This window comes from Thalia democratica, chromosome 3 (genome assembly GCF_965202585.1).
Source record: "Thalia democratica chromosome 3, ktThaDemo2.hap1.1, whole genome shotgun sequence".
NCBI classification, from domain to species: Eukaryota; Metazoa; Chordata; class Thaliacea; order Salpida; family Salpidae; genus Thalia; species Thalia democratica.
In genome coordinates, this window is record NC_139167.1 from 99,513,102 (window position 1) to 99,585,190 (window position 72,089).

Below are 72,089 nucleotides of genomic sequence, written 5' to 3' on the forward strand. Positions count from 1 at the left end.
GTGTGATCAGTCCTGGACCTCCATGGCTTCTCTTTGGTGCTTCTCCTCTGTGGTGCTTCTCCTCTGTGGTGCTTCTCCTCTTTGGTGCTTCTCCTCTGTGGTGCTTCTCCTCTGTGGTGCTTCTCCTCTGTGGTGCTTCTCCTCTTTGGTGCTTCTCCATTGTGGTGCTTCTTCCTCTTTGATACTTCTCCTCTGTGTGCTGCTTTTGTTGTTACAGCACGGCCACTTTGGCAGAATATGCATTAATAATGTCAGAAACAAACATGTACTTCTTCTTCAACGTTCGCGGGCAAATGAAACATAAAGATTTGAAAATATTGAGAATTCTTCGCGGGCGCTGACGTCACAATCAAATGTAAGAAAAACCTAAGCATTAAAATATTTTAGCAAAAACTTTATCACGAATTATTTTTACCAGGGACCAACTTTTAAAATAGTATTTAAATTAATGTTTAATTGGTTTTAAAGGTTTTACCAATGTTTTAACTTTAATTAATTTATAACAAATTACTTTAAAAATAGTTATTAAATTAATCGCTTACTTTTGAAACGTTTTTTCTTTAATTTTTTTGCGGTACAAATAACGATAAAAATAACGGCAAATAGCTGGGTATGTAAATATTAAACTTTTATTTAATCTACTTGTATTTTTTCTTTATTAGTTTTAAACACTATGTAAAACTTTAAACGACGGTTTAAATAAAAACAAGATAGTTTGACAATTACTAAAATAACCATAACAGCTAGAAATACGATGAAAAGAAATATTCTATCTTTGCTTGCTACATATAGTTAAGCATGTTTTAAACCTGTGCAGAACACTATAAAAGTTTTATATTTAAATGCACTATGTATATATCGACTTCTCTTCCATTCTTTTGTATGAAATAAGCTATATTAGTAAAACTATTATATAAACAAAATAGAAAAATTAATTACTCTGTGTAAATAGTGAGATAAATACTGTATTAATTAGATTTAAACAACAAGTTTTAACACAATTCGTTAAAAAAGTAAGCATTTATCAATAAATTTAGTGTATAAGTAAAATTTAAACACAATTAAACAAGTTTTAAGCTTATTAATGAAACATAAAGAACATTATAGCAGCTTTTAAAATGCTATAAAATAAAGTAACGTTTGAAACTATTTGTTTTAATCAAAAACAAAGAGAGAATATAAACTTTTTATGAATATTGAGTGTAGACACACTAAACTTAGTTACTATGCTTGTGTTTTTACTTTAAAGTAAAACTGTAGCTGGTTCTGTTTTGAAAATAAACATAACTTTTAAATTTAAAACGATTTTCGCAAAAAGTATGAACATCAATACTTTTAAGTTTTATTAAATAATAAGTAAATAAATAAAAAAGTAGCCAAAAAGAGTTTGTAGTTTATACATTGATATTTGAAATGTTATAACAAATCATAGAATAAAAATATTTTGTCTATTGTATTATATGCAACAGAGAAGTAATAAGCATATAGTAAAAACTTTAAGCAACTAATCAATGGAAAGTAATATAACTTTTACATCTTTAATTTAAATTGGGTACTAAGTTACAGACTAAGTTAGTAAAAAAGTTGTAAACTTTTATACTTCATAGATTCAATTATGTTTTTAAATTAATAAGAAATTACATCAAATCTAAATAACCTTGAGGGAGTTAAGTAAGAGAGACAGTAGTGAGTTAGGTAGAGTACATGGCTTAAAGTTATTACAAAAGTAATAGTAGTGTTTATTTATCTTTGCAGTTTAATGTGAAAAAATAATTGATTAGAATGAAAATAAAGTTTGCAATAAGACGTTTTCATCTGCTAAGATGGCTAAGTGCGCTAAGTCGCTAAGTCGCTATTGTCTATTGATATTCTCTTTTATGTAGAAGTACCTTTAGACACATAAGAAATCAATGCGTTTCGACACTGGTTTGAGGCTGTGATTTTATCGATTATGCTGAACGCCTCTTGTTTTCTTATCAAAGTGTCTAAGCCGAAGCTCGTATATATACGCGTCGGTTCGGTGGCAAGTGTGAATTTGTGTGCAAAATTTAAAGAAGAGAGAGGAATTTTATTCGAAAAGGAGAGATTTATGCAAATTTCAGCAGAGTTTTTTTAATGATTATCAGTTTGCATCTGAAAGAGTTACTGACGCAACAAAAATTTAAAACCGAATGCTCACTTACACAACTTTATATAGTCTAACAAGTTCGCCGTTAATTAACATGACATTTCTTACTGCTTGTAATGTTACAAGACTGAAGAAATGTTACATGATTTGCAACTACTAAGATGTAAATCATGCAATCTGTCATAATTTATTTTGCTAATTACAGTATCAAGTTTACATGATATGTGCTTTCTTTTACATCCTTATAAAGTTTACAACTTATTTTAAACATATATCCTTCTCATAAAGATTAACATAATTAATTAATATAGTGATTTTATGCTGTAAATGTTTTAAAATTGCCAGTGATATTTTTTGTAAATTATACATCCATAAAAATGGACTATAATTACAACTAGCTTTAAAACGTTATTTACTAGCTTTAACAATAGTCCTCAAAAAAACAACAGAGTGCTTTTATTTATATCCTTATAATATGCCTTAATAATGTAAATACAACATATTCTAAACATATATCCTTTTCATAAATTTGTCATGTTAAATAAAACTTTATGTAGTTATTTTAAGCAGTAAATGTTTTAAAATTGCCAGTGATATTTTTTGTAAATTATACATCCATAAAAATGGATTATAATTACAACTAGCTTTAAAACGTTATTTACTAGCTTTAACAAAAGTCCTCAAAAAAAAAAAGTGTCCTTTTAATTGTAACCTTATAAAACTAATAAATTGATTATGTGAAGTTTGTATACAGATCCTAATACTAAAAACCAAGTAGAACAAAAAGTTACATTGACAACCAGCTTTAAACAGATAATAAATTTTAACAAAATGAACAATATAATAATACAGAGAATTATTAAAATTAACTTATAAGACAATGAGAATGTATTATTAAACAAAAATTATTTACAAAAACAACAAACAGCTGAAAGTTTGCTTTTTATAGAAGTTTGTTAATTAATATTAAAACAAAACAAGAAAATTTCATTAAACAACTATATCAACCTTATTAAACAAAATACTGATCTCTTAACAACAAAATTAATTTAGTTTAGCACAAACTTTTTATTTAATATGATTCAATAAATATAAAGTTAACAACTTTTTATTGGTAAGTTAAATTTATAGAATTTCTCATGTTTTATAAATATTCAAAATCAAATGAGTGTTTGTTGTCTCCTGTTTCCACGTCATTAGGTGAGAGTTTAAAAAAAAGAGAAAAGAAAAAAGACACGGAAAAGGATCAAAATGATAAGAGCTATAAAGTTCTGAGCGTATAACTGTTTTTAAATAAAGCATTAGTTCTCATTGTTAGTTTGTTAAACAATTATAAACTTTTGATGATTAATGTATATGCTCAGAATAAAGTCAGAAAACTATTAAAACTAGTTTTTTATAGACTTTTATACTTAAGTTTTAATTTTTTAAAACAAATTTTTAAAGTTGTAAACAAAATAATTGGCTGTATCTCAACTTATATGTCAAAATCGTGATTTCAAACTATCTGTTATTATTTTTTGGCAAGATTAAAAGTTATATAAGATAAGGCTACCAGTATCAGTTTTTAATTTTCTTTTTAATTGTGCTAACGTACTAATATAAAAACGTACAAATTTAAAACAGTTTTAAAAACCAATTATCTTTTTCAATCTTAACTCTTAAGTTTAATTGCTGAAATTTGAGTACGGTTTAATTATAGTGTTTGTAGAATTACTATATCTTTTTAGACTTAGAACGTCAAGCGTCTAGTCAAACTATAAAGTTGTATTCTCTTCATTAACAAACATCCGTTTTTAATCTACAAGGTTTAACCGTCGTGTTTTGTAGATACTAAACAAAAAGTTTTATTTATGAACAAAACTAAAATAATTTAAACAGTCATACTCTCTACTGTCAGTTTTCGTCGAATTTTCAAAAATCGAATGTTTAATGTTGTCAATACAAGCTATGGAAAATTATGCAAATTAGTTTACTATAAAATTGTATGATTCTATGCACATGCCTGTGGACTAAATTTTTTCCAAATAAAAGAGGTTAACTGTAAAAATACATAAAAATATCATTTATAAGTCACTTTAACAAATGAATAGCCTGTTTTCTTACATATTTTAGTGAAAGAATTGTGAAAAAGAAGCAAAAACTAAGAAAATTAATGAAAATTCAGTTTTTTGGAATTTTAAGTTGAAAATGTACATTAAGATGCTTCTAAAACAGTTGGTGAACATTTAAGTGGTTTAAAAATACTCAAGTATTGCTTTTATAGGCCATGGCCCGCTTTCTAATATGTTTTTGGGTTGGTTTTAAAAATTGGAAATATCACGACAAAGTACTATTTTGGCCCTTTTCCAAACTTGCCTATTAAACCAGGGTAATTTTTTATATAACTCATTTTGAAACTGTTATTGTATAAATTTTTTACTTAATCTTAGTGTTTATAAGTATACTAACTGATCTTACTTATTTTTTTCAAAGTTTTAAAACATATCTTACGCAATTGATGCGGTTGCTGCTTTCCGTAATGCATAGTGTAATTTTAAAAAATACCCTTAAGTACACCTAAGACTTTTATTTCAGGGAAACCCTGCTTTCAATAAGGCAAAACAATAATATTTAACGTAATAAAAGTAAAGCGAAATCTTATTTTTATAATTCATATCAAAAGAAAAACATGCACATTTCACAGCCTACAATATAAGATATAAAAGAAAATTACAACCAAAATTTAGTTTTCTTTAATTTTTAATCGCTTGAACCAAAATATTTTGTATACATTCAAAAAGTTCAAGTATTAGTTGTAGCAACTCTAACACAAGCTCCTTGCTCATGGCTGGTAATAGTAATGTGTATGTTAGTGTACTTTCGTACACTTTCAAAATTTTAACACTTTAAAAAACTTATTGGTAAGTTAAATTTATAGAATTTCTCATGTTTTATAAATATTCAAAATCAAATGAGTGTTTGTTGTCTCCTGTTTCTACGTAATTAGGTGAGAGTTTAAATAAAAAGAGAAAAGAAAAAAGACACGGAAAAGGATCAAAATGATAAGAGCTATAAAGTTCTGAGCGTATAACTGTTTTTAAATAAAGCATTAGTTCTCATTGTTAGTTTGTTAAACAATTATAAACTTTTGATGATTAATGTATATGCTCAGAATAAAGTCAGAAAACTATTAAAACTAGTTTTTTATAGACTTTTATTCTTAAGTTTTAAATTTTTTAAAACAAATTTTTAAAGTTGTAAACAAAATAATTGGCTGTATTTCAACTTATATGTCAAAATCGTGATTTCAAACTATCTGTTATTATTTTTTGGCAAGATTAAAAGTTATATAAGATAAGGCTACCAGTATCAGTTTTTAATTTTCTTTTAAATTGTGATAACTTACTAATATAAAAACGTACAAATTTAAAACAGTTTTAAAAATCAATTATCTTTTTCAATCTTAACTCTTAAGTTTAATTGCTGAAATTTGAGCACGGTTTAATTATAGTGTTTGTAGAATTACTATATCTTTTTAGACTTAGAACGTCAAGCGTCTAGTCAAACTATAAAGTTGTATTCTCTTCATTAACAAACATTCGTTTTTAATCTACAAGGTTTAACCGTCTTGTTTTGTAGATACTAAACAAAAAGTTTTATTTATGAACAAAACTAAAATAATTTAAACAGTCATACTCTCTACTGTCAGTTTTCGTAGAATTTTCAAAAATCGAATGTTTAATGTTGTCAATACAAGCTATGGAAAATTATGCAAATTAGTTTACTATAAAATTGTATGATTCTATGCACATGCCTGTGGACTAAATTTTTTCCAAATAAAAGAGGTTTAACTGTAAAATACATAAAAATATCATTTATAAGTCACTTTAACAAATGAATAGCCTGTTTTCTTACATATTTTAGTGAAAGAATTGTGAAAAAGAAGCAAAAACTAAGAAAATTAATGAAAACTCAGTTTTTTGGAATTTTAAGTTGAAAATGTACATTAAGATGCTTCGAAAACAATTGGTGAACATTTAAGTGGTTTAAAAATACTCAAGTATTGCTTTTATAGGCCATGGCCCGCTTTCTAATATGTTTTTGGGTTGGTTTTAAAAATTGGAAATATCACGACAAAGTACTATTTTGGCCCTTTTCCAAACTTGCCTATTAAACCAGGGTAATTTTTTATATAACTCATTTTGAAACTGTTATTGTATAAATTTTTTACTTGATCTTAGTGTTTATAAGTATACTAACTGATCTTACTTATTTTTTTTCAAAGTTTTAAAACATATTTTACGCAATTGATCCGGTTGCTGCTTTCCGTAATGCATAGTGTAATTTTAAAAAATACCCTTAAGTACACCTAAGACTTTTATTTCAGGGAAACCCTGCTTTCAATAAGGCAAAACAATAATATTTAACGTAATAAAAGTAAAGCGAAATCTTATTTTTATAATTCATATCAAAAGAAAAACATGCACATTTCACATCCTACAATATAAGATATAAAAGAATATTACAACCAAAATTTAGTTTTCTTTAAATTTTAATCGCTTGAAACAAAATATTTTGTATACATTCAAAAAGTTCAAGTATTAGTTGTAGCAACTCTAACACAAGCTCCTTGCTCATGGCTGGTAATAGTAATGTGTATGTTAGTGTACTTTCGTACACTTTCAAAATTTTAACACTTTAAAAGACTTATTGGTAAGTTAAATTTATAGAATTTCTCATGTTTTATAAATACTCAAAATCAAATGAGTGTTTGTTGTCTCCTGTTTCTACGTCATTAGGTGAGAGTTTAAAAAAAAAGAGAAAAGAAAAAAAACACGGAAAAGGATCAAAATGATAAGAGCTATAAAGTTCTGAGCGTATAACTGTTTTTAAATAAAGCATTAGTTCTCATTGTTAGTTTGTTAAACAATTATAAACTTTTGATGATTAATGTATATGCTCAGAATAAAGTCAGAAAACTATTAAAACTAGTTTTTTATAGACTTTTATTCTTAAGTTTTAAATTTTTTAAAACAAATTTTTAAAGTTGTAAACAAAATAATTGGCTGTATCTCAACTTATATGTCAAAATCGTGATTTCAAACTATCTGTTATTATTTTTTGGCAAGATTAAAAGTTATATAAGATAAGGCTACCAGTATCAGTTTTTAATTTTCTTTTTAATTGTGCTAACGTACTAATATAAAAACGTACAAATTTAAAACAGTTTTAATAATCAATTATCTTTTTCAATCTTAACTCTTAAGTTTAATTGCTGAAATTTGAGTACGGTTTAATTATAGTGTTTGTAGAATTACTATATCTTTTTAGACTTAGAACGTCAAGCGTCTAGTCAAACTATAAAGTTGTATTCTCTTCATTAACAAACATTCGTTTTTAATCTACAAGGTTTAACCGTCTTCTTTTGTAGATACTAAACAAAAAGTTTTATTTATGAACAAAACTAAAATAATTTAAACAGTCATACTCTCTACTGTCAGTTTTCGTCGAATTTTCAAAAATCGAATGTTTAATGTTGTCAATACAAGCTATGGAAAATTATGCAAATTAGTTTACTATAAAATTGTATGATTCTATGCACATGCCTGTGGACTAAATTTTTTCCAAATAAAAGAGGTTTAACTGTAAAATACATAAAAATATCATTTATAAGTCACTTTAACAAATGAATAGCCTGTTTTCTTACATATTTTAGTGAAAGAATTGTGAAAAAGAAGCAAAAACTAAGAAAATTAATGAAAATTCATTTTTTTGGGATTTTAAGTTGAAAATGTACATTAATTGCAAACTTTTACTATTACTTAGCAAACTTCTATTAATTTTAATCTATAATAAAACAAAACAAGAAAATTTCATTAAACAACTATTTTGCATCAACCTTATCAAACAAGTTACTGATCTCTTAACAACAAAATTAATTATTCTTTTATTTTTTGCTTATTTTATTAATTAAATATAAATTATTAATTGAATAATAAAACAAAACAAGGAAATTTCATTAAACAACTATTCTGCATATTTTTTGCTTATTTTATTTAACAAATATAAATTATTAATTGAATAATAAAACAAAACAAGGAAATTTTATTAAACAACTATTTTGCATCAACCTCATCAAACAAGTTACTGATCTCTTAACAACAAAATTAATTATTCTTTTATTTTTTGCTTATTTTATTAATTAAATATAAATTATTAATTGAATAATAAAACAAAACAAGGAAATTTCATTAAACAACTATTTTGCATCAACCTCATCAAACAAGTTACTGATCTCTTAACAACAAAATTAATTATTCTTTTATTTTTTGCTTATTTTATTAATTAAATATAAATTATTAATTGAATAATAAAACAAAACAAGGAAATTTCATTAAACAACTATTTTGCATCAACCTCATCAAACAAGTTACTGATCTCTTAACAACAAAATTAATTATTCTTTTATTTTTTGCTTATTTTATTCATTAAATATAAATTATTGGTTGAATAATAAAACAAAACAAGAAAATTTCATTAAACAACTATTCTGCATATTTTTTGCTTATTTTATTTAACAAATATAAATTATTAATTGAATAATAAAACAAAACAAGGAAATTTCATTAAACAACTATTTTGCATCAACCTCATCAAACAAGTTACTGATCTCTTAACAACAAAATTAATTAATCTTTTATTTTTTGCTTATTTTATTCATTAAATATAAATTATTGGTTGAATAATAAAACAAAACAAGGAAATTTCATTAAACAACTATTTTGCATCAACCTCATCAAACAAGTTACTGATCTCTTAACAACAAAATTAATTAATCTTTTATTTTTTGCTTATTTTATTCATTAAATATAAATTATTGGTTGAATAATAAAACAAAACAAGAAAATTTCATTAAACAACTATTCTGCATATTTTTTGCTTATTTTATTTAACAAATATAAATTATTAATTGAATAATAAAACAAAACAAGGAAATTTCATTAAACAACTATTTTGCATCAACCTCATCAAACAAGTTACTGATCTCTTAACAACAAAATTAATTAATCTTTTATTTTTTGCTTATTTTATTCATTAAATATAAATTATTAATTGAATAATAAAACAAAACAAGAAAATTTCATTAAACAACTATTCTGCATATTTTATTTAACAAATATAAATTATTAATTGAATAATAAAACAAAACAAGGAAATTTCATTAAACAACTATTTTGCATCAACCTCATCAAACAAGTTACTGATCTCTTAACAACAAAATTAATTAATCTTTTATTTTTTGCTTATTTTATTCATTAAATATAAATTATTGGTTGAATAATAAAACAAAACAAGAAAATTTCATTAAACAACTATTCTGCATATTTTTTGCTTATTTTATTTAACAAATATAAATTATTAATTGAATAATAAAACAAAACAAGGAAATTTCATTAAACAACTATTTTGCATCAACCTCATCAAACAAGTTACTGATCTCTTAACAACAAAATTAATTAATCTTTTATTTTTTGCTTATTTTATTTAATAAATATAAATAATAATCACCTCTATTAAACCTGGCTTGCATCTCCTGGGCCTTCATGGCTCTGCAGTGTGATCAGTCCTGGGCCTCCATGGCTTCTCTTTGGTGCTTCTCCTCTGTGGTACTTCTCCTCTGTGGTGCTTCTCCTCTGTGGTGCTTCTCCTCTGTGGTGCTTCTCCTCTGTTGTGCTTCTCCTCTTTGGTGCTTCTTCCTCTTTGGTGCATCTCCTCTGTGGTGCTTCTTCTCTGTGGTGCTTCTCCTCTTTGGTGCTTCTCCATTGTGGTGCTTCTTCCTCTTTGATACTTCTCCTCTGTGTGCTGCTTTTGTTGTTACAGCACGGCCACTTTGGCAGAATATGCATTAATAATGTCAGAAACAAACATGTACTTCTTCTTCAACGTTCGCGGGCAAATGAAACATAAAGATTTGAAAATATTGAGAATTCTTCGCGGGCGCTGACGTCACAATCAAATGTAAGAAAAACCTAAGCATTAAAATATTTTAGCAAAAACTTTATCACGAATTATTTTTACCAGGGACCAACTTTTAAAATAGTATTTAAATTAATGTTTAATTGGTTTTAAAGGTTTTACCAATGTTTTAACTTTAATTAATTTATAACAAATTACTTTAAAAATAGTTATTAAATTAATCGCTTACTTTTGAAACGTTTTTTCTTTAATTTTTTTGCGGTACAAATAACGATAAAAATAACGGCAAATAGCTGGGTATGTAAATATTAAACTTTTATTTAATCTACTTGTATTTTTTCTTTATTAGTTTTAAACACTATGTAAAACTTTAAACGACGGTTTAAATAAAAACAAGATAGTTTGACAATTACTAAAATAACCATAACAGCTAGAAATACGATGAAAAGAAATATTCTATCTTTGCTTGCTACATATAGTTAAGCATGTTTTAAACCTGTGCAGAACACTATAAAAGTTTTATATTTAAATGCACTATGTATATATCGACTTCTCTTCCATTCTTTTGTATGAAATAAGCTATATTAGTAAAACTATTATATAAACAAAATAGAAAAATTAATTACTCTGTGTAAATAGTGAGATAAATACTGTATTAATTAGATTTAAACAACAAGTTTTAACACAATTCGTTAAAAAAGTAAGCATTTATCAATAAATTTAGTGTATAAGTAAAATTTAAACACAATTAAACAAGTTTTAAGCTTATTAATGAAACATAAAGAACATTATAGCAGCTTTTAAAATGCTATAAAATAAAGTAACGTTTGAAACTATTTGTTTTAATCAAAAACAAAGAGAGAATATAAACTTTTTATGAATATTGAGTGTAGACACACTAAACTTAGTTACTATGCTTGTGTTTTTACTTTAAAGTAAAACTGTAGCTGGTTCTGTTTTGAAAATAAACATAACTTTTAAATTTAAAACGATTTTCGCAAAAAGTATGAACATCAATACTTTTAAGTTTTATTAAATAATAAGTAAATAAATAAAAAAGTAGCCAAAAAGAGTTTGTAGTTTATACATTGATATTTGAAATGTTATAACAAATCATAGAATAAAAAATATTTTGTCTATTGTATTATATGCAACAGAGAAGTAATAAGCATATAGTAAAAACTTTAAGCAACTAATCAATGGAAAGTAATATAACTTTTACATCTTTAATTTAAATTGGGTACTAAGTTACAGACTAAGTTAGTAAAAAAGTTGTAAACTTTTATACTTCATAGATTCAATTATGTTTTTAAATTAATAAGAAATTACATCAAATCTAAATAACCTTGAGGGAGTTAAGTAAGAGAGACAGTAGTGAGTTAGGTAGAGTACATGGCTTAAAGTTATTACAAAAGTAATAGTAGTGTTTATTTATCTTTGCAGTTTAATGTGAAAAAATAATTGATTAGAATGAAAATAAAGTTTGCAATAAGACGTTTTCATCTGCTAAGATGGCTAAGTGCGCTAAGTCGCTAAGTCGCTATTGTCTATTGATATTCTCTTTTATGTAGAAGTACCTTTAGACACATAAGAAATCAATGCGTTTCGACACTGGTTTGAGGCTGTGATTTTATCGATTATGCTGAACGCCTCTTGTTTTCTTATCAAAGTGTCTAAGCCGAAGCTCGTATATATACGCGTCGGTTCGGTGGCAAGTGTGAATTTGTGTGCAAAATTTAAAGAAGAGAGAGGAATTTTATTCGAAAAGGAGAGATTTATGCAAATTTCAGCAGAGTTTTTTTAATGATTATCAGTTTGCATCTGAAAGAGTTACTGACGCAACAAAAATTTAAAACCGAATGCTCACTTACACAACTTTATATAGTCTAACAAGTTCGCCGTTAATTAACATGACATTTCTTACTGCTTGTAATGTTACAAGACTGAAGAAATGTTACATGATTTGCAACTACTAAGATGTAAATCATGCAATCTGTCATAATTTATTTTGCTAATTACAGTATCAAGTTTACATGATATGTGCTTTCTTTTACATCCTTATAAAGTTTACAACTTATTTTAAACATATATCCTTCTCATAAAGATTAACATAATTAATTAATATAGTGATTTTATGCTGTAAATGTTTTAAAATTGCCAGTAATATTTTTTGTAAATTATACGTCCATAAAAATGGATTATAATTACAACTAGCTTTAAAACGTTATTTACTAGCTTTAACAATAGTCCTCAAAAAAACAACAGAGTGCTTTTATTTATATCCTTATAATATGCCTTAATAATGTAAATACAACATATTCTAAACATATATCCTTTTCATAAATTTGTCATGTTAAATAAAACTTTATGTAGTTATTTTAAGCAGTAAATGTTTTAAAATTGCCAGTGATATTTTTTGTAAATTATACATCCATAAAAATGGACTATAATTACAACTAGCTTTAAAACGTTATTTACTAGCTTTAACAAAAGTCCTCAAAAAAAAAAGTGTCCTTTTAATTGTAACCTTATAAAACTAATAAATTGATTATGTGAAGTTTGTATACAGATCCTAATACTAAAAACCAAGTAAAACAAAAAGTTACATTGACAACCAGCTTTAAACAGATAATAAATTTTAACAAAATGAACAATATAATAATACAGAGAATTATTAAAATTAACTTATAAGACAATGAGAATGTATTATTAAACAAAAATTATTTACAAAAACAACAAACAGCTGAAAGTTTGCTTTTTATAGAAGTTTGTTAATTAATAATAAAACAAAACAAGAAAATTTCATTAAACAACTATATCAACCTTATTAAACAAAATACTGATCTCTTAACAACAAAATTAATTTAGTTTAGCACAAACTTTTTATTTAATATGATTCAATAAATATAAAGTTAACAACTTTTTATTGGTAAGTTAAATTTATAGAATTTCTCATGTTTTATAAATATTCAAAATCAAATGAGTGTTTTTTGTTTTCCTGTTTCTACGTCATTAGGTGAGAGTTTAAAAAAAAAGAGAAAAGAAAAAAGACACGGAAAAGGATCAAAATGATAAGAGCTATAAAGTTCTGAGCGTATAACTGTTTTTAAATAAAGCATTAGTTCTCATTGTTAGTTTGTTAAACAATTATAAACTTTTGATGATTAATGTATATGCTCAGAATAAAGTCAGAAAACTATTAAAACTAGTTTTTTATAGACTTTTATTCTTAAGTTTTAAATTTTTTAAAACAAATTTTTAAAGTTGTAAACAAAATAATTGGCTGTATCTCAACTTATATGTCAAAATCGTGATTTCAAACTATCTGTTATTATTTTTTGGCAAGATTAAAAGTTATATAAGATAAGGCTACCAGTATCAGTTTTTAATTTTCTTTTTAATTGTGCTAACGTACTAATATAAAAACGTACAAATTTAAAACAGTTTTAATAATCAATTATCTTTTTCAATCTTAACTCTTAAGTTTAATTGCTGAAATTTGAGTACGGTTTAATTATAGTGTTTGTAGAATTACTATATCTTTTTAGACTTAGAACGTCAAGCGTCTAGTCAAACTATAAAGTTGTATTCTCTTCATTAACAAACATTCGTTTTTAATCTACAAGGTTTAACCGTCTTCTTTTGTAGATACTAAACAAAAAGTTTTATTTATGAACAAAACTAAAATAATTTAAACAGTCATACTCTCTACTGTCAGTTTTCGTCGAATTTTCAAAAATCGAATGTTTAATGTTGTCAATACAAGCTATGGAAAATTATGCAAATTAGTTTACTATAAAATTGTATGATTCTATGCACATGCCTGTGGACTAAATTTTTTCCAAATAAAAGAGGTTTAACTGTAAAATACATAAAAATATCATTTATAAGTCACTTTAACAAATGAATAGCCTGTTTTCTTACATATTTTAGTGAAAGAATTGTGAAAAAGAAGCAAAAACTAAGAAAATTAATGAAAATTCATTTTTTTGGGATTTTAAGTTGAAAATGTACATTAATTGCAAACTTTTACTATTACTTAGCAAACTTCTATTAATTTTAATCTATAATAAAACAAAACAAGAAAATTTCATTAAACAACTATTTTGCATCAACCTTATCAAACAAGTTACTGATCTCTTAACAACAAAATTAATTATTCTTTTATTTTTTGCTTATTTTATTAATTAAATATAAATTATTAATTGAATAATAAAACAAAACAAGGAAATTTCATTAAACAACTATTCTGCATATTTTTTGCTTATTTTATTTAACAAATATAAATTATTAATTGAATAATAAAACAAAACAAGGAAATTTTATTAAACAACTATTTTGCATCAACCTCATCAAACAAGTTACTGATCTCTTAACAACAAAATTAATTATTCTTTTATTTTTTGCTTATTTTATTAATTAAATATAAATTATTAATTGAATAATAAAACAAAACAAGGAAATTTCATTAAACAACTATTTTGCATCAACCTCATCAAACAAGTTACTGATCTCTTAACAACAAAATTAATTATTCTTTTATTTTTTGCTTATTTTATTAATTAAATATAAATTATTAATTGAATAATAAAACAAAACAAGGAAATTTCATTAAACAACTATTTTGCATCAACCTCATCAAACAAGTTACTGATCTCTTAACAACAAAATTAATTATTCTTTTATTTTTTGCTTATTTTATTCATTAAATATAAATTATTGGTTGAATAATAAAACAAAACAAGAAAATTTCATTAAACAACTATTCTGCATATTTTTTGCTTATTTTATTTAACAAATATAAATTATTAATTGAATAATAAAACAAAACAAGGAAATTTCATTAAACAACTATTTTGCATCAACCTCATCAAACAAGTTACTGATCTCTTAACAACAAAATTAATTAATCTTTTATTTTTTGCTTATTTTATTCATTAAATATAAATTATTGGTTGAATAATAAAACAAAACAAGGAAATTTCATTAAACAACTATTTTGCATCAACCTCATCAAACAAGTTACTGATCTCTTAACAACAAAATTAATTAATCTTTTATTTTTTGCTTATTTTATTCATTAAATATAAATTATTGGTTGAATAATAAAACAAAACAAGAAAATTTCATTAAACAACTATTCTGCATATTTTTTGCTTATTTTATTTAACAAATATAAATTATTAATTGAATAATAAAACAAAACAAGGAAATTTCATTAAACAACTATTTTGCATCAACCTCATCAAACAAGTTACTGATCTCTTAACAACAAAATTAATTAATCTTTTATTTTTTGCTTATTTTATTCATTAAATATAAATTATTAATTGAATAATAAAACAAAACAAGAAAATTTCATTAAACAACTATTCTGCATATTTTATTTAACAAATATAAATTATTAATTGAATAATAAAACAAAACAAGGAAATTTCATTAAACAACTATTTTGCATCAACCTCATCAAACAAGTTACTGATCTCTTAACAACAAAATTAATTAATCTTTTATTTTTTGCTTATTTTATTCATTAAATATAAATTATTGGTTGAATAATAAAACAAAACAAGAAAATTTCATTAAACAACTATTCTGCATATTTTTTGCTTATTTTATTTAACAAATATAAATTATTAATTGAATAATAAAACAAAACAAGGAAATTTCATTAAACAACTATTTTGCATCAACCTCATCAAACAAGTTACTGATCTCTTAACAACAAAATTAATTAATCTTTTATTTTTTGCTTATTTTATTTAATAAATATAAATAATAATCACCTCTATTAAACCTGGCTTGCATCTCCTGGGCCTTCATGGCTCTGCAGTGTGATCAGTCCTGGGCCTCCATGGCTTCTCTTTGGTGCTTCTCCTCTGTGGTACTTCTCCTCTGTGGTGCTTCTCCTCTGTGGTGCTTCTCCTCTGTGGTGCTTCTCCTCTGTTGTGCTTCTCCTCTTTGGTGCTTCTTCCTCTTTGGTGCATCTCCTCTGTGGTGCTTCTTCTCTGTGGTGCTTCTCCTCTTTGGTGCTTCTCCATTGTGGTGCTTCTTCCTCTTTGATACTTCTCCTCTGTGTGCTGCTTTTGTTGTTACAGCACGGCCACTTTGGCAGAATATGCATTAATAATGTCAGAAACAAACATGTACTTCTTCTTCAACGTTCGCGGGCAAATGAAACATAAAGATTTGAAAATATTGAGAATTCTTCGCGGGCGCTGACGTCACAATCAAATGTAAGAAAAACCTAAGCATTAAAATATTTTAGCAAAAACTTTATCACGAATTATTTTTACCAGGGACCAACTTTTAAAATAGTATTTAAATTAATGTTTAATTGGTTTTAAAGGTTTTACCAATGTTTTAACTTTAATTAATTTATAACAAATTACTTTAAAAATAGTTATTAAATTAATCGCTTACTTTTGAAACGTTTTTTCTTTAATTTTTTTGCGGTACAAATAACGATAAAAATAACGGCAAATAGCTGGGTATGTAAATATTAAACTTTTATTTAATCTACTTGTATTTTTTCTTTATTAGTTTTAAACACTATGTAAAACTTTAAACGACGGTTTAAATAAAAACAAGATAGTTTGACAATTACTAAAATAACCATAACAGCTAGAAATACGATGAAAAGAAATATTCTATCTTTGCTTGCTACATATAGTTAAGCATGTTTTAAACCTGTGCAGAACACTATAAAAGTTTTATATTTAAATGCACTATGTATATATCGACTTCTCTTCCATTCTTTTGTATGAAATAAGCTATATTAGTAAAACTATTATATAAACAAAATAGAAAAATTAATTACTCTGTGTAAATAGTGAGATAAATACTGTATTAATTAGATTTAAACAACAAGTTTTAACACAATTCGTTAAAAAAGTAAGCATTTATCAATAAATTTAGTGTATAAGTAAAATTTAAACACAATTAAACAAGTTTTAAGCTTATTAATGAAACATAAAGAACATTATAGCAGCTTTTAAAATGCTATAAAATAAAGTAACGTTTGAAACTATTTGTTTTAATCAAAAACAAAGAGAGAATATAAACTTTTTATGAATATTGAGTGTAGACACACTAAACTTAGTTACTATGCTTGTGTTTTTACTTTAAAGTAAAACTGTAGCTGGTTCTGTTTTGAAAATAAACATAACTTTTAAATTTAAAACGATTTTCGCAAAAAGTATGAACATCAATACTTTTAAGTTTTATTAAATAATAAGTAAATAAATAAAAAAGTAGCCAAAAAGAGTTTGTAGTTTATACATTGATATTTGAAATGTTATAACAAATCATAGAATAAAAAATATTTTGTCTATTGTATTATATGCAACAGAGAAGTAATAAGCATATAGTAAAAACTTTAAGCAACTAATCAATGGAAAGTAATATAACTTTTACATCTTTAATTTAAATTGGGTACTAAGTTACAGACTAAGTTAGTAAAAAAGTTGTAAACTTTTATACTTCATAGATTCAATTATGTTTTTAAATTAATAAGAAATTACATCAAATCTAAATAACCTTGAGGGAGTTAAGTAAGAGAGACAGTAGTGAGTTAGGTAGAGTACATGGCTTAAAGTTATTACAAAAGTAATAGTAGTGTTTATTTATCTTTGCAGTTTAATGTGAAAAAATAATTGATTAGAATGAAAATAAAGTTTGCAATAAGACGTTTTCATCTGCTAAGATGGCTAAGTGCGCTAAGTCGCTAAGTCGCTATTGTCTATTGATATTCTCTTTTATGTAGAAGTACCTTTAGACACATAAGAAATCAATGCGTTTCGACACTGGTTTGAGGCTGTGATTTTATCGATTATGCTGAACGCCTCTTGTTTTCTTATCAAAGTGTCTAAGCCGAAGCTCGTATATATACGCGTCGGTTCGGTGGCAAGTGTGAATTTGTGTGCAAAATTTAAAGAAGAGAGAGGAATTTTATTCGAAAAGGAGAGATTTATGCAAATTTCAGCAGAGTTTTTTTAATGATTATCAGTTTGCATCTGAAAGAGTTACTGACGCAACAAAAATTTAAAACCGAATGCTCACTTACACAACTTTATATAGTCTAACAAGTTCGCCGTTAATTAACATGACATTTCTTACTGCTTGTAATGTTACAAGACTGAAGAAATGTTACATGATTTGCAACTACTAAGATGTAAATCATGCAATCTGTCATAATTTATTTTGCTAATTACAGTATCAAGTTTACATGATATGTGCTTTCTTTTACATCCTTATAAAGTTTACAACTTATTTTAAACATATATCCTTCTCATAAAGATTAACATAATTAATTAATATAGTGATTTTATGCTGTAAATGTTTTAAAATTGCCAGTAATATTTTTTGTAAATTATACGTCCATAAAAATGGATTATAATTACAACTAGCTTTAAAACGTTATTTACTAGCTTTAACAATAGTCCTCAAAAAAACAACAGAGTGCTTTTATTTATATCCTTATAATATGCCTTAATAATGTAAATACAACATATTCTAAACATATATCCTTTTCATAAATTTGTCATGTTAAATAAAACTTTATGTAGTTATTTTAAGCAGTAAATGTTTTAAAATTGCCAGTGATATTTTTTGTAAATTATACATCCATAAAAATGGACTATAATTACAACTAGCTTTAAAACGTTATTTACTAGCTTTAACAAAAGTCCTCAAAAAAAAAAAGTGTCCTTTTAATTGTAACCTTATAAAACTAATAAATTGATTATGTGAAGTTTGTATACAGATCCTAATACTAAAAACCAAGTAGAACAAAAAGTTACATTGACAACCAGCTTTAAACAGATAATAAATTTTAACAAAATGAACAATATAATAATACAGAGAATTATTAAAATTAACTTATAAGACAATGAGAATGTATTATTAAACAAAAATTATTTACAAAAACAACAAACAGCTGAAAGTTTGCTTTTTATAGAAGTTTGTTAATTAATAATAAAACAAAACAAGAAAATTTCATTAAACAACTATATCAACCTTATTAAACAAAATACTGATCTCTTAACAACAAAATTAATTTAGTTTAGCACAAACTTTTTATTTAATATGATTCAATAAATATAAAGTTAACAACTTTTTATTGGTAAGTTAAATTTATAGAATTTCTCATGTTTTATAAATATTCAAAATCAAATGAGTGTTTGTTGTCTCCTGTTTCTACGTCATTAGGTGAGAGTTTAAAAAAAAAGAGAAAAGAAAAAAGACACGGAAAAGGATCAAAATGATAAGAGCTATAAAGTTCTGAGCGTATAACTGTTTTTAAATAAAGCATTAGTTCTCATTGTTAGTTTGTTAAACAATTATAAACTTTTGATGATTAATGTATATGCTCAGAATAAAGTCAGAAAACTATTAAAACTAGTTTTTTATAGACTTTTATTCTTAAGTTTTAAATTTTTAAAAAAAAATTTTTTAAGTTGTAAACAAAATAATTGGCTGTATCTCAACTTATATGTCAAAATCGTGATTTCAAACTATCTGTTATTATTTTTTGGCAAGATTAAAAGTTATATAAGATAAGGCTACCAGTATCAGTTTTTAATTTTCTTTTTAATTGTGCTAACGTACTAATATAAAAACGTACAAATTTAAAACAGTTTTAAAAATCAATTATCTTTTTCAATCTTAACTCTTAAGTTTAATTGCTGAAGTTTGAGTACGGTTTAATTATAGTGTTTGTAGAATTACTATATCTTTTTAGACTTAGAACGTCAAGCGTCTAGTCAAACTATAAAGTTGTATTCTCTTCATTAACAAACATTCGTTTTTAATCTACAAGGTTTAACCGTCTTGTTTTGTAGATACTAAACAAAAAGTTTTATTTATGAACAAAACTAAAATAATTTAAACAGTCATACTCTCTACTGTCAGTTTTCGTCGAATTTTCAAAAATCGAATGTTTAATGTTGTCAATACAAGCTATGGAAAATTATGCAAATTAGTTTACTATAAAATTGTATGATTCTATGCACATGCCTGTGGACTAAATTTTTTCCAAATAAAAGAGGTTTAACTGTAAAAATACATAAAAGTATCATTTATAAGTCACTTTAACAAATGAATAGCCTGTTTTCTTACATATTTTATTGAAAGAATTGTGAAAAAGAAGCAAATACTAAGAAAATTAATGAAAATTCATTTTTTTGGAATTTTAAGTTGAAAATGTACATTAATTGCAAACTTTTACTATTACTTAGCAAACTTCTATTAATTTTAATAGAAGTTTGCTAAGTAATAATAAAACAAAACAAGAAAATTTCATTAAACAACTATTTTGCATCAACCTTATCAAACAAGTTACTGATCTCTTAACAACAAAATTAATTAATCTTTTATTTTTTGCTTATTTTATTCATTAAATATAAATTATTGGTTGAATAATAAAACAAAACAAGAAAATTTCATTAAACAACTATTCTGCATATTTTTTGCTTATTTTATTTAACAAATATAAATTATTAATTGAATAATAAAACAAAACAAGGAAATTTCATTAAACAACTATTTTGCATCAACCTCATCAAACAAGTTACTGATCTCTTAACAACAAAATTAATTATTCTTTTATTTTTTGCTTATTTTATTAATTAAATATAAATTATTAATTGAATAATAAAACAAAACAAGGAAATTTCATTAAACAACTATTTTGCATCAACCTCATCAAACAAGTTACTGATCTCTTAACAACAAAATTAATTATTCTTTTATTTTTTGCTTATTTTATTTAACAAATATAAATTATTAATTGAATAATAAAACAAAACAAGAAAATTTCATTAAACAACTATTTTGCATCAACCTCATCAAACAAGTTACTGATTTCTTAACAACAAAATTAATTAATCTTTTATTTTTTGCTTATTTTATTTAATAAATATAAATAATAATCACCTCTATTAAACCTGGCTTGCATCTCCTGGGCCTTCATGGCTCTGCAGTGTGATCAGTCCTGGGCCTCCATGGCTTCTCTTTGGTGCTTCTCCTCTGTGGTACTTCTCCTCTGTGGTGCTTCTCCTCTGTGGTGCTTCTCCTCTGTTGTGCATCTCCTCTTTGGTGCTTCTTCCTCTTTGGTGCATCTCCTCTGTGGTGCTTCTCCTCTTTGGTGCTTCTCCATTGTGGTGCTTCTTCCTCTTTGATACTTCTCCTCTGTGTGCTGCTTTTGTTGTTACAGCACGGCCACTTTGGCAGAATATGCATTAATAATGTCAGAAACAAACATGTACTTCTTCTTCAACGTTCGCGGGCAAATGAAACATAAAGATTTGAAAATATTGAGAATTCTTCGCGGGCGCTGACGTCACAATCAAATGTAAGAAAAACCTAAGCATTAAAATATTTTAGCAAAAACTTTATCACGAATTATTTTTACCAGGGACCAACTTTTAAAATAGTATTTAAATTAATGTTTAATTGGTTTTAAAGGTTTTACCAATGTTTTAACTTTAATTAATTTATAACAAATTACTTTAAAAATAGTTATTGAATTAATCGCTTACTTTTGAAACGTTTTTTCTTTAATTTTTTTGCGGTACAAATAACGATAAAAATAACGGCAAATAGCTGGGTATGTAAATATTAAACTTTTATTTAATCTACTTGTATTTTTTCTTTATTAGTTTTAAACACTATGTAAAACTTTAAACGACGGTTTAAATAAAAACAAGATAGTTTGACAATTACTAAAATAACCATAACAGCTAGAAATACGATGAAAAGAAATATTCTATCTTTGCTTGCTACATATAGTTAAGCATGTTTTAAACCTGTGCAGAACACTATAAAAGTTTTATATTTAAATGCACTATGTATATATCGACTTCTCTTCCATTCTTTTGTATGAAATAAGCTATATTAGTAAAACTATTATATAAACAAAATAGAAAAATTAATTACTCTGTGTAAATAGTGAGATAAATACTGTATTAATTAGATTTAAACAACAAGTTTTAACACAATTCGTTAAAAAAGTAAGCATTTATCAATAAATTTAGTGTATAAGTAAAATTTAAACACAATTAAACAAGTTTTAAGCTTATTAATGAAACATAAAGAACATTATAGCAGCTTTTAAAATGCTATAAAATAAAGTAACGTTTGAAACTATTTGTTTTAATCAAAAACAAAGAGAGAATATAAACTTTTTATGAATATTGAGTGTAGACACACTAAACTTAGTTACTATGCTTGTGTTTTTACTTTAAAGTAAAACTGTAGCTGGTTCTGTTTTGAAAATAAACATAACTTTTAAATTTAAAACGATTTTCGCAAAAAGTATGAACATCAATACTTTTAAGTTTTATTAAATAATAAGTAAATAAATAAAAAAGTAGCCAAAAAGAGTTTGTAGTTTATACATTGATATTTGAAATGTTATAACAAATCATAGAATAAAAAATATTTTGTCTATTGTATTATATGCAACAGAGAAGTAATAAGCATATAGTAAAAACTTTAAGCAACTAATCAATGGAAAGTAATATAACTTTTACATCTTTAATTTAAATTGGGTACTAAGTTACAGACTAAGTTAGTAAAAAAGTTGTAAACTTTTATACTTCATAGATTCAATTATGTTTTTAAATTAATAAGAAATTACATCAAATCTAAATAACCTTGAGGGAGTTAAGTAAGAGAGACAGTAGTGAGTTAGGTAGAGTACATGGCTTAAAGTTATTACAAAAGTAATAGTAGTGTTTATTTATCTTTGCAGTTTAATGTGAAAAAATAATTGATTAGAATGAAAATAAAGTTTGCAATAAGACGTTTTCATCTGCTAAGATGGCTAAGTGCGCTAAGTCGCTAAGTCGCTATTGTCTATTGATGTTCTCTTTTATGTAGAAGTACCTTTAGACACATAAGAAATCAATGCGTTTCGACACTGGTTTGAGGCTGTGATTTTATCGATTATGCTGAACGCCTCTTGTTTTCTTATCAAAGTGTCTAAGCCGAAGCTCGTATATATACGCGTCGGTTCGGTGGCAAGTGTGAATTTGTGTGCAAAATTTAAAGAAGAGAGAGGAATTTTATTCGAAAAGGAGAGATTTATGCAAATTTCAGCAGAGTTTTTTTAATGATTATCAGTTTGCATCTGAAAGAGTTACTGACGCAACAAAAATTTAAAACCGAATGCTCACTTACACAACTTTATATAGTCTAACAAGTTCGCCGTTAATTAACATGACATTTCTTACTGCTTGTAATGTTACAAGACTGAAGAAATGTTACATGATTTGCAACTACTAAGATGTAAATCATGCAATCTGTCATAATTTATTTTGCTAATTACAGTATCAAGTTTACATGATATGTGCTTTCTTTTACATCCTTATAAAGTTTACAACTTATTTTAAACATATATCCTTCTCATAAAGATTAACATAATTAATTAATATAGTGATTTTATGCTGTAAATGTTTTAAAATTGCCAGTAATATTTTTTGTAAATTATACGTCCATAAAAATGGATTATAATTACAACTAGCTTTAAAACGTTATTTACTAGCTTTAACAATAGTCCTCAAAAAAACAACAGAGTGCTTTTATTTATATCCTTATAATATGCCTTAATAATGTAAATACAACATATTCTAAACATATATCCTTTTCATAAATTTGTCATGTTAAATAAAACTTTATGTAGTTATTTTAAGCAGTAAATGTTTTAAAATTGCCAGTGATAATTTTTGTAAATTATACGTCCATAAAAATGGATTATAATTACAACTAGCTTTAAAACGTTATTTACTAGCTTTAACAAAAGTCCTCAAAAAAAAAAAGTGTCCTTTTAATTGTAACCTTATAAAACTAATAAATTGATTATGTGAAGTTTGTATACAGATCCTAATACTAAAAACCAAGTAGAACAAAAAGTTACATTGACAACCAGCTTTAAACAGATAATAAATTTTAACAAAATGAACAATATAATAATACAGAGAATTATTAAAATTAACTTATAAGACAATGAGAATGTATTATTAAACAAAAATTATTTACAAAAACAACAAACAGCTGAAAGTTTGCTTTTTATAGAAGTTTGTTAATTAATAATAAAACAAAACAAGAAAATTTCATTAAACAACTATATCAACCTTATTAAACAAAATACTGATCTCTTAACAACAAAATTAATTTAGTTTAGCACAAACTTTTTATTTAATATGATTCAATAAATATAAAGTTAACAACTTTTTATTGGTAAGTTAAATTTATAGAATTTCTCATGTTTTACAAATATTCAAAATCAAATGAGTGTTTGTTGTCTCCTGTTTCTACGTCATTAGGTGAGAGTTTAAAAAAAAGAGAAAAGAAAAAAGACACGGAAAAGGATCAAAATGATAAGAGCTATAAAGTTCTGAGCGTATAACTGTTTTTAAATAAAGCATTAGTTCTCATTGTTAGTTTGTTAAACAATTATAAACTTTTGATGATTAATGTATATGCTCAGAATAAAGTCAGAAAACTATTAAAACTAGTTTTTTATAGACTTTTATTCTTAAGTTTTAAATTTTTAAAAAAAAATTTTTTAAGTTGTAAACAAAATAATTGGCTGTATCTCAACTTATATGTCAAAATCGTGATTTCAAACTATCTGTTATTATTTTTTGGCAAGATTAAAAGTTATATAAGATAAGGCTACCAGTATCAGTTTTTAATTTTCTTTTTAATTGTGCTAACGTACTAATATAAAAACGCACAAATTTAAAACAGTTTTAAAAATCAATTATCTTTTTCAATCTTAACTCTTAAGTTTAATTGCTGAAATTTGAGTACGGTTTAATTATAGTGTTTGTAGAATTACTATATCTTTTTAGACTTAGAACGTCAAGCGTCTAGTCAAACTATAAAGTTGTATTCTCTTCATTAACAAACATTCGTTTTTAATCTACAAGGTTTAACCGTCTTGTTTTGTAGATACTAAACAAAAAGTTTTATTTATGAACAAAACTAAAATAATTCAAACAGTCATACTCTCTACTGTCAGTTTTCGTCGAATTTTCAAAAGTCGAATGTTTAATGTTGTCAATACAAGCTATGGAAAATTATGCAAATTAGTTTGCTATAAAATTGTATGATTCTATGCACATGCCTGTGGACTAAATTTTTTCCAAAAAAAAGAGGTTTAACTGTAAAATACATAAAAATATCATTTATAAGTCACTTTAACAAATGAATAGCCTGTTTTCTTACATATTTTATTGAAAGAATTGTGAAAAAGAAGCAAATACTAAGAAAATTAATGAAAATTCATTTTTTTGGAATTTTAAGTTGAAAATGTACATTAATTGCAAACTTTTACTATTACTTAGCAAACTTCTATTAATTTTAATAGAAGTTTGCTAAGTAATAATAAAACAAAACAAGAAAATTTCATTAAACAACTATTTTGCATCAACCTTATCAAACAAGTTACTGATCTCTTAACAACAAAATTAATTTATCTTTTATTTTTTGCTTATTTTATTCATTAAATATAAATTATTGGTTGAATAATAAAACAAAACAAGAAAATTTCATTAAACAACTATTTTGCATCAACCTCATCAAACAAGTTACTGATCTCTTAACAACAAAATTAATTATTCTTTTATTTTTTGCTTATTTTATTTAACAAATATAAATTATTAATTGAATAATAAAACAAAACAAGAAAATTTCATTAAACAACTATTTTGCATCAACCTCATCAAACAAGTTACTGATCTCTTAACAACAAAATTAATTATTCTTTTATTTTTTGCTTATTTTATTAATTAAATATAAATTATTAATTGAATAATAAAACAAAACAAGGAAATTTCATTAAACAACTATTTTGCATCAACCTCATCAAACAAGTTACTGATCTCTTAACAACAAAATTAATTATTCTTTTATTTTTTGCTTATTTTATTTAACAAATATAAATTATTAATTGAATAATAAAACAAAACAAGAAAATTTCATTAAACAACTATTTTGCATCAACCTCATCAAACAAGTTACTGATTTCTTAACAACAAAATTAATTAATCTTTTATTTTTTGCTTATTTTATTTAATAAATATAAATAATAATCACCTCTATTAAACCTGGCTTGCATCTCCTGGGCCTTCATGGCTCTGCAGTGTGATCAGTCCTGGGCCTCCATGGCTTCTCTTTGGTGCTTCTCCTCTGTGGTACTTCTCCTCTGTGGTGCTTCTCCTCTGTGGTGCTTCTCCTCTGTTGTGCATCTCCTCTTTGGTGCTTCTTCCTCTTTGGTGCATCTCCTCTGTGGTGCTTCTCCTCTTTGGTGCTTCTCCATTGTGGTGCTTCTTCCTCTTTGATACTTCTCCTCTGTGTGCTGCTTTTGTTGTTACAGCACGGCCACTTTGGCAGAATATGCATTAATAATGTCAGAAACAAACATGTACTTCTTCTTCAACGTTCGCGGGCAAATGAAACATAAAGATTTGAAAATATTGAGAATTCTTCGCGGGCGCTGACGTCACAATCAAATGTAAGAAAAACCTAAGCATTAAAATATTTTAGCAAAAACTTTATCACGAATTATTTTTACCAGGGACCAACTTTTAAAATAGTATTTAAATTAATGTTTAATTGGTTTTAAAGGTTTTACCAATGTTTTAACTTTAATTAATTTATAACAAATTACTTTAAAAATAGTTATTGAATTAATCGCTTACTTTTGAAACGTTTTTTCTTTAATTTTTTTGCGGTACAAATAACGATAAAAATAACGGCAAATAGCTGGGTATGTAAATATTAAACTTTTATTTAATCTACTTGTATTTTTTCTTTATTAGTTTTAAACACTATGTAAAACTTTAAACGACGGTTTAAATAAAAACAAGATAGTTTGACAATTACTAAAATAACCATAACAGCTAGAAATACGATGAAAAGAAATATTCTATCTTTGCTTGCTACATATAGTTAAGCATGTTTTAAACCTGTGCAGAACACTATAAAAGTTTTATATTTAAATGCACTATGTATATATCGACTTCTCTTCCATTCTTTTGTATGAAATAAGCTATATTAGTAAAACTATTATATAAACAAAATAGAAAAATTAATTACTCTGTGTAAATAGTGAGATAAATACTGTATTAATTAGATTTAAACAACAAGTTTTAACACAATTCGTTAAAAAAGTAAGCATTTATCAATAAATTTAGTGTATAAGTAAAATTTAAACACAATTAAACAAGTTTTAAGCTTATTAATGAAACATAAAGAACATTATAGCAGCTTTTAAAATGCTATAAAATAAAGTAACGTTTGAAACTATTTGTTTTAATCAAAAACAAAGAGAGAATATAAACTTTTTATGAATATTGAGTGTAGACACACTAAACTTAGTTACTATGCTTGTGTTTTTACTTTAAAGTAAAACTGTAGCTGGTTCTGTTTTGAAAATAAACATAACTTTTAAATTTAAAACGATTTTCGCAAAAAGTATGAACATCAATACTTTTAAGTTTTATTAAATAATAAGTAAATAAATAAAAAAGTAGCCAAAAAGAGTTTGTAGTTTATACATTGATATTTGAAATGTTATAACAAATCATAGAATAAAAAATATTTTGTCTATTGTATTATATGCAACAGAGAAGTAATAAGCATATAGTAAAAACTTTAAGCAACTAATCAATGGAAAGTAATATAACTTTTACATCTTTAATTTAAATTGGGTACTAAGTTACAGACTAAGTTAGTAAAAAAGTTGTAAACTTTTATACTTCATAGATTCAATTATGTTTTTAAATTAATAAGAAATTACATCAAATCTAAATAACCTTGAGGGAGTTAAGTAAGAGAGACAGTAGTGAGTTAGGTAGAGTACATGGCTTAAAGTTATTACAAAAGTAATAGTAGTGTTTATTTATCTTTGCAGTTTAATGTGAAAAAATAATTGATTAGAATGAAAATAAAGTTTGCAATAAGACGTTTTCATCTGCTAAGATGGCTAAGTGCGCTAAGTCGCTAAGTCGCTATTGTCTATTGATATTCTCTTTTATGTAGAAGTACCTTTAGACACATAAGAAATCAATGCGTTTCGACACTGGTTTGAGGCTGTGATTTTATCGATTATGCTGAACGCCTCTTGTTTTCTTATCAAAGTGTCTAAGCCGAAGCTCGTATATATACGCGTCGGTTCGGTGGCAAGTGTGAATTTGTGTGCAAAATTTAAAGAAGAGAGAGGAATTTTATTCGAAAAGGAGAGATTTATGCAAATTTCAGCAGAGTTTTTTTAATGATTATCAGTTTGCATCTGAAAGAGTTACTGACGCAACAAAAATTTAAAACCGAATGCTCACTTACACAACTTTATATAGTCTAACAAGTTCGCCGTTAATTAACATGACATTTCTTACTGCTTGTAATGTTACAAGACTGAAGAAATGTTACATGATTTGCAACTACTAAGATGTAAATCATGCAATCTGTCATAATTTATTTTGCTAATTACAGTATCAAGTTTACATGATATGTGCTTTCTTTTACATCCTTATAAAGTTTACAACTTATTTTAAACATATATCCTTCTCATAAAGATTAACATAATTAATTAATATAGTGATTTTATGCTGTAAATGTTTTAAAATTGCCAGTAATATTTTTTGTAAATTATACGTCCATAAAAATGGATTATAATTACAACTAGCTTTAAAACGTTATTTACTAGCTTTAACAATAGTCCTCAAAAAAACAACAGAGTGCTTTTATTTATATCCTTATAATATGCCTTAATAATGTAAATACAACATATTCTAAACATATATCCTTTTCATAAATTTGTCATGTTAAATAAAACTTTATGTAGTTATTTTAAGCAGTAAATGTTTTAAAATTGCCAGTGATATTTTTTGTAAATTATACATCCATAAAAATGGACTATAATTACAACTAGCTTTAAAACGTTATTTACTAGCTTTAACAAAAGTCCTCAAAAAAAAAAAGTGTCCTTTTAATTGTAACCTTATAAAACTAATAAATTGATTATGTGAAGTTTGTATACAGATCCTAATACTAAAAACCAAGTAGAACAAAAAGTTACATTGACAACCAGCTTTAAACAGATAATAAATTTTAACAAAATGAACAATATAATAATACAGAGAATTATTAAAATTAACTTATAAGACAATGAGAATGTATTATTAAACAAAAATTATTTACAAAAACAACAAACAGCTGAAAGTTTGCTTTTTATAGAAGTTAGTTAATTAATAATAAAACAAAACAAGAAAATTTCATTAAACAACTATATCAACCTTATTAAACAAAATACTGATCTCTTAACAACAAAATTAATTTAGTTTAGCACAAACTTTTTATTTAATATGATTCAATAAATATAAAGTTAACAACTTTTTATTGGTAAGTTAAATTTATAGAATTTCTCATGTTTTATAAATATTCAAAATCAAATGAGTGTTTTTTGTCTCCTGTTTCTACGTCATTAGGTGAGAGTTTAAAAAAAAAAAGAGAAAAGAAAAAAGACACGGAAAAGGATCAAAATGATAAGAGCTATAAAATTCTGAGCGTATAACTGTTTTTAAATAAAGCATTAGTTCTCATTGTTAGTTTGTTAAACAATTATAAACTTTTGATGATTAATGTATATGCTCAGAATAAAGTCAGAAAACTATTAAAACTAGTTTTTTATAGACTTTTATTCTTAAGTTTTAAATTTTTTAAAACAAATTTTTAAAGTTGTAAACAAAATAATTGGCTGTATCTCAACTTATATGTCAAAATCGTGATTTCAAACTATCTGTTATTATTTTTTGGCAAGATTAAAAGTTATATAAGATAAGGCTACCAATATCAGTTTTTAATTTTATTTTTAATTGTGCTAACGTACTAATATAAAAACGTACAAATTTAAAACAGTTTTAAAAATCAATTATCTTTTTCAATCTTAACTCTTAAGTTTAATTGCTGAAATTTGAGTACGGTTTAATTATAGTGTTTGTAGAATTACTATATCTTTTTAGACTTAGAACGTCAAGCGTCTAGTCAAACTATAAAGTTGTATTCTCTTCATTAACAAACATTCGTTTTTAATCTACAAGGTTTAACCGTCTTGTTTTGTAGATACTAAACAAAAAGTTTTATTTATGAACAAAACTAAAATAATCTAAACAGTCATACTCTCTACTGTCAGTTTTCGTCGAATTTTCAAAAATCGAATGTTTAATGTTGTCAATACAAGCTATGGAAAATTATGCAAATTAGTTTACTATAAAATTGTATGATTCTATGCACATGCCTGTGGACTAAATTTTTTCCAAATAAAAGAGGTTTAACTGTAAAAATACATAAAAATATCATTTATAAGTCACTTTAACAAATGAATAGCCTGTTTTCTTTCATATTTTAGTGAAAGAATTGTGAAAAAGAAGCAAAAACTAAGAAAATTAATGAAAATTCAGTTGTTTGGAATTTTAAGTTGAAAATGTACATTAATTGCAAACTTTTACTATTACTTAGCAAACTTCTATTAATTTTAATAGAAGTTTGCTAAGTAATAATAAAACAAAACAAGAAAATTTCATTAAACAACTATTTTGCATCAACCTTATCAAACAAGTTACTGATCTCTAAACAACAAAATAAATTATTCTTTTATTTTTTGCTTATTTTATTAATTAAATATAAATTATTAATTGAATAATAAAACAAAACAATGAAATTTCATTAAACAACTATTTTGCATCAACCTCATCAAACAAGTTACTGATCTCTAAACAACAAAATTAATTAATCTTTTATTTTTTGCTTATTTTATTAATTAAATATAAATTATTAATTGAATAATAAAACAAAACAAGGAAATTTCATTAAACAACTATTTTGCATCAACCTCATCAAACAAGTTACTGATCTCTAAACAACAAAATAAATTATTCTTTTATTTTTTGCTTATTTTATTAATTAAATATAAATTATTAATTGAATAATAAAACAAAACAAGGAAATTTCATTAAACAACTATTTTGCATCAACCTCATCAAACAAGTTACTGATCTCTTAACAACAAAATAAATTATTCTTTTATTTTTTGCTTATTTTATTAATTAAATATAAATTATTAATTGAATAATAAAACAAAACAAGGAAATTTCATTAAACAACTATTTTGCATCAACCTCATCAAACAAGTTACTGATCTCTTAACAACAAAATTAATTATTCTTTTATTTTTTGCTTATTTTATTAATTAAATATAAATTATTAATTGAATAATAAAACAAAACAAGGAAATTTCATTAAACAACTATTTTGCATCAACCTCATCAAACAAGTTACTGATCTCTTAACAACAAAATTAATTATTCTTTTATTTTTTGCTTATTTTATTAATTAAATATAAATTATTAATTGAATAATAAAACAAAACAAGGAAATTTCATTAAACAACTATTTTGCATCAACCTCATCAAACAAGTTACTGATCTCTTAACAACAAAATTAATTAATCTTTTATTTTTTGCTTATTTTATTCATTAAATATAAATTATTGGTTGAATAATAAAACAAAACAAGAAAATTTCATTAAACAACTATTCTGCATATTTTTTGCTTATTTTATTTAACAAATATAAATTATTAATTGAATAATAAAACAAAACAAGGAAATTTCATTAAACAACTATTTTGCATCAACCTCATCAAACAAGTTACTGATCTCTTAACAACAAAATTAATTAATCTTTTATTTTTTGCTTATTTTATTCATTAAATATAAATTATTAATTGAATAATAAAACAAAACAAGGAAATTTCATTAAACAACTATTTTGCATCAACCTCATCAAACACGTTACTGATCTCTTAACAACAAAATTAATTAATCTTTAATTTTTTGCTTATTTTATTTAATAAATATAAATAATAATCACCTCTATTAAACCTGGCTTGCATCTCCTGGGCCTTCATGGCTCTGCAGTGTGATCAGTCCTGGGCCTCCATGGCTTCTCTTTGGTGCTTCTCCTCTGTGGTACTTCTCCTCTGTGGTGCTTCTCCTCTGTGGTGCTTCTCCTCTGTTGTGCTTCTCCTCTTTGGTGCTTCTTCCTCTTTGGTGCATCTCCTCTGTGGTGCTTCTCCTCTGTGGTGCTTCTCCTCTTTGGTGCTTCTCCATTGTGGTGCTTCTTCCTCTTTGATACTTCTCCTCTGTGTGCTGCTTTTGTTGTTACAGCACGGCCACTTTGGCAGAATATGCATTAATAATGTCAGAAACAAACATGTACTTCTTCTTCAACGTTCGCGGGCAAATGAAACATAAAGATTTGAAAATATTGAGAATTCTTCGCGGGCGCTGACGTCACAATCAAATGTAAGAAAAACCTAAGCATTAAAATATTTTAGCAAAAACTTTATCACGAATTATTTTTACCAGGGACCAACTTTTAAAATAGTATTTAAATTAATGTTTAATTGGTTTTAAAGGTTTTACCAATGTTTTAACTTTAATTAATTTATAACAAATTACTTTAAAAATAGTTATTAAATTAATCGCTTACTTTTGAAACGTTTTTTCTTTAACGTTTTGCGGTACAAATAACGATAAAAATAACGGCAAATAGCTGGGTATGTAAATATTAAACTTTTATTTAATCTACTTGTATTTTTTCTTTATTAGTTTTAAACACTATGTAAAACTTTAAACGACGGTTTAAATAAAAACAAGATAGTTTGACAATTACTAAAATAACCATAACAGCTAGAAATACGATGAAAAGAAATATTCTATCTTTGCTTGCTACATATAGTTAAGCATGTTTTAAACCTGTGCAGAACACTATAAAAGTTTTATATTTAAATGCACTATGTATATATCGACTTCTCTTCCATTCTTTTGTATGAAATAAGCTATATTAGTAAAACTATTATATAAACAAAATAGAAAAATTAATTACTCTGTGTAAATAGTGAGATAAATACTGTATTAATTAGATTTAAACAACAAGTTTTAACACAATTCGTTAAAAAAGTAAGCATTTATCAATAAATTTAGTGTATAAGTAAAATTTAAACACAATTAAACAAGTTTTAAGCTTATTAATGAAACATAAAGAACATTATAGCAGCTTTTAAAATGCTATAAAATAAAGTAACGTTTGAAACTATTTGTTTTAATCAAAAACAAAGAGAGAATATAAACTTTTTATGAATATTGAGTGTAGACACACTAAACTTAGTTACTATGCTTGTGTTTTTACTTTAAAGTAAAACTGTAGCTGGTTCTGTTTTGAAAATAAACATAACTTTTAAATTTAAAACGATTTTCGCAAAAAGTATGAACATCAATACTTTTAAGTTTTATTAAATAATAAGTAAATAAATAGAAAAGTAGCCAAAAAGAGTTTGTAGTTTATACATTGATATTTGAAATGTTATAACAAATCATAGAATAAAAAATATTTTGTCTATTGTATTATATGCAACAGAGAAGTAATAAGCATATAGTAAAAACTTTAAGCAACTAATCAATGGAAAGTAATATAACTTTTACATCTTTAATTTAAATTGGGTAGTAAGTTACAGACTAAGTTAGTAAAAAAGTTGTAAACTTTTATACTTCATAGATTCAATTATGTTTTTAAATTAATAAGAAATTACATCAAATCTAAATAACCTTGAGGGAGTTAAGTAAGAGAGACAGTAGTGAGTTAGGTAGAGTACATGGCTTAAAGTTATTACAAAAGTAATAGTAGTGTTTATTTATCTTTGCAGTTTAATGTGAAAAAATAATTGATTAGAATGAAAATAAAGTTTGCAATAAGACGTTTTCATCTGCTAAGATGGCTAAGTGCGCTAAGTCGCTAAGTCGCTATTGTCTATTGATATTCTCTTTTATGTAGAAGTACCTTTAGACACATAAGAAATCAATGCGTTTCGACACTGGTTTGAGGCTGTGATTTTATCGATTATGCTGAACGCCTCTTGTTTTCTTATCAAAGTGTCTAAGCCGAAGCTCGTATATATACGCGTCGGTTCGGTGGCAAGTGTGAATTTGTGTGCAAAATTTAAAGAAGAGAGAGGAATTTTATTCGAAAAGGAGAGATTTATGCAAATTTCAGCAGAGTTTTTTTAATGATTATCAGTTTGCATCTGAAAGAGTTACTGACGCAACAAAAATTTAAAACCGAATGCTCACTTACACAACTTTATATAGTCTAACAAGTTCGCCGTTAATTAACATGACATTTCTTACTGCTTGTAATGTTACAAGACTGAAGAAATGTTACATGATTTGCAACTACTAAGATGTAAATCATGCAATCTGTCATAATTTATTTTGCTAATTACAGTATCAAGTTTACATGATATGTGCTTTCTTTTACATCCTTATAAAGTTTACAACTTATTTTAAACATATATCCTTCTCATAAAGATTAACATAATTAATTAATATAGTGATTTTATGCTGTAAATGTTTTAAAATTGCCAGTAATATTTTTTGTAAATTATACGTCCATAAAAATGGATTATAATTACAACTAGCTTTAAAACGTTATTTACTAGCTTTAACAATAGTCCTCAAAAAAACAACAGAGTGCTTTTATTTATATCCTTATAATATGCCTTAATAATGTAAATACAACATATTCTAAACATATATCCTTTTCATAAATTTGTCTTGTTAAATAAAACTTTATGTAGTTATTTTAAGCAGTAAATGTTTTAAAATTGCCAGTGATATTTTTTGTAAATTATACATCCATAAAAATGGACTATAATTACAACTAGCTTTAAAACGTTATTTACTAGCTTTAACAAAAGTCCTCAAAAAAAAAAAGTGTCCTTTTAATTGTAACCTTATAAAACTAATAAATTGATTATGTGAAGTTTGTATACAGATCCTAATACTAAAAACCAAGTAGAACAAAAAGTTACATTGACAACCAGCTTTAAACAGATAATAAATTTTAACAAAATGAACAATATAATAATACAGAGAATTATTAAAATTAACTTATAAGACAATGAGAATGTATTATTAAACAAAAATTATTTACAAAAACAACAAACAGCTGAAAGTTTGCTTTTTATAGAAGTTAGTTAATTAATAATGAAACAAAACAAGAAAATTTCATTAAACAACTATATCAACCTTATTAAACAAAATACTGATCTCTTAACAACAAAATTAATTTAGTTTAGCACAAACTTTTTATTTAATATGATTCAATAAATATAAAGTTAACAACTTTTTATTGGTAAGTTAAATTTATAGAATTTCTCATGTTTTATAATTATTCAAAATCAAATGAGTGTTTGTTGTCTCCTGTTTCTACGTCATTAGGTGAGAGTTTAAAAAAAAAGAGAAAAGAAAAAAGACACGGAAAAGGATCAAAATGATAAGAGCTATAAAGTTCTGAGCGTATAACTGTTTTTAAATAAAGCATTAGTTCTCATTGTTAGTTTGTTAAACAATCATAAACTTTTGATGATTAATCTATATGCTCAGAATAAAGTCAGAAAACTATTAAAACTAGTTTTTTATAGACTTTTATTCTTAAGTTTTAAATTTTTTAAAACAAATTTTTAAAGTTGTAAACAAAATAATTGGCTGTATCTCAACTTATATGTCAAAATCGTGATTTCAAACTATCTGTTATTATTTTTTGGCAAGATTAAAAGTTATATAAGATAAGGCTACCAGTATCAGTTTTTAATTTTCTTTTTAATTGTGCTAACGTACTAATATAAAAACGTACAAATTTAAAACAGTTTTAAAAATCAATTATCTTTTTCAATCTTAACTCTTAAGTTTAGTTGCTGAAATTTGAGTACGGTTTAATTATAGTGTTTGTAGAATTACTATATCTTTTTAGACTTAGAACGTCAAGCGTCTAGTCAAACTATAAAGTTGTATTCTCTTCATTAACAAACATTCGTTTTTAATCTACAAGGTTTAACCGTCTTGTTTTGTAGATACTAAACAAAAAATTTTATTTATGAACAAAACTAAAATAATTTAAACAGTCATACTCTCTACTGTCAGTTTTCGTCGAATTTTCAAAAATCGAATGTTTAATGTTGTCAATACAAGCTATGGAAAATTATGCAAATTAGTTTACTATAAAATTGTATGATTCTATGCACATGCCTGTGGACTAAATTTTTTCCAAATAAAAGAGGTTTAACTGTAAAAATACATAAAAATATCATTTATAAGTCACTTTAACAAATGAATAGCCTGTTTTCTTTCATATTTTAGTGAAAGAATTGTGAAAAAGAAGCAAAAACTAAGAAAATTAATGAAAATTCAGTTGTTTGGAATTTTAAGTTGAAAATGTACATTAATTGCAAACTTTTACTATTACTTAGCAAACTTCTATTAATTTTAATAGAAGTTTGCTAAGTAATAATAAAACAAAACAAGGAAATTTCATTAAACAACTATTTTGCATCAACCTTATCAAACAAGTTACTGATCTCTAAACAACAAAATAAATTATTCTTTTATTTTTTGCTTATTTTATTAATTAAATATAAATTATTAATTGAATAATAAAACAAAACAATGAAATTTCATTAAACAACTATTTTGCATCAACCTCATCAAACAAGTTACTGATCTCTAAACAACAAAATAAATTATTCTTTTATTTTTTGCTTATTTTATTAATTAAATATAAATTATTAATTGAATAATAAAACAAAACAAGGAAATTTCATTAAACAACTATTTTGCATCAACCTCATCAAACAAGTTACTGATCTCTAAACAACAAAATAAATTATTCTTTTATTTTTTGCTTATTTTATTAATTAAATATAAATTATTAATTGAATAATAAAACAAAACAAGGAAATTTCATTAAACAACTATTTTGCATCAACCTCATCAAACAAGTTACTGATCTCTTAACAACAAAATAAATTATTCTTTTATTTTTTGCTTATTTTATTAATTAAATATAAATTATTAATTGAATAATAAAACAAAACAAGGAAATTTCATTAAACAACTATTTTGCATCAACCTCATCAAACAAGTTACTGATCTCTTAACAACAAAATTAATTATTCTTTTATTTTTTGCTTATTTTATTAATTAAATATAAATTATTAATTGAATAATAAAACAAAACAAGGAAATTTCATTAAACAACTATTTTGCATCAACCTCATCAAACAAGTTACTGATCTCTTAACAACAAAATTAATTATTCTTTTATTTTTTGCTTATTTTATTAATTAAATATAAATTATTAATTGAATAATAAAACAAAACAAGGAAATTTCATTAAACAACTATTTTGCATCAACCTCATCAAACAAGTTACTGATCTCTTAACAACAAAATTAATTAATCTTTTATTTTTTGCTTATTTTATTCATTAAATATAAATTATTGGTTGAATAATAAAACAAAACAAGAAAATTTCATTAAACAACTATTCTGCATATTTTTTGCTTATTTTATTTAACAAATATAAATTATTAATTGAATAATAAAACAAAACAAGGAAATTTCATTAAACAACTATTTTGCATCAACCTCATCAAACAAGTTACTGATCTCTTAACAACAAAATTAATTAATCTTTTATTTTTTGCTTATTTTATTCATTAAATATAAATTATTAATTGAATAATAAAACAAAACAAGGAAATTTCATTAAACAACTATTTTGCATCAACCTCATCAAACACGTTACTGATCTCTTAACAACAAAATTAATTAATCTTTAATTTTTTGCTTATTTTATTTAATAAATATAAATAATAATCACCTCTATTAAACCTGGCTTGCATCTCCTGGGCCTTCATGGCTCTGCAGTGTGATCAGTCCTGGGCCTCCATGGCTTCTCTTTGGTGCTTCTCCTCTGTGGTACTTCTCCTCTGTGGTGCTTCTCCTCTGTGGTGCTTCTCCTCTGTTGTGCTTCTCCTCTTTGGTGCTTCTTCCTCTTTGGTGCATCTCCTCTGTGGTGCTTCTCCTCTGTGGTGCTTCTCCTCTTTGGTGCTTCTCCATTGTGGTGCTTCTTCCTCTTTGATACTTCTCCTCTGTGTGCTGCTTTTGTTGTTACAGCACGGCCACTTTGGCAGAATATGCATTAATAATGTCAGAAACAAACATGTACTTCTTCTTCAACGTTCGCGGGCAAATGAAACATAAAGATTTGAAAATATTGAGAATTCTTCGCGGGCGCTGACGTCACAATCAAATGTAAGAAAAACCTAAGCATTAAAATATTTTAGCAAAAACTTTATCACGAATTATTTTTACCAGGGACCAACTTTTAAAATAGTATTTAAATTAATGTTTAATTGGTTTTAAAGGTTTTACCAATGTTTTAACTTTAATTAATTTATAACAAATTACTTTAAAAATAGTTATTAAATTAATCGCTTACTTTTGAAACGTTTTTTCTTTAACGTTTTGCGGTACAAATAACGATAAAAATAACGGCAAATAGCTGGGTATGTAAATATTAAACTTTTATTTAATCTACTTGTATTTTTTCTTTATTAGTTTTAAACACTATGTAAAACTTTAAACGACGGTTTAAATAAAAACAAGATAGTTTGACAATTACTAAAATAACCATAACAGCTAGAAATACGATGAAAAGAAATATTCTATCTTTGCTTGCTACATATAGTTAAGCATGTTTTAAACCTGTGCAGAACACTATAAAAGTTTTATATTTAAATGCACTATGTATATATCGACTTCTCTTCCATTCTTTTGTATGAAATAAGCTATATTAGTAAAACTATTATATAAACAAAATAGAAAAATTAATTACTCTGTGTAAATAGTGAGATAAATACTGTATTAATTAGATTTAAACAACAAGTTTTAACACAATTCGTTAAAAAAGTAAGCATTTATCAATAAATTTAGTGTATAAGTAAAATTTAAACACAATTAAACAAGTTTTAAGCTTATTAATGAAACATAAAGAACATTATAGCAGCTTTTAAAATGCTATAAAATAAAGTAACGTTTGAAACTATTTGTTTTAATCAAAAACAAAGAGAGAATATAAACTTTTTATGAATATTGAGTGTAGACACACTAAACTTAGTTACTATGCTTGTGTTTTTACTTTAAAGTAAAACTGTAGCTGGTTCTGTTTTGAAAATAAACATAACTTTTAAATTTAAAACGATTTTCGCAAAAAGTATGAACATCAATACTTTTAAGTTTTATTAAATAATAAGTAAATAAATAGAAAAGTAGCCAAAAAGAGTTTGTAGTTTATACATTGATATTTGAAATGTTATAACAAATCATAGAATAAAAAATATTTTGTCTATTGTATTATATGCAACAGAGAAGTAATAAGCATATAGTAAAAACTTTAAGCAACTAATCAATGGAAAGTAATATAACTTTTACATCTTTAATTTAAATTGGGTAGTAAGTTACAGACTAAGTTAGTAAAAAAGTTGTAAACTTTTATACTTCATAGATTCAATTATGTTTTTAAATTAATAAGAAATTACATCAAATCTAAATAACCTTGAGGGAGTTAAGTAAGAGAGACAGTAGTGAGTTAGGTAGAGTACATGGCTTAAAGTTATTACAAAAGTAATAGTAGTGTTTATTTATCTTTGCAGTTTAATGTGAAAAAATAATTGATTAGAATGAAAATAAAGTTTGCAATAAGACGTTTTCATCTGCTAAGATGGCTAAGTGCGCTAAGTCGCTAAGTCGCTATTGTCTATTGATATTCTCTTTTATGTAGAAGTACCTTTAGACACATAAGAAATCAATGCGTTTCGACACTGGTTTGAGGCTGTGATTTTATCGATTATGCTGAACGCCTCTTGTTTTCTTATCAAAGTGTCTAAGCCGAAGCTCGTATATATACGCGTCGGTTCGGTGGCAAGTGTGAATTTGTGTGCAAAATTTAAAGAAGAGAGAGGAATTTTATTCGAAAAGGAGAGATTTATGCAAATTTCAGCAGAGTTTTTTTAATGATTATCAGTTTGCATCTGAAAGAGTTACTGACGCAACAAAAATTTAAAACCGAATGCTCACTTACACAACTTTATATAGTCTAACAAGTTCGCCGTTAATTAACATGACATTTCTTACTGCTTGTAATGTTACAAGACTGAAGAAATGTTACATGATTTGCAACTACTAAGATGTAAATCATGCAATCTGTCATAATTTATTTTGCTAATTACAGTATCAAGTTTACATGATATGTGCTTTCTTTTACATCCTTATAAAGTTTACAACTTATTTTAAACATATATCCTTCTCATAAAGATTAACATAATTAATTAATATAGTGATTTTATGCTGTAAATGTTTTAAAATTGCCAGTAATATTTTTTGTAAATTATACGTCCATAAAAATGGATTATAATTACAACTAGCTTTAAAACGTTATTTACTAGCTTTAACAATAGTCCTCAAAAAAACAACAGAGTGCTTTTATTTATATCCTTATAATATGCCTTAATAATGTAAATACAACATATTCTAAACATATATCCTTTTCATAAATTTGTCTTGTTAAATAAAACTTTATGTAGTTATTTTAAGCAGTAAATGTTTTAAAATTGCCAGTGATATTTTTTGTAAATTATACATCCATAAAAATGGACTATAATTACAACTAGCTTTAAAACGTTATTTACTAGCTTTAACAAAAGTCCTCAAAAAAAAAAAGTGTCCTTTTAATTGTAACCTTATAAAACTAATAAATTGATTATGTGAAGTTTGTATACAGATCCTAATACTAAAAACCAAGTAGAACAAAAAGTTACATTGACAACCAGCTTTAAACAGATAATAAATTTTAACAAAATGAACAATATAATAATACAGAGAATTATTAAAATTAACTTATAAGACAATGAGAATGTATTATTAAACAAAAATTATTTACAAAAACAACAAACAGCTGAAAGTTTGCTTTTTATAGAAGTTAGTTAATTAATAATGAAACAAAACAAGAAAATTTCATTAAACAACTATATCAACCTTATTAAACAAAATACTGATCTCTTAACAACAAAATTAATTTAGTTTAGCACAAACTTTTTATTTAATATGATTCAATAAATATAAAGTTAACAACTTTTTATTGGTAAGTTAAATTTATAGAATTTCTCATGTTTTATAATTATTCAAAATCAAATGAGTGTTTGTTGTCTCCTGTTTCTACGTCATTAGGTGAGAGTTTAAAAAAAAAGAGAAAAGAAAAAAGACACGGAAAAGGATCAAAATGATAAGAGCTATAAAGTTCTGAGCGTATAACTGTTTTTAAATAAAGCATTAGTTCTCATTGTTAGTTTGTTAAACAATTATAAACTTTTGATGATTAATGTATATGCTCAGAATAAAGTCAGAAAACTATTAAAACTAGTTTTTTATAGACTTTTATTCTTAAGTTTTAAATTTTTTAAAACAAGTTTTTAAAGTTATAAACAAAATAATTGGCTGTATCTCAACTTATATGTCAAAATCGTGATTTCAAACTATCTGTTATTATTTTTTGGCAAGATTAAAAGTTATATAAGATAAGGCTACCAGTATCAGTTTTTAATTTTCTTTTTAATTGTGCTAACGTACTAATATAAAAACGTACAAATTTAAAACAGTTTTAAAAATCAATTATCTTTTTCAATCTTAACTCTTAAGTTTAGTTGCTGAAATTTGAGTACGGTTTAATTATAGTGTTTGTAGAATTACTATATCTTTTTAGACTTAGAACGTCAAGCGTCTAGTCAAACTATAAAGTTGTATTCTCTTCATTAACAAACATTCGTTTTTAATCTACAAGGTTTAACCGTCTTGTTTTGTAGATACTAAACAAAAAATTTTATTTATGAACAAAACTAAAATAATTTAAACAGTCATACTCTCTACTGTCAGTTTTCGTCGAATTTTCAAAAATCGAATGTTTAATGTTGTCAATACAAGCTATACAAAATTATGCAAATTAGTTTACTATAAAATTGTATGATTCTATGCACATGCCTGTGGACTAAATTTTTTCCAAATAAAAGAGGTTTAACTGTAAAAATACATAAAAATATCATTTATAAGTCACTTTAACAAATGAATAGCCTGTTTTCTTTCATATTTTAGTGAAAGAATTGTGAAAAAGAAGCAAAAACTAAGAAAATTAATGAAAATTCAGTTGTTTGGAATTTTAAGTTGAAAATGTACATTAATTGCAAACTTTTACTATTACTTAGCAAACTTCTATTAATTTTAATAGAAGTTTGCTAAGTAATAATAAAACAAAACAAGAAAATTTCATTAAACAACTATTTTGCATCAACCTTATCAAACAAGTTACTGATCTCTAAACAACAAAATAAATTATTCTTTTATTTTTTGCTTATTTTATTAATTAAATATAAATTATTAATTGAATAATAAAACAAAACAATGAAATTTCATTAAACAACTATTTTGCATCAACCTCATCAAACAAGTTACTGATCTCTAAACAACAAAATAAATTATTCTTTTATTTTTTGCTTATTTTATTAATTAAATATAAATTATTAATTGAATAATAAAACAAAACAAGGAAATTTCATTAAACAACTATTTTGCATCAACCTCATCAAACAAGTTACTGATCTCTAAACAACAAAATAAATTATTCTTTTATTTTTTGCTTATTTTATTAATTAAATATAAATTATTAATTGAATAATAAAACAAAACAAGGAAATTTCATTAAACAACTATTTTGCATCAACCTCATCAAACAAGTTACTGATCTCTTAACAACAAAATAAATTATTCTTTTATTTTTTGCTTATTTTATTAATTAAATATAAATTATTAATTGAATAATAAAACAAAACAAGGAAATTTCATTAAACAACTATTTTGCATCAACCTCATCAAACAAGTTACTGATCTCTTAACAACAAAATTAATTATTCTTTTATTTTTTGCTTATTTTATTAATTAAACATAAATTATTAATTGAATAATAAAACAAAACAAGGAAATTTCATTAAACAACTATTTTGCATCAACCTCATCAAACAAGTTACTGATCTCTTAACAACAAAATTAATTATTCTTTTATTTTTTGCTTATTTTATTAATTAAATATAAATTATTAATTGAATAATAAAACAAAACAAGGAAATTTCATTAAACAACTATTTTGCATCAACCTCATCAAACAAGTTACTGATCTCTTAACAACAAAATTAATTAATCTTTTATTTTTTGCTTATTTTATTCATTAAATATAAATTATTGGTTGAATAATAAAACAAAACAAGAAAATTTCATTAAACAACTATTCTGCATATTTTTTGCTTATTTTATTTAACAAATATAAATTATTAATTGAATAATAAAACAAAACAAGGAAATTTCATTAAACAACTATTTTGCATCAACCTCATCAAACAAGTTACTGATCTCTTAACAACAAAATTAATTAATCTTTTATTTTTTGCTTATTTTATTCATTAAATATAAATTATTAATTGAATAATAAAACAAAACAAGGAAATTTCATTAAACAACTATTTTGCATCAACCTCATCAAACACGTTACTGATCTCTTAACAACAAAATTAATTAATCTTTAATTTTTTGCTTATTTTATTTAATAAATATAAATAATAATCACCTCTATTAAACCTGGCTTGCATCTCCTGGGCCTTCATGGCTCTGCAGTGTGATCAGTCCTGGGCCTCCATGGCTTCTCTTTGGTGCTTCTCCTCTGTGGTACTTCTCCTCTGTGGTGCTTCTCCTCTGTGGTGCTTCTCCTCTGTTGTGCTTCTCCTCTTTGGTGCTTCTTCCTCTTTGGTGCATCTCCTCTGTGGTGCTTCTCCTCTGTGGTGCTTCTCCTCTTTGGTGCTTCTCCATTGTGGTGCTTCTTCCTCTTTGATACTTCTCCTCTGTGTGCTGCTTTTGTTGTTACAGCACGGCCACTTTGGCAGAATATGCATTAATAATGTCAGAAACAAACATGTACTTCTTCTTCAACGTTCGCGGGCAAATGAAACATAAAGATTTGAAAATATTGAGAATTCTTCGCGGGCGCTGACGTCACAATCAAATGTAAGAAAAACCTAAGCATTAAAATATTTTAGCAAAAACTTTATCACGAATTATTTTTACCAGGGACCAACTTTTAAAATAGTATTTAAATTAATGTTTAATTGGTTTTAAAGGTTTTACCAATGTTTTAACTTTAATTAATTTATAACAAATTACTTTAAAAATAGTTATTAAATTAATCGCTTACTTTTGAAACGTTTTTTCTTTAACGTTTTGCGGTACAAATAACGATAAAAATAACGGCAAATAGCTGGGTATGTAAATATTAAACTTTTATTTAATCTACTTGTATTTTTTCTTTATTAGTTTTAAACACTATGTAAAACTTTAAACGACGGTTTAAATAAAAACAAGATAGTTTGACAATTACTAAAATAACCATAACAGCTAGAAATACGATGAAAAGAAATATTCTATCTTTGCTTGCTACATATAGTTAAGCATGTTTTAAACCTGTGCAGAACACTATAAAAGTTTTATATTTAAATGCACTATGTATATATCGACTTCTCTTCCATTCTTTTGTATGAAATAAGCTATATTAGTAAAACTATTATATAAACAAAATAGAAAAATTAATTACTCTGTGTAAATAGTGAGATAAATACTGTATTAATTAGATTTAAACAACAAGTTTTAACACAATTCGTTAAAAAAGTAAGCATTTATCAATAAATTTAGTGTATAAGTAAAATTTAAACACAATTAAACAAGTTTTAAGCTTATTAATGAAACATAAAGAACATTATAGCAGCTTTTAAAATGCTATAAAATAAAGTAACGTTTGAAACTATTTGTTTTAATCAAAAACAAAGAGAGAATATAAACTTTTTATGAATATTGAGTGTAGACACACTAAACTTAGTTACTATGCTTGTGTTTTTACTTTAAAGTAAAACTGTAGCTGGTTCTGTTTTGAAAATAAACATAACTTTTAAATTTAAAACGATTTTCGCAAAAAGTATGAACATCAATACTTTTAAGTTTTATTAAATAATAAGTAAATAAATAGAAAAGTAGCCAAAAAGAGTTTGTAGTTTATACATTGATATTTGAAATGTTATAACAAATCATAGAATAAAAAATATTTTGTCTATTGTATTATATGCAACAGAGAAGTAATAAGCATATAGTAAAAACTTTAAGCAACTAATCAATGGAAAGTAATATAACTTTTACATCTTTAATTTAAATTGGGTAGTAAGTTACAGACTAAGTTAGTAAAAAAGTTGTAAACTTTTATACTTCATAGATTCAATTATGTTTTTAAATTAATAAGAAATTACATCAAATCTAAATAACCTTGAGGGAGTTAAGTAAGAGAGACAGTAGTGAGTTAGGTAGAGTACATGGCTTAAAGTTATTACAAAAGTAATAGTAGTGTTTATTTATCTTTGCAGTTTAATGTGAAAAAATAATTGATTAGAATGAAAATAAAGTTTGCAATAAGACGTTTTCATCTGCTAAGATGGCTAAGTGCGCTAAGTCGCTAAGTCGCTATTGTCTATTGATATTCTCTTTTATGTAGAAGTACCTTTAGACACATAAGAAATCAATGCGTTTCGACACTGGTTTGAGGCTGTGATTTTATCGATTATGCTGAACGCCTCTTGTTTTCTTATCAAAGTGTCTAAGCCGAAGCTCGTATATATACGCGTCGGTTCGGTGGCAAGTGTGAATTTGTGTGCAAAATTTAAAGAAGAGAGAGGAATTTTATTCGAAAAGGAGAGATTTATGCAAATTTCAGCAGAGTTTTTTTAATGATTATCAGTTTGCATCTGAAAGAGTTACTGACGCAACAAAAATTTAAAACCGAATGCTCACTTACACAACTTTATATAGTCTAACAAGTTCGCCGTTAATTAACATGACATTTCTTACTGCTTGTAATGTTACAAGACTGAAGAAATGTTACATGATTTGCAACTACTAAGATGTAAATCATGCAATCTGTCATAATTTATTTTGCTAATTACAGTATCAAGTTTACATGATATGTGCTTTCTTTTACATCCTTATAAAGTTTACAACTTATTTTAAACATATATCCTTCTCATAAAGATTAACATAATTAATTAATATAGTGATTTTATGCTGTAAATGTTTTAAAATTGCCAGTAATATTTTTTGTAAATTATACGTCCATAAAAATGGATTATAATTACAACTAGCTTTAAAACGTTATTTACTAGCTTTAACAATAGTCCTCAAAAAAACAACAGAGTGCTTTTATTTATATCCTTATAATATGCCTTAATAATGTAAATACAACATATTCTAAACATATATCCTTTTCATAAATTTGTCTTGTTAAATAAAACTTTATGTAGTTATTTTAAGCAGTAAATGTTTTAAAATTGCCAGTGATATTTTTTGTAAATTATACATCCATAAAAATGGACTATAATTACAACTAGCTTTAAAACGTTATTTACTAGCTTTAACAAAAGTCCTCAAAAAAAAAAAGTGTCCTTTTAATTGTAACCTTATAAAACTAATAAATTGATTATGTGAAGTTTGTATACAGATCCTAATACTAAAAACCAAGTAGAACAAAAAGTTACATTGACAACCAGCTTTAAACAGATAATAAATTTTAACAAAATGAACAATATAATAATACAGAGAATTATTAAAATTAACTTATAAGACAATGAGAATGTATTATTAAACAAAAATTATTTACAAAAACAACAAACAGCTGAAAGTTTGCTTTTTATAGAAGTTAGTTAATTAATAATGAAACAAAACAAGAAAATTTCATTAAACAACTATATCAACCTTATTAAACAAAATACTGATCTCTTAACAACAAAATTAATTTAGTTTAGCACAAACTTTTTATTTAATATGATTCAATAAATATAAAGTTAACAACTTTTTATTGGTAAGTTAAATTTATAGAATTTCTCATGTTTTATAATTATTCAAAATCAAATGAGTGTTTGTTGTCTCCTGTTTCTACGTCATTAGGTGAGAGTTTAAAAAAAAAGAGAAAAGAAAAAAGACACGGAAAAGGATCAAAATGATAAGAGCTATAAAGTTCTGAGCGTATAACTGTTTTTAAATAAAGCATTAGTTCTCATTGTTAGTTTGTTAAACAATCATAAACTTTTGATGATTAATCTATATGCTCAGAATAAAGTCAGAAAACTATTAAAACTAGTTTTTTATAGACTTTTATTCTTAAGTTTTAAATTTTTTAAAACAAATTTTTAAAGTTGTAAACAAAATAATTGGCTGTATCTCAACTTATATGTCAAAATCGTGATTTCAAACTATCTGTTATTATTTTTTGGCAAGATTAAAAGTTATATAAGATAAGGCTACCAGTATCAGTTTTTAATTTTCTTTTTAATTGTGCTAACGTACTAATATAAAAACGTACAAATTTAAAACAGTTTTAAAAATCAATTATCTTTTTCAATCTTAACTCTTAAGTTTAGTTGCTGAAATTTGAGTACGGTTTAATTATAGTGTTTGTAGAATTACTATATCTTTTTAGACTTAGAACGTCAAGCGTCTAGTCAAACTATAAAGTTGTATTCTCTTCATTAACAAACATTCGTTTTTAATCTACAAGGTTTAACCGTCTTGTTTTGTAGATACTAAACAAAAAATTTTATTTATGAACAAAACTAAAATAATTTAAACAGTCATACTCTCTACTGTCAGTTTTCGTCGAATTTTCAAAAATCGAATGTTTAATGTTGTCAATACAAGCTATGGAAAATTATGCAAATTAGTTTACTATAAAATTGTATGATTCTATGCACATGCCTGTGGACTAAATTTTTTCCAAATAAAAGAGGTTTAACTGTAAAAATATATAAAAATATCATTTATAAGTCACTTTAACAAATGAATAGCCTGTTTTCTTACATATTTTAGTGAAAGAATTGTGAAAAAGAAGCAAAAACTAAGAAAATTAATGAAAATTCAGTTTTTTGGAATTTTAAGTTGAAAACGTACATTAAGATGCTTCTAAAACAATTGGTGAACATTTAAGTGGTTTAAAAATACTCAAGTATTGCTTTTATAGGCCATGGCCCGCTTTCTAATATGTTTTTTGGTTGGTTTTAAAAATTGGAAATATCATGACAAAGTACTATTTTGGCCGTTTTCCAAACTTGCCTATTAAACCAGGGTAATTTTTTATATAACTCATTTTGAAACTGTTATTGTATAAATTTTTTACTTGATCTTAGTGTTTATAAGTATACTAACTGATCTTACTTATTTTTTTTCAAAGTTTTAAAACATATTTTACGCAATTCATCCGGTTGCTGCTTTCCGTAATGCATAGTGTAATTTTTAAAAATACCCTTAAGTACACCTAAGACTTTTATTTCAGGGAAACCCTGCTTTCAATAAGGCAAAACAATAATATTTAACGTAATAAAAGTAAAGCGAAATCTTAATTTTATAATTCATATCAAAAGAAAAACATGCACATTTCACAGCCTACAATATAAGATATAAAAGAATATTACAACCAAAATTTAGTTTTCTTTAAATTTTAATCGCTTGAAACAAAATATCTTGTATACATTCAAAAAGTTCAAGTATTAGTTGTAGCAACTCTAACACAAGCTCCTTGCTCATGGCTGGTAATAGTAATGTGTATGTTAGTGTACTTTCGTACACTTTCAAAATTTTAACACTTTAAAAGACTTATTGGTAAGTTAAATTTTTAGAATTTCTCATGTTTTATAAATATTCAAAATCAAATGAGTGTTTGTTGTCTCCTGTTTCTACGTCATTAGGTGAGAGTTTTAAAAAAAAGAGAAAAGAAAAAAGACACGGAAAAGGATCAAAATGATAAGAGCTATAAAGTTCTGAGCGTATAACTGTTTTTAAATAAAGCATTAGTTCTCATTGTTAGTTTGTTAAACAATTATAAACTTTTGATTATTAATGTATATGCTCAGAATAAAGTCAGAAAACTATTAAAACTAGTTTTTTCTTAAGTTTTAAATTTTTTAAAACAAATTTTTAAAGTTGTAAACAAAATAATTGGCTGTATCTCAACTTAATCGGTCAAAATCGTGATTTCAAACTATCTGTTATTATTTTTTGGCAAGATTAAAAGTTATATAAGATAAGGCTACCAGTATCAGTTTTTAATTTTCTTTTTAATTGTGCTAACGTACTAATATAAAAACGTACAAATTTAAAACAGTTTTAAAAATCAATTATCTTTTTCAATCTTAACTTTTAAGTTTAATTGCTGAAATTTGAGTACGGTTTAATTATAGTGTTTGTAGAATTACTATATCTTTTTAGACTTAGAACGTCAAGCGTCTAGTCAAACTATAAAGTTGTATTCTCTTCATTAACAAACATTCGTTTTTAATCTACAAGGTTTAACCGTCTTGTTTTGTAGATAGGTGTAGAAAATTAACTTAAACATCTTATTTACATATTGTAAATATGTAAATAAGATGTTTAAGTTAAATTTCAAAATGTTTTCCTTTAATATTTGTTATACTTAGAAATTAACTTTGAAGTGTTTCTACATTTTGTAGTACAATTAAGTTTATAAGTCTGAAATTTGCAATAACAAACTTCACTAAACCCTAATTTTATAATTAAGTAATTAATAGTTTTTAAGTAATTAATAGTTTTTAAATTTATTATAAATATCATAAACCTTCTACTTTAAGTTTAAGTTTTAATTACCATTAAAAGTTTGTATTTCATTTTATAATAATTTCTAAAGCAACATTGTCTTTTATAATAGTGTAAACAAACTGTTTTAATTCCATAACTTAGATCCTGGATAGCTTTCCTTTTAAACATATATATAAATATATATAAACTACAGAAAAAAATTTAGATAATTGAAGCTATTATGGTAAGTATTAAGGTTAACAAAGAATTTTGTTCTTCTGATTCTTAAGTACTTTTATTAACTTTTGGTAACTTTCAACTAAAATATCATTCTAAAAACAGATAAAATATAAACTCAATCTGTTGAGTATAAAAGTTTATAACCTAATACGTTTTTTATATTTAAAAATAATGAAAATAAAGTCTATTGTATACCATTAAGCAGATCAGTTATAAAAGTATAAATACATATTAATTTAATACAAAAATTAATCATCTAAATTATGTATAATTATATAACTATTCGTAATTTATAAATTTAATAACAGATGGAATTGTTTTTATCAAAATTAAAACCAGATGTAACTATGCAAGAAAATTTAGATTTTCAACCAAAAATTTTAAATGAAAATAGATATTGCAATCAAGATTATTTCAGTATTTTAGTTTGTGGAGGAAAAAACAAAACTGGCAAACTTGTGAAAAAAAAACTCGAATAGTGTTTTCTAACTTTACGGTCCTCAACTGAAATGTAAACAATTTACTTACATGCAAGAAGCTCTTGATGATTGTAATACTGCCGTCATTAACTCTGATTCGTTTGTTTTTGGCGGACTAAATCAATATGGTGAGTATGATAGTTGTTCTAGAAAGTTTTGTAACAAAACTGAAACTTGGTCACCTAAACCACAATTATATATAGTTAAAAAGAGTTGTTCTATCTGCTGTTTCAAGCAAAATATATATGCATTAAGGTACAATGGTACTTGTTTTGATTTTAATTTTGAACCAACAAATTAAATCAAAGGGCTGATATGAATGAAATAAGATGTACTCCAGCTTTTACAGTTTTTGAAGTAAAAATTGTTGTTACTGGAGGTAGTAATAGAAAATCAGTAGAAGCATATGATCATTATGAAAATAAATGGTCTTATTTACCTGGTATGATTGAATGTAGAAGCAGTCATGCTTCAGTTAGTATGGGTAACAAGTTGTTTGTTATTGGTGGATATGATACTACAAGCTGTGAAGTATTTGACAGTTTTTCCAGAAAATTTACTTTATTAAAAGCAAAATTACCCAAATTATATCCTCGTAGTGCATTTAAACACCAAGCTGTTTGTATAGGTAGCACTATATTATTGCTATCTGAAAATTACTTATATGGAGCTCTAAAAGATACAACTATGTATGTTTATGATGTTACAAAAAACCTTTGGTCGATAAAGAAGTGTAGCGTTTTAAAAAATTTAACTAGCCTATCCTGTGTGAAATACTATATAGATTAGTGTTAAAAATAATATTGAATCATTTATGTTTGTAAAAGGTTTACTCTTTTGTTTTTATTTGTATTTAGTTTGTAAAAGCTTTCAGCTGACTTTGTTCGTTTAATAAAGATGTTTAAGTTTTTTTGTTCTTTTGTAAACAATAGTTTTCGTGAGTTATGAAAAGGGTAGCCGATGTATATTAAGTTTTAGCTCATTTGCGACTAGTAAATAATTACCACTGTAATTTATATTACAAATACTGTTAACAGATATAGACAGTTTCAAAAAATTGTATCAGTAAATAACTACCATTTTAATTTTAGTACAACGACTTTTTACAGACTTAGACTTAATTACACATAATTTCTTTGTTTTATTTTTCTTAATTAACTGTAAAACTTAAATTTGTCCTTGATCTACAACTGATTTTAAAAAGTGAGAAACTTTTTAGAAACATTTTGTTTTTACATAATCAATACTTTAACTATAAGGCTATATAAAAAACACTTATACTAAGTAAATTTAAATTCTAATTTAACTTTTTTGTGAATTTTATAACATCTATACTATATGATCTTAAAACTTACACTTCAATCATTGGTTAAAAAAAGAGTCATAATTTAAAAAACTTACTAATATAGCTGTAAGACCAATATGGCTTAATTGAAATAATATACAGATTAGTATGTAAGATTGGTTGAATCTTTTTGATTTGTAAAATCTTAATTCTTATATTTTATTTTTGTTTATATGTATTAGAGCTTATTTTTAAATTTTTTAATTTAATAAATTGTTTTGTATTTTAAACTAATCAGTCTATATCAAAACCTATTTAATGCTAAAATACTAAATATAGTAAAATGTATAAATAAGTTAAATCTTTTTATACTTGATAAATCAACTTCGTTTATGTAAAGAAACTGTTATATATATCCTTTTTTGAATAACCTATATTTTACATTCGTTCAAAAAACATGTTTTAGGTCTTTAGTGTTTTTAAGTAAACCATACAAATAATAAAAATGGTTTTGTATATTTATTTGCATTAAATAAGTAAACTACGTAAATGATACTAGTAAATATTTTAAATTGGTTACTGAAATATCTTATTCTTTTTATTCTTATTGTTATGTTAATTACAAACTTTAATATTTACGATAAAATAGGGCCTAAATGTTTAAATAACTTAAGTTTTATTTTCCTAAAAATAAGATAGAAAAATAATCAGGTTAAATTAAAACTGTTAGTAAATAATATTATTTCTTGATAATTTATTGTATTCAATATTTTAGTAGAATTTTTCATTCTACTAGTTTAACAAAACTTGTTGTTTCAATTATTTTTGTAAATAACAGAGATTAAAATAAAAGTTTTTTTATTTAATAATAATTTTAAATGAAGACGCTATATCATTTTCTATATAAATAGATAATCTATTTGTTTTTTAAGTTATTATTAATATACTTAAAATAGTAATATTTACTATATATTGTTAAAAGATTTAATATTTCACATCTCAATGGTTCTAAGTTATTGTAGGCTTTATGTATTATCAAAGTTAATCAAGTTTCAAAGAACTTTTCAACTTTGGTTATAAGGTCAAGTAATTTTGTTATCTCAATTAGTTGATTTTCAATAAATAAACTCTTATTCAATAATAAAAGTAAAGTTTTGTCTCTTGATTCCTATTTTGCTTTAAGTTTGCTCAAAGTTCAAAGCTTAGTGAAAATTAATTGTCATTACAGTATGAAATATAAAACGAAAACTCTAACTTAAGAAATATCATCTGGTTATTATGTGTTTTGAATTTAATCATTTTTAAAACATCATTTTTATACTATCATAAAGATTAGTTTTTTTTGTATGTCTGTAAAGTTTAGACATAATATTTGTATGTATAAGATGGTTGTTTTTTGAGAATATCTAACTGTTTAAAAAATAATCTCTATTTTTTAAATTTTATCTACTTCCATACTTAATTTTTACAATAAGTAATCTACTAAAGATAAAAATTTAATAACTTTAGCCTTAACTTAGTTTATTTATTTAACTTTTGTTAAATGTAAGCACTATATACTTTATTTATAAACACTTTAAATTGTTTTTAGCAGTAATCGCATAGACATGTTCTAATTAAATATCTTAATTTATAAGTAATTTATATAATCTATTTTTATGACTATTTCAGTCTTGTAAAAATACTCTCAAATAAACAATTAAATACATTGTTAATTTATATATATATAAATAACATTATCTCTTGATAAAAACACTTGTCTGTCAATTGCCGTTATTTGTTTTGAAACAGATCCGCTTAAATTTTTCAGTTTTGCATCTATTTAATAAGTTAAAAATTGGAGAGGTTCGTTTTTTAGTTTTTTCAAACTTCACAAACTTATCAAGTTAAAGTATTATATAAAGCGAACACAAAAGTTGTTGTTACTTTTATTCAATGACGAAAACGAAAATACCTATACATTTTTATTTAACAAACTAAAATTTCTAAGTCAACTGAAACTAATTATGAATTATTTATACATAAAAATAAAAACACAACAAAAAAAGTTAAAAAAACATAAAAAGGTTCAACAAATATTATATTTTAATCTGTATAGTACTTCACACAAGCCATATCGGTCAAATTTTTCAGAGTACTACAATTTTTTATAGCCCATTGATCTTTTTATATATGATAAGTGTACACAGTTTTATCTTTCCATGAAGAATTTAATCGGTTTTCACTAATCACAAAAATAGTGCTTCCAATACTAAGGGCTTTGTAAATAAAAGATCAACTAGAATTGAATTTTGGTAGCTCTGCTTCTACCAAAGTAAACTTTCTAGAAGAATTATCACATACTTCACAATTTTTGTTGTTGTATCCACCAATAACAAACAACTTATTACTAATTACTAACTAAAGCATGATTTTTCTTATATATAACCATATTAGGTAGATAACTCTATTTGTTTTCATAATATTCATTTGCTTCTACTGTATAACCTCATATGCTTCTACTACTTTTCCTTCAAAAACATTACAATCTGCATTAAATCTTCATTCATATAAGCTATTTGAATTAGTTTGTTGATTTCAAAATTGTAAACAAAACACGAGCCAACGTTTCTTATTACATAGATACTTTGCTTAAAGGAGCAGACAATAAAATTGTTGTAGTTTAAATCTGATTGCAGTTTACATGACCAAGTTTTAGTTCTGTTACAAAACTTTCTAACAAAATTGTTCAGTCTTCCATTTTGCGAATATCCACCAATAACAAATAAACACAAGCCAATTACAGCTGTTTTACATCCACTAAGTTCCTTTGGCATTGAGTGAGCTTTTCAAACTTTAGCTCACGAAAATAGTAAACAGTGTTTATACATCAAATCTTCAACAACTAATGTTTTAATGTGTATGTTTAAAAATCAAATACTACATAAATAAATTATACAATAAATGGTTGCATACAGAAGCAGTTAACTTATTATACTATAAGTTTATTTTAAACTGTATGAAAACAAAATGTATGGATTAAATATAGTTAAATAAAATGTTCATTTAAAAGCTTTCACTCAAGTAAATCCAAGTTATTGATCATGAACAAATTTGAGTTCTACAGTTGCTAAAGAAATAAAAGCAGAAAATTATGTATAAAACTTTTTGAAACTGTCTAAATCGTAAACAGTCTTTGTAATATAATGTACAGTAGTATTTATTTACTAGTCGCGAAGAGCCATTATCTATTATACATCGGCTACCTTTTTATAATTCACGATGAATATATTGTTGACAAAAAAACACAAAACATAACAAGTTTATTAAACGAACGGAGTCAGCTGAAAGCTTTACAAACTAAATACAAACAAAAACAAAAGAGTAAAGCTTCTACAAACATAAATGATTCGAATAAGTTTTTAACAACAATCTATATAATATTTCAAACAGGATAGGCTAGTCAAGTTTTTTAAAACGCTACACTTTTTTATCGACCAAAAGTTTTTTCTGACATCATAAACATACATAGTTGTATCTTTCGTAGCTCCATATAAGTAATTTTTGCTTAGTAATAATATAGTGTTACCTATACAGACAGCTTGGTGTATAGATGAAAGACGAGAGTCGAAGTCAAGTTATTTTGCTTTTAATAAAGTAAACTTTCCGGAAAAACTGTCAAATACTTCACAGCTTGTAGTATAATACCCACCAATTACAAACAACTTGTTACCCAGGCTAACTGATGCATGACTGCCTCTACATTTAATCAAATAAGTCAGGCAAGTAAGTACATTTGTTTTCATAATAATCATATTCTTCTACTGATATCGTTGATAACCTGCAGTAACAACAATTTTTCCTTCAAAAACTGTAAAAGCTGGAATACATCTTATTTCAGTCATATCAGCCCTTTTATTTAATTTGTTGGTTTCAAAATTAAAAATTAAACAAGTACCATTGTATTTATCTTAATACATAAATACTTTGCTTGAAACAGCAGATAGAATTATTCTTGTATACCATATTTAATTGTGGTCTAGATGACCAAGTTTTAGTTTGATTACAAAACTTTGTAATACAACTATCATAATAACACAAATAACAAATAACAAAGCATTTTGTTACCCAGGCTAACTGATGCATGACACTCAACGACGCTTTGTAAAAGAAATACTGTAAGAAAAGAGTAGAGGCGAAAGTAGGAGTATACATGGATGTATTTAAAATAGAAATAATTGCGATAGATTTTTATAGGCTAATGGTCAATAATTAATAAAATACGTAATATTTGGTTCGACTGTTATAAAACTAAATAACACTTGTAATAAATAAGTCTAAAGTAAATAACTTATAGTAAAACTGCAAAACTAAATATAAACTACTTAAATCAAATTTAGGATGTACATATTATAAGTATTTACTAGTTACTAATCACTGAAAAATAATTACTTCAAAGTATTAAGCTGTTATATATGTACATCAGGACAAGCTAGTTAACTTATACTACAATTTTAGATAATTGTTGTTTACGTTTTGAATTTAAAGTAATAGAGCGCTTTAGTTTAAACAAGTAACTTGTAAGCTATTGTGAGTTAAAAATAAAGTAACAAACATTAGTTTTTGAATAAATAGATTAAACAACAGTAAAGGCAATAAAAGCTACAGGAACATAGTAAATATGAATTTTTGTTTAATGGTCATAATGGTTTAATCTAAATTATAAAAAAAAAAATTAGACACATTTAATTATTGATAAATTTAATTTACTTCCAAAATTGGTTTCTCACTTTGTAAATGAATTTGTAGATCATAAAACAATTAAGTTTTGAAAACAATAAAAAAAAAGCAGGAACCAAAATTCCGTACAAATTTTTGTAACTCTCTAAATCTGTTAACAGTATTCGTATTGTAATGTATTGTAGAGTCGCTAATGAGTCAAATTCTATTATACATCTAGTTAACATTTTATAACTCACAAAGAATATATCTTTTACAAAAATTACAAAACTTAAACTAGTTTATTGAACAAACGAAGTGAGCTGAAGGCTTTTACAAACTAAATACAAATAAAAACAAAAGAGTAAAGCTTCTACAAACATAAATCATTAGATTAAGTTTTTAACACTAACCTATATAGTATTTCACACAGGATAGGCTAGTCAAGTTTTTTAAAACGCTACACTTTTTTATTGACCAAAGGTTTTTTGTAACATCATAAACATACATGGTTGTAACTTTCGTAGCTTGATATATGTAATTTTCACTTAGTAATAAAATAGTTACAATACCTATACAGACAGCTTGGTGTTTAAATGCACTACGAGAGTCTAATTTGGGTATTTTTGCTTTTAATAAAGTAAACTTTCTGGAAAAACTGTCAAATATTTCACAACTTGTAGTATCATATCCACCAATAACAAACAGCTTGTTACCCATGCTAACTGATGCATGGTTAATTCTTTCTTCAATCATATCAGGTAAATAAGTCCATTTGTTTTCATAATAATCATATGCTTCTACTGTTTTTAGTCGATAACCTCCAGTAACAACAATTTTGCCTTCAAAAACTGTAAAAGCTGGATCACATCTTTTTTCTTTCATATTAGCCCTTTGATTTAATTTGTTGGTTTCAAAATTGAAGACTAAACAAGTACCATTGTATCTTAATACATAAATACTTTGCTTGAAACAGCAGATAGAAAAACTCTTCTTAAATATATCTAATTGTGGTTTAGATGACCAAGTTTTAGTTTTGTTACAAAATTTTCTAACATAACTATCATACTCACAATTTTTTGTATATCCACCAAAAACAAGCAAGTCTGAATTAAAAACGACAGTTTTACAATTATATAACGCTTCTGACATATAAGTATATTTTTTACTTTTAAATTGAGGACCATTAAGTTTAAAAACACTTTTTGAAACTTTTTCGTTTTTATTTCTTCCTCCACAAACTAAAACACTGAAATCATCTTGGTTGCAATATCTGTTTTCATACAAAACCTTTTGTGGAAAATTAAAACTTCCTTGCATACTTACTTCTTGTTTTGAAATTAACCAATTTAATCCATCTAAGATTAAATTGATATTTTACGAGTAAGCACAGCTGTTAGTTGAAGAATAAAAAGTAATTTATTAAACACGCTTGTCAAACACATAAAATATACAGGTAGATCATAAGTGTATATTGTTATAACGATTTCAAAGTGTAGAAAAATTTCCATAATACTTATAAAATCTAAAAATTCTGAATTTTTTTATTGACAGTTTAGTTTTTTATTTGTTTTCTTCACAATTGTTAAAAAAATTGTTCAAAAAACTATAATAGTTGTAACTGTTTTAACTGTTTACTATTAAAATTTATTTGTATTCAAAAAATTTATATAGTATAACTAATAACCAAGTTATAATTAAAATAGTTAGAATTATCTTAAAATGATTTTTGGTTCAAAAATGTGTAAACATATTTTTAGAAAGTTATCATGAACTAAAATTTAAACTATAAAATATGCTTTTGGCGTACTCTTATTATTGATTAAACATTGATTTTTTAAACTAATCGTAACTTTCATCAACTCTTTAAATCAGGATTTATTTAAGAATGTTATAACAGTCAATTACTAGAACAAAACTTATTGTTTGTACCAAAATATGGAATATAAACTTCATAACAGAGGTAAGCACTAATCAATATGACTGATATTTTAATAAACTAGATTTTTTTAAATCTTTTATTTATAGCAAGTATGGTTAAAAAAATTTATGAACCTAATTAAATGTTTAAAAATATGTCCTAAAACTAACAACACAAATTATAAGATTATTTTATTTTAACATTCGTTTGAAGAGTACATAGCGTCTCTTTTAGTTTTAAAGATTTTTTATATTTAGTAAACAATATTTCAAAATTTAAATACTAGAAATACTTAATTTAACTAATAAAAATAAAATCCAACATACTGTAGTACATATGTCGAGTTCTAGTTTTACTTCAAACGCGAAAAATTTGACTTTGGTTTTAGTTTTATACAGTTTGAGTGGAAGACAAGCGGTAAATTAAAAAAATTGTTAAAAAAATAATTGCAATATCAAATTTGTTTTAATATGCATAAAATGTAAAAAAAACAATTAACTATGATATTCGATACTCACTATGTACTGTAAACAAACAATTATAAACATATATGTTGTATAATGATTTTTTTAAATAGTTTGAAAGTGTTGTTATTTAATAAAATTAAGTGTTAGATATTCAAATCAGTTTATATAACTGAAAGTTTTATTCGGGAACGGGTCAGAATTACACGAAGGAACAAAATTGCACGAAGACAACTTTGCAGCAAGGGACAACTTTGCTTGAGTTACTTTACTTTGATAGAAGCGGAGCTACCAAAATTCAAGCTACCAATAGTTGATCTTTTATTTACAAAGCCCTTAGTATAGGAAGCACTATTTTCGTGATTAGTGAAAACCGTTTAAATTCTTCATGGAAAGATACAACTGTGTATACTTATGATATCCAAAAAGATCAATGGGCTATAAAAAATTGTAGTACTCTGAAAATGTGACCGATATGGCTTGTGTGAAGTATTATACAGATTAAAATGTAAAACTTGTTGAACCTTTTTATGTTTGTTTAACTTTATTTTGTTGTGTTTTTATTTTTATGTATAAATAGTTCATAATTAGTTTCAGTTAACTTATAAATTTAGTTTGTTAAATAAAAATGTATAGGTATTTTCGTTTTCGTCATTGAATAAAAAGTAACAACAACTTTTGTGTTAGCTTTATTTAATACTTTAACTTGATAAGTTTGTGAAGTTTTAAAAACTAAAAAAAAACGAACCTCTCATATTTTTAACTTATTAAAATATATTCAAAACTGAAAAATTTTAGTGGATCTATTTAAAAACAAATAATGGCAATTGACAGACAAGTGTTTTTATCAAGAGATATTGTTTATTTATATATATTTAAATTAACAATGCATTTAATTGTTTATTTGAACGTATTTTTACAAGACTGAAATAGTCATAAAGTAGATTATATAAATTACTTTATAAATTAAGATATTTAATTAGAACATGTCTATGCTTATGGACATAAACAAATATATAATTAAATATAATAAATAAAAAATTACTTAAATTAAACGATTACTGCTAAAAACAATTTAAAGTGTTAATAAATAAAGTATATAGTGCTTACATTTAACAAAACTTAAATAAATAATTAAACAAAAAGTTTTGTTAAACTAGTAGAATGAAAAATTCTACTAAAATTTTAAACATACAGTAATCACTCGCATCTTTACGCACTAATGACGTTACGCACTCTCGTTTAGTTACGCATTTTAGAATTCTAAAAAATTCTAACAATATAAATTTTAGTATTCTTTAGTATTGCACAAATTAGGTTTATTGTATGTTTTTAATGTGAAATATGTTTTTAAATACTAACTCACCTCTCTATATCTTTATACTTTGTAAACTTATGTTCCTTGACTTATTGATAAACATTTAGTTATGGCTCAGTATTTCAGAAATTTTGTTAGCAATAATAAATCAAATTAAAGTTCGGAAAGAAATATGACTGTGTTAAATAATGAAAGTATAATAAAATAATGAGAGTTTGGAACACAAATAAATAATACAGTACTCTTGCTCTTGCCCTATATATGAACAAACATCTAAAAAAGAAATCTAGTGAAACTTCCTAGCAAAAAGTAGCAGTGATACTTAATTTAAATCTCAATTGTTTCTTTTTAGTAAACATATAACTAATTTTCATTTAACGATTTTTTTTAGTATAAGTTCTTCTGTAACACTTGCCTTGCACAGCAATTTGTTAAGTAGAATAGAATATCATTAATTATCATTAAAATTAGTAAAAAAATTTATAGAAGTAATATTATTTTATATAAAATAAAATCCTTTGTTTTAAATATATAATTTTATCTTTTGTTTTCATATTTATAAGTTAAGTAAACAAATTGTTAAAGTGGAAAAATCCTCAGTCTTAATATCAAAAAACAACCATTATAGTAAGTATTTTTGTACCTCTCGTATCTTTACGATCTCTCGTATCTTTACGCACTTTTTCTGTGGACACAATGTGCATAAATAAGCGAGAGGTTACTGTAATAAATTATAAAGAAATAATATTATTTACTAACAGTTTTAATTTAACTTGATTATTTTTCTATTTTATTTTTTGGAAAATAAAACTTAAGTTATATAAACTTTCAGGCACTATTTTATCGTAGATATTTAAGTTTGTAATTAACAGAACAATAAGAATAAAAAGAATAAAATATTTCAGATAATAATTTAAAATATTTACTTATATCATTTACGTAGTTTACTTATTTAATCCAAATAAATATATAAAACCATTTGTATTATCTGTATGGTTTACTTAAAAACACTAAAGACCTAAAACATGTTTTTTGATCGAATGTAAAATATAGATTATTTAAAAAAGAATATATATAATAGTTATTTTACATAAACGAAGTTGATTTTTTAAGTGTAAAAAGACTTAACTTATTTATAAATTTTAATATATTTAGTATTTTAGCATTAAATAGGTTTTGATATAGACTGTTTAGTTTAATATACAAAACAATTTATTAAACTAAAAAAATTTAATAATAAGCTCTAATACATATAAACAAAAAATATATAAGAGTTAAGATTTTACAAATCAAAAAGATTCAACCAATCTTACATACTAATTTGTATATTATTTCAATTAAGCCATATTGGTCTTACAGTTATATCAGTAAGTTTTTTAAATTATGACTCTTTTTTTTAACCAATTATAGAAGTGTAAGTTTTACAACTATATAGTATTGATGTTATAAAATTCACAAAAAAGTTAAATTAGAATTTAAATTTACTTAGTATAAGTGTTTTTTATATAGCCTTATAGTTAAAGTATTGATTATGTTAATATAAAATGTTTCTCAAAAGTTTCTCACTTTTTAAAATCAGTTGTAGATCAAGGACAAAATTAAGTGTTTCCGTTAATAAAGAAAAATAAAACAGAAAAAAATTCTGCGTGATTAAGTCTAAGTCTGTAAAAAGTCTTTATACTATAATTAAAGTGGTAATTATTTACTAGTCGCAAATGAGCTAAAATTTACTATACAACGGCTACCTTTTTTATAACTCACAAAGAATATATTGCCTACATAAAAACACAAAACTTAAACAAGTTTATTAAACGAACGAAGTCAGCTTAAAGCTTTTACAAACTAAATACAGAATAAAACTTCTATAAACATAAATTATTAGATATTAAGTTTTTGACATTAATCTATATAGTATTTCACACAGGATAGGCTACTCAAGTTTTTTAAAACGCTAAATTTTTTTATTGACCAAATGTTTTTTATAACATCATAAACATACATGATTGTAGCTTTTGTAGCTCCATATAAGTAATTTTCACTTAGTAATAATATAGTTTTACCTATACAGAAAGCTTGGTGTTTAAATGCACTACGAGAGTGTAATTTGGGTAATTTTGCGTTTAATAAAGTAAATTTTCTGGAAAAATTGTCAAATACTTCACAGCTTGTAGTATCGTACCCACCAACTATAAACAACTTGTTACCCAGGCTAACTGATGCATGACTGCTTCTACATTCAATCATAGCACGTAAATAAGTATATTTGTTTTCATACTAATCATATGCTTCTACTGATTTTCTATTAATACCTCCAGTAACAGCAATTCTTCCTTCAAAAACTGATAAAGCTGAATTACATCTTTTATTTTTCATATCAGCCCTTTGATTTAATTTGTTTGTTTCAAAATTGTAAACTAAACAAGTACCATTGTATCTTATTACATAGAAGTCTTGCTTGAAACAGCAGATAAAATAATTCTTGTCCACTATATCTAATTGTGGTTTACATGACCAAGTTTTAGTTTTATTGCATAACTTTCTAACATAACTACTATACTCGCCATTTTGTGTATATCCACCAAAAACAAATAAGTCTGAATTTATCACAGCAGTTTTACATTTATAAAGCTCCCTTGGCATTGAAGTAAACTTTTCACATTTCAGTTGAGGACCATTTAGTTTGTAAACACTATTTACAACTTTTTTGTCTTTATTTCTTCCTCCACAAACTAAAATGCTGAAATCATCTTGGTTGCAGTGTCTATTTTCATACAGAATCTTTGGTGGAAAACTAAAACTTTTTTGCATTCTTACTTCTTGTTTTGAACTTAACAAAAAGGAGTCCATCTAAGATTAAATTGAGACTTTACAAATAAGCACAACTGTTAGTTGAAAAATAAAAAGTTATTTTTTAAACACGCTTGTCAAATACATAACATATATAGCTAGATCACAAGTGTATACTGTTATAACAATTTAAAAGTGTAGAAGGATATCCATAATACTTATAAAATCTTAAAAGTCTGAATTTTTTTATGACAGTTTAGTTTTTTATTTGTTTTGTTCACAATTGTTAAAAAAATTGTTCAAAAAACTATAATAGTTTGAACTATTTTAACTGTTTACTTTTAAAAATTATATGCATTCAAAAAATTTAAATAGGTTAACTAATAAACAAATTATAATTATAAAAGTTAGAAATATCTTAATATGATTTTCGGCTCGAAAATGTGTAAAAATATTTTTAGAAAGTTATCATGAACTAATTATAAACTATAAAAATATGCATTTAGCGTACTCTTATTATTGATTACAAATAATTTTTTTTTAACTAATCCTAACCTTCATTTAACTTTTAAATCAAGATTTAATTATGATTATTATAACAGTCAATTACTAGAAAAAATCTTATTGTTTGTACCAAAATATGGAATATAGACTTCATAACAAAGGTAATCACTAACCAATATAACTATTATTTTAGTAAACTAGATTTTTATTAAATCTTTTATTCATAGCAAGTATACTTTAAAAAATTTCTAAATTTAATTAAATGTTTAAAAATATGTACTGAAACTATTAACACAAATTATAAGATTATTTTATTTTAACATTCGCTTGAAGAGTACACAGCGTGTCTTTTAGTTTTTAAAATTTATTATATCTAGTAAACATTATTTCAAACTTTAAATATTGTTTACTAAAACATACTAGATATATTTAATTTAACTAATAAAAAAAAATTAATATACTGGACTACATATGTCGAGCTCTAGTTTTACTTCAAAAGCGACAAATTAGACTTTGGTTTTAGTTTTATACAGTTTTTGTGGGAGACAAGCGGTAAATTGAAAATTTGTTAAAAAAATAATTGCAATATCAAATTTGTTTTAATATACATAAGTTGTAACAAAAACAATTAACTATACTATTTAAAACACACTATTTACTATTATATGTTTAATGTACTATGTACTATTATACACACTATGTATTGTAAACAAACATGTATAGACATAGATGTTGTGTAATAATTTATTTTAATTGTTTTAAAACGTTGTTTTTTGATAAAATTAAGTGTAAGATACTAAAATCAATTTATATTAAATGAAATTTTTGTTTGGAAACTGGTCAAAATTACACGAGGGAAAAAAATACACGAAGACAATTTTCCATCAAGTGTCAATTTTGCACAAGTTACTTTTTGAGTAAAAAAATACAGAAAATAAAGTATATATAAAAAAAAGAAAAAAATAAAATTAACTAAATCGATTAAAAAGCTACCGACCGAGGGTAAGGTTTAAGATAACAGTGATAGTAAGAAAAAAAAAAAAAAATAAATTAACAATTAAAAAAAATTCAACCCGTGCAAAAATGTCTGCACGCGCAAAAGTGTTTTCGTGTAATTTTATCCCGTCGTGTAAAATGTCTTCGTGCAATTTTGTCCCCTCGTTTGCTCGTGAAAACTTGACAGCTACCCCTTTTAATTAGTTATCAAGATAGATTTACCGTTTATTCCTTTTATTTTAATTATTTAATTTCGATACATTTTAGTCCAGTTAATTTTAGTTAAACTTTATTCAAGTTTATTAAATTAGTAATACACAGAAGGGGATGTTTTAACAATTATATTGACTCTTGTGTAAAAGTTTTGATTGCATTAAAGTATTTTATAAAGTATGATGTTCTCTATATGTTTCTTACTGTTTGCTATAATTCTTTAACACAATATGATCATTCATGACATGCCTAGTGTTATATAGAGTAGTTCTTATTAATATTTAAAATCAGCATATAGTATAAGTTTAGTATAAATTCAATATGGGTTTCTGTGTGGATATACGATACTTTATAATCTTAAACTAACTTAATATTCTCAATTTAACTGTTGCACAAAAAATAAGTTTTTTACTTTTAAAGTGCAGCACTTATTTCTGACTACTTACATGGTTGCCACTCATGATGTAAAAAAGCCAGCCTGAGTCATCAATAACTAAACTAAGTTTAAGACAGAATTAAAAAAACTCAAAAACAGAATGATTATAAAAAATGCTAATAATTTCTTGACTTTTAAGAACCCCTTGTTTTAACAAGATAACCTTTTTTTAAAGAGTTTTGTCTGAGATGTTAGATACATTAACCTCTTAAGAAAACTAAAAAATAATATTTGAAAAATGAGAGATTAAAGTTGATGAGTTCAATCGGTATACCTAAATAATATATTTTACTAAAAACTATCTTTTTTTATTATTTTTTAACAAATATTTTAAAAACTTGTAGAGTAAATATATTACTAATGTTTGAATATTTCTATGAGGTATTTTTCTGATTTTTTTAAAGTGTATTTAGAAGTTTAATTTTTCAATTTTTTTAAAACTTTTTAGGGTATATTTTTTAAAAATTTGAGGTTGTTTAAAAACTGAAATAGAATTTTATTAAGTTTGAAAAGTCCAAGATAATAAACAATAGAGAAATTTTAGTCCATACTTTGTATTTAAAAGTTTTTAAATACCTTAATATTTAAAGAAACAAAATTTAGTTTAAAAAATAAACCGTTTAAAATATGCGAATTAATGTAGTGGTAAAAATTTTTTAAGTTAACATAAAATAATTCTATTTTAGTTTTTATCCATTCCCAATAACTTTAAAAAATGTTTTCATAATAAAAAAATTAAAATCTTTTGTATAACTCATCTTTTAATTAAAATATTGTTTGAGGATTAAGAAAAGTATTTTAAACTAACCCACTTTTACTTTTAAAGTTTTATAACAGTATACATTTATAACTAATTTGTATATCTTTTGTAATTAATGAGTATTTTCATTAGAATCGTTACTTATTTTTTTCAATTAACAGTTGTATTAGTTGGTATAGTATCAATTAGTGCTAGATGGATTCGTCTTTGTCAAGTTCAAAGTCAATTGAAACAGTGCAAGAAAATTTTAACTTTCCACCAAAAGTTTTGTATGAAAATAGATATTGCAACCAAAATGATTTCAGTATTTTAGTTTGTGGAGGAACTATTGTTAATAGTAGGCAAATTGTAAATAGTGTTTATAAACTAGATGGTCGTGAACTAAACTGTGAAAAGATTACTTCAGTGCCAAATGCAGTTAAAGATTGTAAAACTGCTGTCATTAATTCTGATTTGTTTGTTTTTGGCGGACGTAATCAATATGGTAAATATGATAGTTGTATTAGAAAGTTTTGCAATAAAACTAAAACTTGGTCTTTTAAAAAGCAGTCAGTTTTAAAATGCAATAAATATTCAATTTGCTCTTTCAAGCGGAACATTTATATAATTAGAGACGATGGTTTATGTTTTGTTTACAATTTTGAAACCAACAAAGCAAGTCAAATAGCTGATATGACTATAAGTAGACATTATGCAGCCTGCACAATACTTGAAGGCAAAATTGTTGTTACAGGAGGTATGACATTGAAAAACGTTGAAGCATATGACTTTTATGAAAATAAATGGACTGATTTACCAGACATGATTTACGAAAGATATTGTCATGCTTCAGTTAGCATGGGTAATAAAATGTTTGTTGTTGGTGGATATTGTACTACAAGCTGTGAAGTGTTTGACAGTTTTTCCAGAAAATTTACTTTAGTAGAATCAAAGTTACTTCAATTTAATTATTGTTCGTCATCTAATTACGAAGCTGTATGTATAGGTAGCACTATTTTCGTATTTAGCTCAAATTGGTATAAGACAACCATGTATATTTATGATGTTCAAAAAGTCGAATGGTCAAAAAAGAAAAGCAGTGTTATAAAAAAAATAACTAGCCTTTCTTGTGTGAAATGTCATATAGATTAGTGTTTAAAGTACATCGAAATATTTTATGTTATAAAACCTAACTTTGTTATTTTATGTGTATTTAATTTGCATCCAGATTAAATTTGTTTATTTCGGGAACAAATTTGATAAATATAAATAAAATTTTTATGATTTTGTTTATAATACAAATAAAAAGGATTTTTTATTATTTAATAAGTTTTAAAGTTGATTGTGGGATGTTATTTATATGAAGTTAAACCGTAGTTTTTGTTCTAACTAATAAAGTAAGAGATTTTGTTCACTAAAGTATATACTTCAATAATTTTTAAACATTTAAATTTGTGAACTAATACTGTAAATAAGATGATGTGTTGACGTTTAATTATTCAACTAAATATACATTATGAAGAAATCTTTATTAAGAATAATTTTTAATATCTGTTCGACTGTTATGGTTTGAATATTATTATAAATATAAAAAAATTCTGATAGATTAAAGTTTAATTAAAAAGCAAAGGAAAAGCTAGGTATGCAGAAAATTCAAATTTTCATTCAAGAGCATATTTAAACAATAAAGCTTAATTGATGGATTTATAAATTATTTAATGTTTTTACTTTACCTAGGAGAAAAATAAATTCTAGTTTATGATCGGTAACGTATATTTATTTTTACATCGAGTTTCAGTATGGTTAACGTATTAATTTCCTTTTTTTTATGCTTCTGCCGAAGAACAACTGTTGTTTTAATCTACTTTGCGATCTTTAACTAAAGAATCAAATATAAATTACTAAGTTCAACTTTATTCCAACTATACACATCAACTATATGATTATACTTAATTACTTGACAAAACATTAATCACATTATTACCAAGTTATCCGAGAAACAGTTGTAACGATGAAAATTTAAATATGCAACTACATTTTGCTAAAACTAAAATAATTTTTAATTCAATGTAAGAAAATACCTAAACAAAACTGCTATATATAAGATAGTCCTTAAACTTAAAGTAATGAAATAAAAATTAAGCATAAAATGAAATTATGAGTTTAAGCGTTTTTTCAATTGAAAATATATTAGAAATACATGAAAATTGATTACTTTTTCTTATTAATTTTTCGTAGTAGCTTAACATTTAGGCTAGAATAGCTTTAACAAAATAAGGTAAGCAAGAAATGATAGATATAATTGAAATAATTTATATATTGTTCTAGTAAGCCTACGTGTGCTTACTAGAAGTGCTAATCAAGTAAAATAAAGTTTTACAATAAAGCTTAAAGAAAGCAAAAATGTATATAAACGAAACATAACACAAAAAATATTTACAGAGAACAATGTTTTTAAATTTGGTTAAACTTAGAAATATAAACACCTAATTTTAAAAACTATTAATGCAAAACTATAAGTTCGTCTTAAATAAATAAAAGTTATTGAAGTTTTCGTATTTTTATAATTTAATTTTAGCTGTTTACGTCTTCATTTATAAATGATAAAACTTCAATTTAAAACGAAATAGTAAACAATAGATAAACAAAGTGTTCAACAGTATTTTTTAAATTGACTAGATGCTGATATATTCGTTTTTATAATAATTCATTTAAGATAATCCCTACGAACTTTAGATAAATATTAACATTTACTTATTTATCTTTAAAACTAATGTAAGTTTATTGTTTATTTCATTGTGTTTTTTTATTGTTATATAATCAAAATTTTTTGACTTTTTCAATAATTACAACATAATATTAAAGTCATTCTGAAAAAATCCATAACAAAGACAACAAAATAGTTACATCAACAACAGTTTTTAAGTTTTACAAAAAATAAGAAAAGAGAAAGCAAAAAGTTTACTTGTTTTTTTTATTAACTACGTATTGTAACGAACTACCTACACAATAAACATACAAGAATTAAAATTGTTTTAAATAAGAACTACGGAATGGGAAATTGTTGTCAGAAATCAATAAAAGTTCAGCTTGTAAATTATTATTTTCTAAAGATTTTATTTGTATTTAATTTTTTACGTCCACTAGTGATTTACAAAGAGCTATAAAAAATATACAAAATTATATATATATTGTGGTTGTGCACACAGTTGTTTGAAATATCACGTTTTTTATTTAATAATTGTTTACTATCTTCTGCTAAAATTGCCATTCGTTCAAGGTTGCATATTTGGCAGATCTTGCTCTTGCTACTGATGTTATTGTTGGCGTGGTGAAGGATGCTCCATCACATTTCAGAAGGGCGAGCAAGATCTGCCAAATGTGCAACGTTGAACGAATGGCATTTTTAAAAGATGATAGTAAACAATTACTAAATATAAGACGTGATATATCAAACAATTGTGTACACAACCGACGGTTCTTTTTCAAATAACACCTTGGCGCTTTATCATCTTCCATATTTTTCATTCACCTTTCCCATAAACACACACATTCACTTAATATATATTAAAATAGTTAAATATCCTAAGTAAAATATTGTTTTGTTTATTTATTATTTATATATTTACTTCACACATGTCACTTTCTATCTTTGACATTTCATATATTTACTTTACCCTCCGACTATAGTACTTCACATTTTTATGTTTTAAGTTCCAAGTTTAATTTGAATCCTGTATTCGAATCACATATAAACCGTGCTTTTTTACCTACTACATCCAATAAAGCTAGAGTTATTTTTACTGCAGGTTTATACTTAGCATATTACCACCTTGTTGTTTTGTATTTTACATTTTAACTCTCATATATAGCACAGTTTAATTATTAGATACTTGGAACATTTGTATGGGATCTTTAATTTAGACATTCGACTGCTACTTTATAAAACAACAATCAATTATTTTAATAACAAATATATACAATACACATGTAGTTTAAGTAATTGTGATTTTATGCATGTCGCTTTAAGTTAATTATCAGTCAGTGCTTTGTAAGCTTAAAAACAAGTTTGTGTTTTTATTTGTGATTTGTTTTCTTTGATTTTTAATTTTATCATTTAAACTAAATCTGCTTCCTAATTGCTTCTAACTTTGATTTCGTTATAATTTAAGATTTAATCATTACAAACATTTAATATATAAAACACATGTTATATCAAGTTTCCTGTGACTTTTTTGTCTTTACCGTTGTTAAATTTTATTGATTCAGTAGTTAAAGGTTGTTGATTTATTTTTATTCAAAATAGATTACACACTACTTTTCACATTATAGCGCTTTACATATTTCCCGAACATAAAGACTAAATTAACCAACTTTATAAAATAAATTAAATAGCTGTCTAAATTTTCATATATTTTGTGACGTAATTATTGGATGTATTTTATTTAATCATTGAAAACAGTAAAAGAAAATTGAGTTAGTATTTCTTTTCATTAAAGTAAGTGGTTTGTTTATATGATGATTTGTTGTTTTGTTGTGTATTTTAGTTTACTTTACTAAGTTTAGACTTAATAATTACAAATATTATATAGTTTTATAACAGTCGGATTTACCTTTAAGTATTTTACGTATTATAAACTATTAACCTGCAAAAATCTGTATATATTATTTTTTAGTTTTAATGAAAACATGTATACACCTACTTTATTTGTGCCTCTATTCTTACATTACAGTAATTATTTGTTACAGAACCAAGTTGAAGTGTGTTGATTCGTTAACACACAGAAAAAATATGTTAGTACAATAATGGAAAGTCATTGTATAACTTGTTTTTATAAATCCGAGTATAACGATTTTTTAATCTAATTTTCGTTTTATGAATTTGAATACACTTTTTGTGGTTAAATTGGTATGTATTTAGTACACAAAAACTTTTGTTTTACACTACAAGTATGTTTTGTAAAACTTGCTAGTTTAATATTACTAAAATACTAAAAATAAATCAAAATTACATAAGTAAAAGCATTGAATAATAATATTCTTTCAAAAGCGAGTGATTTAACTACTTTTGTTAATTTCCAGAAAATATATGAGAACAAGACGGTAAAACTCATAAAAATTTAAAAAAGATAAACTTAAGTTTAAAATAACTATTGCAGCACTAAATATATTTTAATATATATATAATCTAATAAAAGTAAGCATTTATGATATTTAATGCTGACTATGTATAGTAAATAAGTATTTGTAAACATTGATTTTGTACAGTATTTTTTTTTCATTGTTTAAAATACGTTATTTTTGTTAAAACTGGTTAACAATAGTTTTTTAAGGTTTTCTTTAAAAAATTATAAAATTTTTTATTAGTTAAATATTCAAAATAGTTGTCTTAAGTAAAAAATAAAAATAAATTTTTAATAATTTGATGTTCTATTTAGCAATAAATATCGATTTACTGTTCATACGTTAGGTTTCAATTGATTAATATTAAATTAATTCATGTTTATTTTTTAGTTTAGTCCAGTCAATTTTAGTTATACCTCATTTAAATTTAGTTTAGTATGTATCAGAAATATATTAATTATTAAAACACTACTGACAAGATCTAAACAATAAGATAAAAAAGACACACGATTTAGTAAACTAAATATATTTCGAGCAATTCTAATCAGTAGAGTACAAGGCCAACAAGAGATAAGATTTAAATTATGTAGTGACTATTTCCTTTTGTGGTTGGAGCTGATTTGGCACCAGCTCTATTAAACTTGTCTAACTTCACTACTTTTTTGGTTAAGCTAAGACAGGGGTCGGAAGCTTTTTGTTACTTGCGGGCCAATTTTCTCAGAAAAAATTGCTCGCGGGCAGCACTATTTATAAAAAAAGTTTTTGAGAGCCGCAGTTATTTAAAGATAATTATAGTTATTACTATAAAAACACTATTTTAAACCAAAAGTATAACAAAATAAGCGACATAATAGCACCTTTTAAGAGTATTTATTAAACTTAAAGCCTATTTGTAAGTTTTTATTGCAAAATCTTTCAATTTTATGTTTTTTAAATAGTATGCTTTTAGCTAAAAAGTACCTCGCGGGTCAGTTTGCCGACCCCTGCTCTAGGAGATGCAAAACTCCGATAAAGAAGTTGTAGACGGATCCGCTTAGGCGGTCTGACTCTGTATCGAGTGTCATTCCGGCAGCTTCTGCAACAATGATGAATCTTTGCTGTATCAGCTTTGCTGTTCTG